Here is a 72,089-nt window from a genome sequence, read left to right on the forward strand (position 1 = left end):
AAACTACTAGAACATGATAGCGCGCATTGCCGCACCCGCCTTTGTAAAGAAGGAATAGCAGAAATATTTGAGAAATGGTTGATATAACTTAAACAGTTATTTGTTTGGATGTTTGGATACATGTTCATCGTCTCACATGAAAATGCTTTGTTTGCATACAGTATGTTTTTCTAGCAAGGATGTAACATAGCCACAATATTATCATCAATTTTAATACAAATGTGCAAGTATGTTCATAAATAAATGTCGATATTTATTTGCATTTTTTAAGTACGTAGTTGATCGTGTGCGACATAGTAAAAACTTTAGTAGATTAAGAATGTTGAAATGGGATGATCAAATTGCAGTTCATCTAAGAAATTCTTCACAGACCTTAAAGCTCATTACTACAAAAGTACAGAAAATAAAGGCCTAAGTCCCACACACCAGTATCCATAAGCAAGAACATCAATGGAGATCACATGATTGTAACATAACTCACGCATTACATCAGTTACATCCTCATGGCATATAACTACTGTCACGGAAAATCATACATGAATAAAAATCATATCACCACTTGATGCAATTTCTTGATATACTCTAATTGCAAGTTTATGGTCACCACATGATGGTAAATCAAACTTCACCTGACCTGGCGCGTGACTTCTAAAATAGTACATTGCCCAAATGTGATTGTAAACAAAATAATCACCTAATTGAAGTGATCTAAAAAGTCTTATATTTCTTTACAGAGGGAGTATATGTATTGTAAACCCATATTGCATAAGCTATATTCCATGTAGTTATAACAATGAAAAATAAATAGACTCTTCATTTGAATGGCACGGTACGTAGTTTTTTGAAGCACAATTTTTATCTGACATGATTCAACTTTCAAGTCTTCACGGAGTCTATAGAAAATGCAAGCAATGAGTACTGAAAAGAACTTGGTCCAACTGATTCTCAAATAGATATTGGTGGGATCAAGTGGCTAACACACCACCAACCATTGCAAGGATATCTCTAACATGAGGAATTAGATAACTTGGTCTAGCAAAAAACGTACGGAAGTATAATAGTTGTGTACACTATATAAAATGAGATTTTTATGTCAGGATACATATCATTTGAGGAACTACTTCATATCCTTTCAGAAATGATTGGCGAATGGCAACTGCTAACGAAAAGCAGTGGAGAGAAACTAACCATTACAATATCACGTGCCAAATCTAGAGCATCTAATGCTTGGAAACAAATATTCAAAGCTCTTCTGACATATATACTTGCCAATTTCTTTGATACCTGTAGGAGAATAGCGCTCAACACATGGAGCAGCCATCAAATAAGAATTGAGAGAGACAAAACACCTAATCTTCACCCTTGGTGTCCCTAGATAGGCTGAGGCTGCGGCAATACTCGGAACATGAAAATGACAGGAAAAACTCGAATTGATCTTTAAGAATTAGTAAAGGAAATACCTCCACCAAATCGAAGAGAATACTTCTACTCTGCATCATTCCCGTGGTGTAGTAACCACCTAGGAAAAAAAATACACATACCCTTGATTGAAGTTGAGAAGAAGCAAAAGGAAAGGGGAGAATAAGATCTGGGCGGATGGTTGTGGTGGGAAGGGCTACGGGACAGAAATAGGTGGTGGTCGGCTGGCCGCACCCGCACAAGGGTCTCTCCTTCCATCCCTACCTTTTTTTCCGCGATCCGCAAGAAATCCACCGTCGTGCTAGAGAGCTCGCTTCCAAAGTCACTGGTAAGAATTGAATCCAATACGTGGAAGTAACTGACGGGAGATGAAGTCCAGAAGGCGGCGGCGACGGCGGCATCTCTCCTTGGCAGACTATTCCCGCTACTGCCTGCCACCGGGAGGTTAACCGCTGTCGGATTGGGGGTGGATGAGATGCCACAGTCAGCACTATGGTCTATGGTTTTGGGACGCCTTGCGGCGGCGAGAGGAGGCCGTCGCCACCAGCTCCGCTTGCACGAAGAGTTTCTTTTTCTAAAATCGGAGACGAACAGCACGTCGCACAGAAGCGTCCCAAAGACATGCGGCCCACGTGTGATGCCCTAGCCCCGCGCCGATCGCAGCCATCAATTCAGGATCGAACGATACACCGGATTAGTGAATGAGAAGGAGTTCAGGTCGGTCGTCGGAGCAGCAGCCCAGTAACGTTGGGCCGGCCAGGGACACACAGGCTGAGAGGTAGAAAAGGCCTTGGATTGCCTAAAAAAGGTTGTGGTGGACGCCAGATGATCAGGAACGTCAAATGAGATGACCGGACCCAGAATGTCAAATCGCTGTGAGTGCCCCTCGCTAGCTCAGTTTTACTGTTTAGCAATTTTACTAGTCATAGATTCATCAAAATAAGCAAACAACACACGAAAAACAGAATCTGTCAAAAATAGAACAGTCTGTAGTAATCTGTAGCTAGCCAAGATCTGGAACCCCAAAAATTCTAAAATAAATTGCTTGATGTGAGGATTTTTCTATTAATCATATGCAAAAATAATTAACTAAATAACACTTTTCAAATAAAAATGGCAGCAGTTCTCGTGTGCGCTAAAGTTTCTGTTTTTTACAGCAAGAGATCAAGACTTTCCCCAAGTCTTCCCAACGGTTCTACTTGGCACAAATACTAATTAAACACAAAAAACACAACCAAAATAGAGGCTAGGTAAATTATTTATTACTAAACAGGAGCAAAAAGCAAGGAATAAAAATGAAATTGGGTTGCCTCCCAACAAGCGCTATCGTTTAACGCCCCTAGCTAGGCATAAAAAGCAAGGATAGATCTAGGTATTGCCATCTTTGGTTGGTAATTCTTCAATGAGGCATCTAACATCCTTAGAAATTTCTTTCTTTTTATTTATCATCAAACTTTTAGGCACAAGATCGAAAAATTCATTTGTAATAAATGGTTCCTTAATGATAGCAACAAGATTGGGATGAATACTTATAGATTTGAGATCCGCAGTTTCCTTACTAGAGGATTCACCCTTATTTTTAGGAACGTACATAAGCTTGGCAATTTTAGTCGGAGGACTTGGAGTATTCTTTACGGAAGAAAAAACGGTTCCCAAGTTGGTAATGATACCCTCAAGTTTATCGATTCTCGTGGAATCATGATTTATTTTCTCATTAACTATGGGTTCCTTCTCTTTAATATTTTTCAAAATGACTCCTACTTTAGATCCATATTGAGAGATTCGATTTTGGATCTTTTTATCCAAATTTTCAATTGACTCTACGATAGCAACCTTATTTTCAATAATTTCGAGCCTTTGCATTACATGCTCCAAAGTTAATACAGTTCCATTAACCAAAAGAGGTGGTGAGCCAAATAAATCTATCATAGCATTATAAGAGTCAAAAGTGTGGCTACCGACGAAATTCCCTCCGATAATGGTATCAAGGACATATCTATACCAAGGAGCAACGCCTACATAAAAATTACGAAGAAGAACGGAAGTAGATTGCTTCCTGGTAGATCTATTTTGAGCATTGCAAATTCTATACCAAGCGTCTTTTAGATTTTCTCCCTCCCGTTGCTTAAAATTTAGAACTTCATGCTCGGGAGACAACGGAGAATATAGAGGACTTGCCTTAACGACAAGCAAACGGAAAAGAGGCAAACGGAAAAGAGGGAGGATAGAGAGAGAGGGAGAATAAAACGACAAGGGTGAAGTGGGGGAGAGGAAAACGAGAGGCAAATGGCAAATAATGTAATGCGGGAGATAAGGGTTGTGATGGGTACTTGGTATGTTGACTTTTGCATAGACGCCAGAAATGGCTCGTTGTCGGAAGTCAAATCTTGACTTGTGCGAACCTCCCCAGCAACGGCGCCAGAAATTCTTCTTGCTACCTCTTGAGCACTGCGTTGGATTTTCCTGAAGAGGAAAGGATGATGCAGCAAAGTAGCATAAGTATTTCCCTCAGTTTTTGAGAACCAAGGTATCAATCCAGTAGGAGGTTGTGCGCGCGTCCCTAGTACCTGCACAAAGCAAATAACTCCTCGCAACCAGCGCGATAAGGGGTTTTCAATCCCTTCACGGTCACTTACGAGAGTGAGATCTGATAGATATGATAAGATAATATTTTTGGTATTTTTATGATAAAGATGCAAAGTAAAATAAAAGCAAAGTAAAAAGCAAAGGAAATAATTAAGTATTGGAAGATTAATATAATGAAGATAGACCCCGGGGGCCATATGTTTCACTAGTTGCTTCTCTCAAGAGCATAAGTATTTTATGGTGGGTGAACGAATTATTGTTGAGCAATTGACAGAATTGAGCATAGTTATGAGAATATCTAGGTATGATCATGTATATAGGCATCACGTCCAAGACAAGTAGACCGACTCCTGCTTGCATCTACTACTATTACTCCACTCATCGACGCTATCCAGCATGCATCTAGAGTATTAAGTTCATGGAAACAAAGTAACGCCTTAAGCAAGATGACATGATGTAGAGGGATAAATTCATGCAATATGATAAAAACCCCATCTTGTTATCCTCGATGGCAACAATACAATACATGCCTTGCTGCCCCTACTGTCACTTGGAAAGGACATCACAAGATTGAACCCAAAGCTAAGCACTTCTCCCATTGCAAGAAAGATCAATCTAGTAGGCCAAACCAAACTGATAATTCGAAGAGACTTGCAAAGATAACCAATCATACATAAAAGAATTCAGAGAAGATTCAAATATTGTTCATAGATAATCTTGATCATAAACCCACAATTCATCGGTCTCAACAAACACATCGCAAAAAGAAGATTACATGAATAGATCTCCACAAGAGAGGGGGAGAACATTGTATTGAGATCCAAAAAGAGAGAAGAAGCCATCTAGCTAATAACTTTGGACCCGAAGGTCTGAAGTAAACTACTCACACTTCATCGGAGAGGCTATGTTGTTGATGTAGAAGCCCTCCGTGATGGATGCCCCCTCCGGCGGACCTCTAGAACAGGCCCCAAGATGGGATCTTGTGGATACAGAAAGTTACGGCGGTGGAATTGGGGTTTTGGCTCCGTATCTGATCGTTTGGGGGTACGTAGGTATATATAGGAGGAAGGAGTATGTCGGTGGAGCAACAGGGGGCCCACGAGGGTGGAGGGCACGCTTGGCGAGGGGGGGGGAGGGTAGGCGCGCCCCCTACCATGTGGCCTCCTCCTTTGTTTCTTGACGTAGGGTCCAAGTCTCCTGGATCGTGTTCGGTGAGAAAATCACGTTCCCGAAGGTTTCATTCCGTTTGGACTTCGTTTGATATTCCTTTTCTTCGAAACCCTAAAATAGGCAAAAACAACAATTCTGGGTTGGGCCTCCGGTTAATAGGTTAGTCCCAAAAATAATATAAAAGTGGATAATAAAGCCCAATAATGTCCAAAACAGTAGATAATATAGCATGGAGCAATCAAAAATTATAGATACGTTGGATATGTATCATACACCAACACCGCCGGGTCACTTTTCCAACCCTTTGGAGAACCTAATTGCTGCATCAGCACGCATGGCGGCTCTCCCAATGGAAGGTGATTCCACGACGGCGATCGAAACACGAAGAGTCAGAGATCTTCTTCAGACAGCTCTGGCACAGCAGGAGTCATACTCTTATAGTGGAGACCGGATCCATTCAACCCCTCGCCCGAGCCGGAGCCCAAGCTATAGCAGGCATATGGATTCAGTAGCCATGTCAAACAATGCTCGGCGCCATAACCAGCCACGCAGGTATAACCCGATGCAGGATGGAGCCCTTAATTTGGCGGATCAGGAGAGGATCCGTCAAGAGGCCGAGCGGGCGTTCAACAGGCGGCTGAGCTGGCGGCTCACCATGCTTTTCCGGTTTATCCAACGACCTCTGTTGAAGCAGGTGTAGCCACAATGACAGGGGGAGTCCCTTGCTTGGTGTCGGCTCTACGTAATGAGCGTTTGCCAAAGGATTTCATGGGGCCTCGGAATGTGCCTAATTACACTGCTGACTTACAACCCGAGGCATGGATCGAAAGTTATGAGATGGCCATGGAGTTGCTGGAGGTCAGTGACGCGGCAATGGCTAAGTACTTCACCATGATGTTGGATGGAATAGCTTGCACTTGGTTAAAGGGGCTGCCACCCAACTCCATCGGCTCATGGGCGGAGTTAAAAGCCCGGTTCATTCAGAACTTCAAGGATACCTATAAGCAACCCATGTCGATCATGGACTTGACTAACTGCAAACAAGAGGAAGGTGAATCCACAACCCATTGGGTGCGCCGCGTCAAGGAAATAATACATTCATCTGATAAGATGGACGCTGGCTCCGCGGTCTTAATGTTGGAGAAAAATTACCGTTTTGAACCTCTGAAACAGAAGCTGGGGCGGCTCAAGCGTGATTGTAATGACATGGGCCAGCTGATGGCGGCTCTGGTCAAGTACGCCGATTCTGACAGTACCAAGGACCCCGCATCTGATGAAGAGAAGACAGGGAAGGGAAAGAAGAACGGCAACGACAAAGGTCACCAGCACAATGGGCGGTACTCGACACAAAGTCGGACCGTGCCATCCTTCTTCTGGACAAAAAGAACACCACAACCCCATGGAGATGAACTCGGTCTGATCCGACCCAGACGATCTTGTTCATCGAGTTGTTTCTTCAATTCCTTTGGTCCAAGCTTGTAAGGACACTTGCAAATAGGTTCCGTGCCAGGCTCAAGATCTATAACAAATTCAACTGGCCGGTGAGGAGGCATTCCCGGAAGCTCTTTTGGAAAGACGTCTTGATATTCACAAATGACTGGAATCTGAGAGATGTCATCCAACTCGCCCTTCTCATTGAGAGAAAACAGTCGAATGGTTTCGTCTCGAGCGGCATAGATGATCACCTCCTCAGAAGAGTGTGTCAATTGAATCTGTCTGGCAGCACAATCAAGCTGAGCTTTGTGCTTAGAAAGCCAGTCCATCCCGAGAATTAGATCAATATCCGAGTCACTAAGAACAATTGGAGAAGACAGAAATTTATAGTCTCCCAACTGGACAGAGACATCGGGAGCAACCAAACTAGAAGTCATAAGCTTTCCCGGAGAAACAACTTGCATAACTTTGGACAAAACTTCTGTGTCAACATTGTGCTCCGATGCAAATGGGTATGACATGAAAGAAAGCGATGCACCAGTATCAAATAAGACTTTAGCAGGAATGGAGTTAACTGAAAGGTTACCCATGATCACATCAGAAGAATCCTCTGCCTGAGCTGCATTCATCATGTTCACCTTAGCATGCTTGGGATTATGCTTGACCATTGCATTGCTGGCAGATCTCACAGGAGGAGGAGGCGGAAGGTGCCTTTGGTTGAAGCACTTGTTTGCATAGTGCCCTTTCTGCTGACACTTGTTGCAAGTAACCTCTGAGAGCAGACGATGGTAAGGAGCACTTGACCTTGGAGTCTAAGACTGAGCTTTGTTCTGATAGACTGGGTTGGGTGGATGGGAAGATCCATTGCTACCTTTTCTCTTCTGCTGGTAGGGCTGGCGAAACGGAGGAGGAGGCAACCAGAACTTCTGTTGCTTAGCTGCCACTTGTGAGGAAGAAGGCTGAACTGCGTCTCTGAATCTCTTCTTAGATGCCTCACATTTGAGCTGAGCAGCTTCTTACTTTAGTGCCATGTTATAGAACTGATCGAACTTGGTCGGCTCAAGAAGCACGAGAGCTAACTGCAGATCTTCTATGAGGAAACCTCTGAATTGATAGATCATACTCTTTTCATCAGGAACGTCTTGTTTAGCGAAGCGAGCAAGTTTCTGAAACTGGATATTGTATTGATACACGGACATGCTGCCTTGCTTGAGATTGCGGAACTCCTCACGCTTGCTCTCAGCTACACTTGGTGGAATGTGATGAGCTTTGAAGTCTCGGCGAAAATCATCCCAGGTAATCACACGACCTCCTCTGGAATCTCTATATTTTTGATACCACTCAGCAGCTTGGTCCTTGAGTTGAAACGAAGCAAACTTGACAAAGTCCTCAGGTCTGACATTGCTACATTCAGAATGTTTGCAGATGTCCACGAGCCAGTCGTCGGCGTCTGTGCCTCGGCACACTTGCTGAAGGACTTCGGCTGGTTTGCGAGGAACTGGTTGAGGGTAGCCAACTGAGACTGATTGTTGCCTTGGCCTTGATTTCCTTGGTTTTCTTGCCCTTGGTTGCGCTCTTGCAAGAGTTGCAAAAGCATGTGAGTGTTGGCATTGGTGGCTGCCATGACAACTTGGCATGCCTCCGGAGGTGGAGGTAATTGGTAAGGATTACCCAATCACAAACCAAATATCAGCGGGAAGAAATACTAGAGCTACATGAATTCCCACCTACAAACTCCCGAAACTTTCTGGTTATGCAATCAGGTGTTTGTGGTCAGGACCGGTCCAATGTATTTTTGGGCCCGGAGCGATGTAACATAATTGTTTTTCATATTAAAATTTTATACTTATTTTAAACTAAGTGTACCATATTACAATTGTAATTAATATTTTTTATTACTTAGCCACATAAAATGTTTTCAACTAACATTTATATTATTAATTGGTATGCATCTGTAATGTATATAATTAAAAATTTTAATTCTACAAAATGAAAAATTTATGATGTACCAAAATTTTTCTTTATTGTTAAGACAATCTTTCATATTTATTTTTCTAATATTTCATAAACGATGTAGTGTATACACATTTGCATATACATGCGTGTGTTCATATATCTTTTCATGTTATATTGAATATTATGATAGAGATTTATAAATTATAGACATACTAATAAATATTTTTACAGCAATTTCTAGTGTATATTAGGCGGTCATATTCATGGAAACTTCTAGGGCATAGAAAATGTGGCTTGCATGATAGGTTCAGTAATTCTAAGAACCAAAAATGTTGTTGATTATACTTTTATGCATGATTCGATTGCCTAACATGCTCGTCCAGATTCACTTGGTTTGGTTTGGTGCAAATGAGATACCTAGATGTTTATCGATTTAAAAATTGTGCATTGGTTTAACCATTGAAATCGAGATATCATAATTTTCATTATGATACTAAGACATGCATCGTAAAAGAGAGACTAATGTATTTGAACTCAGCTTCGCCAGTCAGATTGGTTTGCCTAAGCGTGGTATAACTTATCAGTATGTGGTGTGAACTTATACTTATGCTAATTGAGGCTCTATTTTATCCATTTAATAATCTTTCAGATGTAATGTATACTCAATAGATGTTACTAGTGTAAGTTTTAGTTGGGCCCCTCCCCTCTTGGGGCCCGGGGCGGTCGCCCCTTTTGCCCGGCCTATGGGCCAGCCCTAATTGTGATGACGTTCCCACTGTTGTGTAACACCCACAATGCGGCTATATCTCTCACGTGTCGGGCACGACTTAGAGGCATAGCCGCATGGTAGGCTTGTCGCAAGAGGGGTAATCTTCACACACCCCATGTACTGAATAAGAAAGGGATAGAGAGTTGGCTTACACTCGCCACTTCACACAATACATAAATAATCCATACATCATCCAAGGTACAATCAAAGGTCCGACTACGGAACCAAAATAAAGGAAGATAACCCCAAATGCTAGATCCCCGAACGTCCCAACTGGGCCTCACTACTGATCATTAGGAAAAGAAACATAGTAACGGCCCGAATCCTCGTCGAACTCCCACTTGATTTCGGTATCGTCACCTGCACTGGTATCCTCGGCACCTGCAACTGTTTGGAAGTATCCATGAGTCACGAGGACTCATCAATCTCACACCCGCGAGATCAAGACTATTTAAGCTTATGGCTAGGAAAGGGTAGTGAGGTGGAGCTGCAGCAAGCACTGGTATATATGGTGGCTAGCATAAGCAAATAGGAGCGAGAAGAGAAGCAACGCAACAGTCGAGAAGCTAGGGGTGATCAAGAAGTGATCCTGAAACTACTTAAGTTCAAGCATAACACAAGACCGTGTTCTTTTCCCAGACTCCGCCGAAAAGAGACCATCACGGCTACACACACGGTTGATTCATTTTAATTAAGTTAGGTGTCAAGTTCTCTACAACCGGATATTAACAAATTCCCATCTGCCACATAACCGCAGGCATGACTCTCGAAAGTTTATACCCTGCAGGGGTGTCCCAACTTAGCCCATCACAAGCTCTCACGGTCAACGAAGGATATTCCTTCTCCCGAAAAGACCCGAGCAGTCTCGGAATCCCGGTTACAAGACATTTCGACAATGGTAAAACTAGACCAGCAAAGCCACCCGATGTGCTGACAAATCCCGATAGGAGTCGCACGTATCTCGTTCTCAGGGCACATCGGATGGGCAAGACGTCGGGTTGGCATAGACCCTGGTTTCCCAGGGGGCACCGGACATCGCCCAGTTTGGACCAACACTCACAGGAGCACTGGCCCGGGGGTTTAAAATAAAGATGACCCTTGAGTCCGCGGAACCCAAGGGAAAAGGCTTAGGTGGCAAATGCAAAACCAAGGTTGGGCCTTGCTGGAGGAGTTTTATTCAAAGCGAATTGTCAAGGGGTTCCCATGACACACAACCGCGTAAGGAACGCAAAATCAAGGAACATAACACCATTATGACGAAAACTAGGGCGGCAAGAGTGGAACAAAACACCAGGCATAAGGCCGATCCTTCCACCCTTTACCAAGTATATAGATACATTAAAGTAAATAAGAGATAATACTGATATCCCAACAATATCCATGTTCCAACATGGAAAGACTTCATCTTCACCTGCAACTAGCAACGCTATAAGAGGGGTTGAGCAAAAGCGGTAACATAGCCAAACAACAGTTTGCTAGGAAAGGTGGGTTAGAGGCTTGACAAGGCAACATGGGAGGCATTATATAGAAAGTGGTAGGTAGCGGACATAGCAATAGAGCGAACAACTAGCAAAGCAAAGATGGAAGTGATTTCGAGGGTGTGGTCATCTTGCCTGCACTGTTCTCAGAGTTGTTGAAATCTTGATCCTCGTAAGCGTACTCAATAGGTTCCTCGGTCACGTACTCGTCTCTCGGCTCTACCCAAAGCAAGAACACAAGCAAAGGACCAACAATCAATCACGGTGCAATGCACAAGCAACATGATGCAATACATGGCATGATATGCAAGTCATGATATGCAATGCATATGCGTGCTCTGGAAGAGAAAGAAAGATCAAGGCATCAACTTGGCAAACCAAGTATGCCGCTGGAAAGATGAGATGATTTCGGTCTAAATCGATATAAAGATCACCGGAAACAGATGCACGGTTTGCAAATGGCAAGCAAAACAAGGATGGCGCAAAACTGCGATTAACAGCACGATGCCACTTAGAATGCAACAAGAAACTAAGATAATGCCCTCCAACATAGCAACAAAGCATATGACAATGATGACAAGAGATGCTTGACAAAACATGAACACTGAGCTACGGCTAAATCACAGCAGAACAGGTTCAAACAAGCATGGCAAAAGTGCAAAAGATATCAGCTTCACAGACTTAGAGAAATTGCTAACATGTCAAAAACAACATCAGGAAGCAACGTTTAGAGCAAGCAAACAACATGCTACAGGAACATATCATAGCAAACAAAGGCATGTCATGAATCTACTAAAAGCATAGATCAAAAGTCCCTTACTGATCATGAGCCAAAAAGGCACAGAAGATATGATGGCACCCATGTAAGCATAGCAAGTTTTATTAACAGTTTCAGACTTATTCATGAAGTATTGAATGACAATATAGGCATTGAATGACAATATAGGCATACAAACAGCAAGATGACATGTTCATGAAGCTAACCATGGCAAGATCAAGTTCATAGGATGCATGGATCACTAGCAACAACCATGGCAAAATTGATTAACAAGTTAACATTCTGCCAGGAACATTTTATAGCAAAACGTAGAGCAAAAACAAGACATGCTAGGGCACTCCATAATTGCAAACAGGGGCATGGATGGATAGAGCATAACCACATTTTCAAAACATCCTTACTAAAGTATCTCAAAATAAGCATGGATATCGTTGTAGCATCAAGTTCACATGGCATCAGAATAACAACAGGCAAAGACTTAGCAAAATCCCAAGTCCCTAAAAACAGCATCATCACGAAGCCTAGTTTGCATGCTTATGCTAATCACCACATAGATTACAAAAATACAAGACAAGAACCTCTGAAAAGATGGCATGATGTAGTTCAAAACACATGTAGACCTCAAGCTCATACGATGCACACATCAAATGCAATAGAAATGACAAAACCTCATGATCTGATAAGTAACAACAGTTAACATTTTATAGCAATCTTGCATCAATGAAAAATGCATCATAATGTACAGTATCATGCATGGAAATGCTTCTAACATGAAGAGGTCATCGAGACAAACAATTCGACATATCATATGCATGAAACGGAGCTACGGTCACCGAGATGTGATGCAAAGAACATGGCCTGAAAATGTTAGGGATATTCGGGACTTAGAAGAATTTCATCTCCTCCCAGAAAATAGATCTAGGGTTTGGGGCACGCGAAACGAGGTTCGTCAGGGAGCTCGCCGGATCTTCGTCGGAGTTGGTCGCCGCGTGGTGGAAGATGGCCGGAGAGGAGGGGGAGGTGTTGGGACGTGCGGGCGGCGAGGCGGCGACCTCGGGCGACGGGGAGGCGGCGAGCTCGATGTCGGCCGGCGAGGGCGGTTGTGGCAGTGCGACGAAGCCACGGCGGCGCCGGGCGGCGAGGAGGAGGCGCGGGCGCGCGAGGGCGAAGCAGGCGCGGGGCGGCGGCGGATGGGCTCGGCGGGCCCGCCGCGGGCTCGCGGGGCGGCGGCGGTGGGCAGCGGCGGGGTGACGTGGCGGCGGGTGATTCATCGAGGGGACGGCGGCGGACGTGTCCGGCGCCGGGCGGACGTGTCCGGCGTGCGGAGGAAGGGGAAGACTAGGGTTTCGCGTGAATTTTCGGAGGATGAAGCCTTTTTATAGGTAGAGGGAGTTTGGAGTGTCCAAATGAGGTGTAGTTTTCGCCCACACGATCGTGATCCAACGGCGGAGGACATGGAAGTGGTTTAGATGGGTTATTGGGCTGTTTTGGAGGGGTGTTGGGCTGCAACACACAAGAGGCCTTTGCGGTTACCCGGTTAACCGTTGGACTATCAAACGGCCTCCAAATGGAACGAAATTTGACAGGCGGTCTACCTGTGGTGTACCGAGGCCACTTGACAAATCTCGGTCCATTCCGAGAACGTTTAACACCCGCTCACGAAAAGAGACAAGAGGGGTGCGCCGGTGCATGTGCGAGTGTCGGATTGCGAAACGGACAACGGGGAAAATGCTCGAATGCATGAGATGAACACGAATGCAAATGCGATGCACATGATGACATGATATGAAATGCATGATATGAACAAAAAGCAAAACAAAGACAAAAACCCAACCACGAAGGGAATCTCATAACTTAAAGCCGAAAATGGCAAGAGTCGAAGTTACAAATATGGCAAGTTACATCCGGGGTGTTACATGTTGTCCCGATAAACGCCGGGAATTGGGGCAGGGTTGCCTCCGGCGGCCATGAACAACGCAGCAGGTCACATATCTTGTAGATGCAGTCGGCAGTAAGCTATTTTCCTCTGCGCAAATCATCCAGGACAGGGTCAAGGAGGCCATCGGTGTTGGAGCACTTCGCGGCCTTCTGCAAAGCGGTCCTGGTCTTGGCAGCATCCGGCTGTAGCAGTGGAACGGGAACCACCTCGGAGCCCCCACCACGACGAGGCGGACGGCGAGGGGGAGGTGGTGGCCGGCCATGTTGAGGCATTTCTTCGCCTGATCCTACATGAGGTTGCGGAAGTAGCACAACAAGAACTTGATGAGGCCGGTGCGGGAGTCGCGAGCGCCGACGGCGAAGGTGGACTTCTTGCTAGTTTTCTCTAGCGCGTCGTCTAGCTTTACGGGCACGACGTAGGATGGTCTCTTGGCAAAAGCGTTGATGATGGTGAGGACGATGTTGGTGATGGGGTCGGCGAGGCCTACGGCGAAGCCGCTGATGGAGATGCAGTCCGAGAGGTACGGGATGTCGGCGATGGGGAGGCGGCGGGCCGCCTCGAGGTAGAACTCGGCGAGGTCGTGGTAGTACCCCGGGGCGTGAGCATCCGTGGGCCTGGGGCACCATTTGCCGCCCACGGAGGTCCAGATGGAGTAGCCCTCGTTCTTCGTGGTGGCCGAGAGGACCCAGTTGGTGGAGGTCGAGGCGGCTGAGAGGCCCCGGTTCCTCTGCATGTTCCAGAAGGGCCAGCCGTCACGGGATCGGTCGCCGTCGCCGGCGACGGCCGGATCTGCCGTCACGAACATGATTTGGGGACGAGGGTTTCAATGGGTGGTGCTGTGTATCGCTCGTGGCGAGCTCGCTCACGCACGCGATAAGACGCGCGTCTTCCACCAGCCCAGGCTTCTTCTTTTTCTCTTGGTTTATTTTAATTTAAAAAATGTTCGTGGATTTGAAAGAAGTTTAAGAAGTCAAAAAATGTTCATGAATTTGAAAAAATGATCACAAATTCAGAAAATGTTCGTGGATTTAAAAAAATGTTCACAAATTCAAAATGAGTTCACGGATTTTATTTTGCAAATTCAAAAAATCTGAATCCAAAGGAAGTTCATGCAAATCAAAATGTTCATGGATTCATTACTTTTGTAAATTTCAAAATTGTTCATGAATTTATAAAATATCCATGAGTCCTCTTTTTAAAGGGTGACTATTTTTTTTGGAAAAACAAGATTTTTTAAGCGCGAACATTTTTGAAGACGTGAACATTTTTAAATGAATTTTGCAAACGTGAGCACCTTTAAAACTAATTTGGAACTATTTTTTGAAAGTACCAACAACATTTTCAAGAAACATGAACATTTATAAAAATTGTGAGCAATTTTTAAAATTTCTAATTTTTTAGATGCGAACAGTTTTTGAAGAAGAAAACATTTTTTAACATTTCAAATAAATTGTGAAGATTTTTATTTTTTCAAAATTATGAAACATACAAAAGATAGTAAAAGAAAAACATAAAACCCAGAAAAACATGTAAAAAACGGTTTCAGGAACCTTCACGAAGGTTCCCACCGGGCAGGAACCTTCCAGGAAGTTCCAAAGTCGGTCACCACGTCTCTTGCGGTTCACTCCACTCCCTACTATAATGGGCCGGCCTGATAATAATTGTAACATGGGCAATTGACGCGATATGTATATCATTTTTTTAGAGGAACACCTGAAACCCCATCAAAACATTCTTTACATTTAGGGGGGAGGGGGGGTGGGGGGCTGTCCAAAGGCCACACATGACGGCTAGGATCTAAGTCTAAAGAGTTCTTAGCTATGTTATGATCATCCACATTTGCCTCTCTACATTCGTAATAGAATGTAATATACCATTTGTTGCAAGCAACTTCCTAATTTTCACAATAATCTTAGCGTTTGCTCTCCAGAGATGTCCCACCGTTGACGAATCACATGCAATGACCACCAATGCAATATGAAGACCTTGCCCCAAGAACAAGGCTTCCTAGCACGCCATGGCCTCACCACAGGCTGGATCAATGACGCCTTTTAAGTTGATGGTTTGGTTGATGTGGATGATCTAAACAACTTTGTTTGTGGCTAGTTATTTTTTGTTGGAGTGTGAAAGTGGGATGGGGTATAGATATCCCCCATATAGGAATGCAAACCAATGACTTTCACGAACATTTGTATAATGAGAATAAAGCCTAGTGTTATTATTAATAAAGTAACAAAGGTTAGTGTGTTTTGGGCCACGTAGACGGTGTGGACATGTAGAATGTAGTTACAGATGTAAAAAAAGTCAATATCTCGTTCTCTTGGTCCATAGATGGGGCGTCCTATCCGATGGATGAATGAGGAGCCTCGGTCTGCACCCGTACCCCCATGTAATATGTAATAATTCAGCGTTCTGTTGAAAATTTTGCTTTCCTAGGTGGAGGATTAGCCTTAGGAGGCGGCACATTCAGCCTTTAGTTGTACCATGATGTTTTTTTCATGTTTATGTGTTGTTACTTTTTCATGGTGGAATCCGACCCTGTTCTAGAATTGTATGAAAAAAGGACACCAATAGCCAGTTGATGTTTCCTGAAGGGTGACCCGAGCAAACGAGTGTGCGCTTTGGATGGCTCTCACGAGGGAACAAATTGTTCCCTTAAAAACACATCTTCCTTCCTCGTCCACACCCTCTTTGCCATGCTATAGAAGAGAAATTGCAATGCTATGACAATGTTATCAACAGAAAAATTGACATGTTGCCATGCTTGCGACATGGAAGAATTGTCGTGCTACTATTCAGTAATTGTCATGCTGTCACAGTAGGATTTGTCATGCTTGCGATATAGAAGAATTGTCATGCTACAGTTCAGTAATTGCCATGCTGTCAGAATAGGATTGCCATGGTACAGGAAAAAAAAGAATTGCCATGCTACAAGATAGAGATTAGTCATCCTACAATATAGAAAACTCCCATGCCACAAGATAAAGATTTGCCATGCTACAATATAAAGAATTGTCATGCTACAAGATAGAAATTTGCCATGCGGCTGCTAGAGAATTGCGGTGGGACAATGTAAAATGTTGCCATGCCATGTTTAAATAAAAAAGTTGTCATGCTATAACAAATATAGTTGCTATGTCCAAAAAACAATAACGCACTTTGCCAGGCTATAGCACTGGCAGTGTGTAAAAACTAAAAAACACAGAATTGTCATGTTGTAGCTGACATAGTTGTCACGGCTAAAAAGCCTAAAAAGTAAGATTTGTTGTGCTCTATATAACCACTTGTTCAAGTTTTAGAAATAAATTCGGCATTTGTTCTAAGGGGGTTTCTGCGGTTAACCATTCAGTCATTCTCAGTCGTTCCTGTGGAGGGTGGCAGGAGCCAACGGTTTGAGATTCGCGTGCGGGATCCGATGTAATAGTTGAAGGCGTTCGCTCGAAATCGGTCGTTATCTGACGTCAGGTCAATAGCCTTTAGAAACAAAAAAAAAATCACATATATTTCGCTGATAACATGTACTCCTGGTGGTGCCGGCATGGGAGTCGATCTCGCCAGAAATAGCTTGAGCAGTACAAATCAATCCGACCGAGAGATGTATAATCCTGGTTGTTGGAGGTAAAATCCAGACACGGTCTTATGTCAGAGCAGTGCAGTTTGCGGCTCTGCCATCGCCGACGCGTTATACAATCCTCTGAGCAGCGCCTGGGCGATGAACCTGTTGGCAGCGTCGGTGAAGTGGATGCCGTCCCACGAGAGGAACTCGGACGGGTCGGAGCTCCCCGTCGAGTCCGGCGTGCCGCAGAACGCCGCCATGTCGAAGTGGTACGGCCCAGCGCCGCCGCCGCAGAACGCGGCCAACGGCCTGTCGCCGAAACCTGCACGCCCCAAGTAAAACCAGTAAAATCAGTGATGTCAGGATGAATGAACTACAAAAGGCGGTGGTTGTCAGTTATATTGCGCGTGCAGGCACCGTATTTGCCGGGCGAGGCGACGAGGTTGGCGATGGGGCTGTAGATGTCGGCGTAGAAGAGGGTGGTGCCGGGGTGGCTCCGCCGGAGCTCGCGGAGCATGCGGTTCAGCGCGCGGTTGTGCAGCTGAGCGACCTCGTTGAAGCCCGTGATGCAGCCGGACTCCCCGTGCGCGTCGCCGGGGAAGAGGGCGAGCAGCTCCGGCTCGCACCCCAGCGGGATCATCCCCGTCACCAGCACCGTCCTCGCACCGGCGGCGATCACGGCCTGCGTAAACGATGCACAGTTGGTCCGCGCTTCTGTTATGCTGGTGGTTGGGTCGAAAGGGTTCACTGCTTACGTTCAGCGCCGAGCGGGTGACGCCGACGATGTCCGGCACCAAGCTCGCCGCGAACTCGGCTGTGCGGTTGCTGAATAGCGCGAAGATGTAGTCGTTTACTCCGATCTCTCCGAAGTAGAAGACGGAGCTCGCCATGATATTGCTCTCTTCTTCTGTAGCATGCACAAAAGGTAGCAGTAACAGGATTAAACGGAGGGTCAAAATAGTTTCCACCATTTTTTTATTACTTTTCGCAGTGAAATGCATCCAACTATCACCTCCCCACCTCACTTCGTGTATAAATCCGACAGTAGAATTCACAGTTGTCTTTTCTTGAAAGAGAGGCAAAAAGAATTTTGGAGGACGACTTCCATGGAGGACTTTAAAAAAATAAATCACAAATCAAAATTTTGAAGTTTCAAAAAATTCTGCAAAAATAATTCTACGTGTTCATATGGATGTATTTTTTATGTGTATACAGTCTAACGATGAACTACATTATGATAAGAGCTACACAAAAAGGACAAACACGTGCAATTTTCTTAATAGTGAACAGTACATGTACTGTTCACTAATTTCAAAATCACGAATTTGTCTTTTTAGTGTAGCTCTCACCATAATGTATAGCATCTTCAAATTTTGTACACATGTAGTATGCATCCATATAAACATGTGTGATTTTTTTTAGATTTTTTTGAAACTTCAAAAATGTGATTTTTTTTTTAAAAAGAGTCCCTCATGGCGGTCGTCCGTCAATGACATTTAGCGATTGAATCTTGGCCTCTACATCAACTGATGCATACATCCATTTTGATTAGAGCCGATGCAAGATATTGAGCCCAAAGTCATTAACAAGTAAGGTACATAGCAAAAGCAACTATGTCAAAACCATTACAAAATATGAATGTAACACCTAGAACTAAGCCGACTTTTTCCGGAGCAACGCCTTCAGGAAGGATAAGCGCCCTGCTACCGCCATCGTCACAAACCCAACACCTTCATCATGATAACAACACAAGTTCGCCACTTGTGAGCCCAACCAGCAAAGGCCGGAACAAGGGTTTTCACCTAGGACATGAAGTGCGTTCCAAACACCATATTGACAACGGTTCTTCTGACAACCACAACTGTTTGTGCTCCACGCTTGGCCAAAAAAATGGCCTCTCAACAAGAAAATTCTACTATTGTAACATGAAAGAACTCAAGTGTTTTGCCCCTGTGAGGACCCAATTCCTAAGCATTCGTCTTGATGTTTGTGATGATGATTGTGGGAAATGTCGATTTATTGCGGAAGACCCATGCATTCCTTTATTCCATAACTCCTATGTGACAAGCATAACGAGCGAGGCGCTGACCTTCCTCGTATGGCCAGGTTATAGGAGCGTGAACCTCCACCACTTATGGACCGAAGCCAAGCGTCCCCAGTATGAAATAGCTAGTTCGGGTGCATTGAGAAAACAACGGTCCAAATTCTTAGCGACTATCAACACTTGAAGAAGATTTGCGTTGCAGACTCCGGCTCCATCTTTCAAAGCTAGCAGAGACCACATTTTGGCCATCCGGACCTTTGTAGGCGGTCAGCAGTCCAGACCATATTATTAATGAGATGCCATACAAAGAACTTACACTTGGGTGGCGCTGAGTTATTCCAAATAGTCAACACGATGATGGTGGAGACCGCCCCCTCAAACTGCGCATTTGTACACAGATGCGGTCGAGTAGATGTTGTTGGTAGTGAAGTTCCAGGTGATGTCGCCCTTAACTCCGTCCTGAAGGTGCACAACATGAAGTTGGGCCAGCAGAGTGTAGAATTTTTGGATATGGGCAACGGAGAGGCCATCATACATGTCTATCCAGGGGATACTAGCAAGGTCATGTAAAGCATCATGATCAGAGGCATTCTTCTTCTTAGAAGTGTGGAAAATGGCAAGGCATTAACTTTGGTCTTGGTGCCATCGAGCCATGGGAAGTGCCAAAATTTGGCCATACATCCGTTACCAATAGTGATGGTGGTTGCTAAGGTCCATGCCGGTGCTATCATATGGTGTGCACAAGCCAACCCATGCCCTATCGGGCTCCTTCCATTCATACCAAGGCCGCCGTAAACAAAGTGCCCTCGCATACCTACGAGATTGATAACACCAAGGGACCCAACCGCTTAGTTATGCACACCACCTTCAAATTCCAATTTACTTTGCACTGGCCCCGGAAACCTTGTCCAAGCCCACCCAAAAAAGCATGCTCAATCTTCTCGAAGGCACTCACGATTTCCTCCGGAGGCCCCAACGCAGTAATATGGTAGGTTGCAATTGAAGTGAGCACTACCTTGACCAAGGCCATTATGTCAGCTGCCGGGATGAGCTACCCCTAAGAAAGCACAAGCTTCTCGGTCTCCTTATCAACCAGGTGTTGGAGGTCCACCTTCCTAAGGCGGTGAATCGACAAGGGTAGGCCTAGATATCTGAGTGCGAAGGTTGAACGTCTAGCCGGAAAGATCTCGAGGACGGAGTCGAGGTCAATGTCCCCACATCTAGTCGGAGCTACAAGGCTCTTCTCAAGGTTGGTAACTAAACTGACAACCTCCCTGAAGCCGACAAGTATGGAGGTGAGGTGTCGGATATCCTCCTTAATGGGGGCGACAAAAATGGTGGCAGCATTAACATATAGGGAAGTGCGGATGAAAGCAAATGTCCCACCAATGGAGTGCGAAAGGCCACACCGATTGGCAATGTCGAGGTGGTTATGGATTAAATCAATTGTCAGGACAAAAAGAAGCGTCGACAGAAGGTCTGCCAAAGGCCCCGACGGTGTTGAATGGGATCTCCCAGCACGCCCTTGAGCATGACCTCAAGGTGGTAGAGCAAAGAAGGCAGCAAGCATGTTCGTGATTCTGGTGGCAAAACTTCATCGACAGAGGAGCTGAACTCAAGAGTCCCAATGAACTGAGTCGAAGGTCTTCTTCATGTCGATCTTAAAAAGGAGAGAGGCCTTTTTGTTGCGGTGCATTTTTTCCTTGCCAGGTTACACACATAGATGAAATTATCATGGGTACTTCTAGACTTTATGAAAGCACTTTGAGACTGGGAGATGAGCGTATGGACGAAGGGACAAGCTATGAAGCCATAATCTTCGCCACAATCTTTGCAACTACATGAACAGGGCTGATGGGTCTGAAATCAGAGATGCTTTCGGCCCCGTCCTTCTTAGGGAGCAACACAATGTTGATGGTATTAACTCACTAAAAGTGTTCGACACGGAGGTTAGAGAAGCTATGAGTAACCGCATGGCATTAGATTTTATTGTCTCCTAACATGACCTAAAGAAGGCACCGGTGAAACCATCCGGACGCGGCGCCTAGTTTGTTAAAATTTGCACACTTTTAAGGTTGTAAAAAGTAAATGGTGTGCATTTTTTGGTGGAGGGATGTACAAAAGGTTGAGACTAGCAAGAATGCAAAAACAGAATACATTTCTACACCATCAAGAAAATGTCTGTCATTTTCATAGAAGTAGTTCTACCCGCTAATATCTATGGTCGTATGCATCGTTCTGATGCAGAGGCCAAAGGTTATCCTCCCTTTCAAAAAAAACTTCTACCTGCAGCATATAAATATCTGATTTATCCCAAAACATCTCCTCATGATGAATGCGAGGGATTATAAGGGCATCTTCAACGCCGACCTGTAAACCTCCCACAACTGTCCGGACCGCGAAAGCCATCCAACGCGGTCCTGTATCGGTCCGCAGAGCGGTCCATACATGATTTCTCCTGCAAACCGGAGATAAAAGTGGGGGAGGTTTGTGGGAGTCCGGATCAATCCCAGGCCCGTTTCTGACCACCTTGGCCCACCAAATACCCCTCACCCCTCCCGCGTGTTTTCGATTAGCGCCGCTCCAGAGCATCTGGGCCCGCATTCATGCCCGCCTAGAGCGGACACGACCGCTCACTGGCGCCGGCATTGAAGCGGCACGCCGGTCGAGAGAGCGCCGCCCGCTCCGCTTCCCAGTGCAGGCGACTGCCGCACATTCAAATGACACAATGGTCGCCTGTCCATCCGTCTGCTGTCCCCATTGATGGCACGAGGTTGCCTAGGCATCTCCTCCGGCGCCACTCGTCCGTTTATCTGCCGTCCATCAGTGCTATATAAACAGCTGCCCCGGTGCCTCGGCCATAGCCACAGTTATCCCTCTCCACACTACTCCCCATCATGGATCCATCCGTGGCCAAAGCTCTTTGGGATGGACTGATGTCGGAGCGGAAGAAGGCCATGGCCGCCATTGCTGCCGACTGGCAGGCAAAGGACATGCAAATGGAGGACGCCTTCGATGACGAGCCAACTAAAGGAAATATGCCCTAGAGGCAATAATAAAGTTATTTATTTATTTCCTTATTTCATGATAAATGTTTATTATTCATGCTAGAATTGTATTAACCGGAAACATAATACATGTGTGAATACATAGACAAACATAGTGTCACTAGTGTGCCTCTACTTGACTAGCTCATTGATCAAAGATGGTTAAGTTTCCTAAACCATAGACATGAGTTGTCATTTGATCAATGGGATCACATCATTAGGAGAATGATGTGATTGACTTGACCCATTCCGTTAGCTTAGCACTTGATCGTTTTTGTTTACTGCTATTGCTTTCTTCATGACTTATACATGTTCTTATGACTATGAGATTATGCAACTCCTGAATACCAGAGGAACACTTTGTGTGCTACCAAACATCACAACGTAACTGGATGATTGTAAAGGTGCTCTACAAGTGTCTCCGATGGTACTTGTTGAGTTGGCATAGATCAAGATTAGGATTTGTCACTCCGACTGTCGGAGAGGTATCTCTGGGCCCTCTCAGTAATACACATCACTATAAGCCTTGCAAGCAATACAACTAATGAGTTAGTTGAGGGATAGTGCATTACGGAACGAGTAAAGAGACTTGCCGGTAACGAGATTGAACTAGGTATTGGGATACCGATGATCGAATCTCAGGCAAGTACCATACCGATGACAAAAAGAACAACGTATAGTGTTATGCGGTTTGACCGATAAAGATCTTCATAGAATATGTAGGAAACAATATGAGCATCCAGGTTCCAATATTGGTTATTGACCGGAGACATGTCTCGGTCATGTCTACATAGTTTTCGAACCCGTAGGGTCCGCACGCTTAAAGTCTTGTGACGATCGGTTTTATGAGTTTATATGTTTCGATGTACCGAAGGTAGTTCAGAGTCCCAGATATGATCACGGACATGACAAGGAGTCTCGAAATGGCCGAGACATAAAGATTGATATATTGGCAGCCTACATTTGGACATCCGAAGAGTTCCGGGTAAAATCGGGATTTTACCAGAGTACCGGAGGGGTTACTGGAACCCTCCGGGGGCTAATGGGCCTTGTTGGGGCATAAGGGAAAGAGAGAGGGGCCGGCATAGGGCAGGCAGCGCGCCCCCTCCCTCTGGTCCGAATTGGACTAGGAGAGGGGGGGTGCCCCCCTTTCCTTCTCTTTCTTCCCCTTCCTTTCCCCCTCCTAGTAGGAGTATGAAAGGGAGGAATCCTACTCCTACTAGGTGGAGGATTCCTCCTCTTGGCGCACCAACAAGGGCCGGCCGGCCTCCCCCTTGCTCCTTTATATACAGGGGCAGGGGGCACCTCTAGACACACAAGTTGATCACAAAGATCTCTTCCAGCCGTGTGTGGTGCCCCCTCCACCATAATCCACCTCGGTCATACTGTAGCGGTGTTTAGGTGAAGCCCTGCTACGGTAGCTTCATCAACATCGTCACCACGCCGTCGTGCTAACGAAACTCTTCCCCGAGCTCTACTGGATCGTGAGTTCGCGGGACGTCACCGAGCTGAACGTGTGCTGAACGCGAAGGTGCCGTACATTCGATACTGAGGATCGGTCGATCGTGAAGACGTACGACTACATCAACCGCGTTGTCATAACGCTTCCGCTTAATGGTCTACGAGGGTACGTGGACGACACTCTCCCCTCTCGTTGCTATACATCACCATGATCCTGCGTGTGCGTAGGAAAATTTTGAAATTACTACGTTCCCCAACAGTGGCATCCGAGCCAGGTTTTATGCGCAGATGTTATATGCACGAGTAGAACACAAGTGAGTTGTGGGCGATACAAGTCATACTGCTTACCAGCATGTCATACTTTGGTCCGGCGGTATTGCTGGATGAAGCGGCCTGGACCGACATTACGCATACGCTTATGCGAGACTGGTTCTACCGACGTGGTTTGCACATAGATGGCTGGCAGGTGTCAGTTTCTCCAACTTTAGTTGAACCGAGTGTGGCTACGCCCGGTCCTTGATAAGGTTAAAACATCATTAACTTGATGAACTATTGTTGTGATTTTGATGCGTAGGTAAGAACGGTTCTTTCTCAGCCCGTAGCAGCCACGTAAAACTTGCAACAACAAAGTAGAGGACGTCTAACTTGTTTTTGCAGGGCATGTTGTGATGTGATATGGTCAAGACATGATGCTATATTTATTGTATGAGATGATCATGTTTTCTAACGGAGTTATCGGCAACTGGCAGGAGCCATATGGTTGTCGCTTTATTGTATGCAATGCAATCGCCCAATAATTGCTTTACTTTATCACTAAGCGATAGCGATAGTCGTAGAAGCAATAGTTGGCGAGACGACAACGATGCTACGATGGAGATTAAGGTGTCGCACCGGTGACGGTGGTGATCATACCGGTGCTTCGGAGATGGAGATCACAAGCACAAGATGATGATGGCCATATCATATCACTTATATTGATTGCATGCGATGTTTATCCTTTATCTATCTTATTCTGCTTTGTTTGACGGTAGCATTATAAGATGATCTCTCACTAAATTTCAAGATAAAAGTGTTCTCCCTGAGTATGCACCGTTGCCAAATTTCGTCGTGCCGAGACACCACGTGATGATCGGGTGTGATAAGTTCTACGTCCATCTACAACGGGTGCAAGCCAGTTTTGCACACGCAGAATACCCGGGGTTAAACTTGACGAGTCTAGTATATGCAGATATGGCTTCGGAACACTGAGACCGAAAGGTCGAACGTGAATCATATAGTAGATATGATCAACATAGTGATGTTCTCCATTGAAAACTACTCCATTTCACGTGATGATCGGTTATGGTTTAGTTGATATGGATCACGTGATCACTTAGATGATTAGAGGGATGTCTATCTAAGTGGGAGTTCTTAAGTAATATGATTAATTGAACTTAAATTTATTATGAACTTAGTACCTGATAGTATTTTGCTTATCTATGTTGTTGTAGATAGATGGCCCGTGCTGTTGTTCCATTGAATTTTAATGCGTTCCTTGAGAAAGCAAAGTTGAAAGATGATGGTAGAAATTACACAGACTGGGTCTGTAACTTGAGGATTATCCTCATTGCTGCACAAAAAAATTACGTTCTGGAAGCACCGCTAGGTGCCAGGCCTGCTGCAGATGCTGCTGATGACGTTAAGAACGTCTGGCAGAGTAAAGCTGATGACTACTCGATAGTTCAGTGTGAAGGAAATATGCCCTAGAGGCAATAATAAAGTTATTATTTATTTCCTTATATCATGATAAATGTTTATTATTCATGCTAGAATTGTATTAACCGGAAACATAATACATGTGTGAATACATAGACAAACAGAGTGTCACTAGTATGCCTCTACTTGACTAGCTCGTTAATCAAAGATGGTTATGTTTCCTAACCATGGAAAAAGAGTTGTTATTTGATTAACGGGATCACATCATTAGTTGAATGATCTGATTGACATGACCCATTCCATTAGCTTAGCACCCGATCGTTTAGTATGTTGCTATTGCTTTCTTCATGACTTATACATGTTCCCATGACTATGAGATTATGTAACTCCCATGTGCCGGAGGAACACTTTGTGTGCTACCAAACGTCACAACGTAACTGGGTGATTATAAAGGTGCTCTACAGGTGTCTCCAAAGGTACATGTTGGGTTGACGTATTTCGAGATTAGGATTTGTCACTCCGATCGTCGAAGAGGTATCTCTGGGCCCTCTCGGTAATGCACATCACTTAAGCCTTGCAACTAATGAGTTAGTTGCGGGATGATGTATTACAGAACGAGTAAAGAGACTTGCCGGTAACGAGATTGAACTAGGTATTGGATACCGACGATCGAATCTCGGGCAAGTAACATACCGATGACAAAGGGAACAACGTATGTTGTTATGCGGTCTGACCGATAAAGATCTTCGTAGAATATGTAGGAGCCAATATGGGCATCCAGGTCCCGCTATTGGTTATTGACCGGAGACGTGTCTCGGTCATGTCTACATTGTTCTCGAACCGTAGGGTCCGCACGCTTAAAGTTACGATGACAGTTTCATTATGAGTTTATGTATTTTGATGTACCGAAGGTTGTTTGGAGTCCCGGATGTGATCACGGACATGACGAGGAGTCTCGAAATGGTCGAGACATAAAGTCAGTATATTGGAAGCTTATATTTGGACATCGGAATCGTTCCGGGTGAAATCGGCATTTTACCGGAGTACCGGGGGGTTACCGGAACCCCCCGGGGGATTATTGGGCCTACATAGGCCTTGAGGGAGAAGAGAGAAGGAGGCAAGAGGTGGCCGCGCGCCCCTCCCCTTCCTAGTCTGAATAGGACAAGGGAAGGGGGGCGGCGCCACCCCTTTCCTTCCCCTCTTCCTCCTCTTCCCCCCCTTCTCCTTCTCCAACTAGGAAAGAAGTAGGAGCAGGACTCCCCCTGGCGCGCCCCTCCATGGCCGGCCGCCCCCTCCCCTTGGCTCCTTTATATACGGGGGCAGGGGGCACCCTAGAACACACAAGTTGATCTTCGTGATCGTTCCTTAGCCGTGTGAGGTGCCCCCCTCCACGATATTACACCTCGATCATATTGTAGCGGTGCTTAGGTGAAGCCCTACGACGGTTAAACATCAAGATCGTCACCACGCCATCGTGCTGACGAAACTTCTCCCCGAAGCTTTGCTGGATCGGAGCCCGGGGTGCGTCATCGAGCTGTACGTGTGTCAAGAACTCGGAGGTGCCGGAGTAACGGTGCTTGAATCGGTTGGACCGGGAAGACGTACGACTACTTCCTCTACGTTGCGTCAACGCTTCCGCTTCGGTCTACGAGGGTACGTAGACAACACTCTCCCTTCTCGTTGCTGTGCATCATCATGATCTTGCGTGTGCGTAGGAAATTTTTTGAAATTACTACGTTCCCCAACAGTGGCATCCGAGCCTAGGTTTTATGTGTTGATGTTATATGCACGAGTAGAACACAAGTGAGTTGTGGGCGATATAAGTCATACTGCTTACCAGCATGTCATACTTTGGTTCGGCGGTATTGTTGGACGAAGCGGCCCGGACCGACATTACGCGTACGCTTACGCAAGACCGGTTCTCCCGACGTGCTTTGCACATAGGTGGCTTGCGGGTGACAGTTTCTCCAACTTTAGTTGAACCGAGTGTGGCTACGCCCGGTCCTTGCGAAGGTTAAAACAGCACCAACTTGACAGACTATCGTTGTGGTTTTGATGCGTAGGTAAGATTGGTTCTTGCTTAAGCCCGTAGCAGCCACGTAAAACTTGCAACAAACAAAGTAGAGGACGTCTAACTTGTTTTTGCAGGGCATGTTGTGATATGATATGGTCAAGACATGATGCTAAATTTTATTGTATGAGATGATCATGTTTTGTAACCGAGTTATCGGCAACTGGCAGGAGCCATAAGGTTGTCGCTTTATTGTATGCAATGCAATCGCGCTGTAATGCTTTACTTTATCACTAAGCGGTAGCGATAGTCGTGGAAGCATAAGATTGGCAAGACGACAATGATGCTACGATGGAGATCAAGGTGTCGCGCCGATGACGATGGTGATCATGACGGTGCTTCAGAGATGGAGATCACAAGCACAAGATGATGATGGCCATATCATATCACTTATATTGATTGCATGTGATGTTTATCTTTTATGCATCTTATCTTGCTTTGATTGACGGTAGCATTATAAGATGATCTCTCACTAAATTATCAAGAGGTGTTCTCCCTGAGTATGCACCGTTGCCAAAGTTCGTCGTGCCCAGACACCACGTGATTATCGGGTGTGATAAGCTCTACGTCCATCTACAACGGGTGCAAGCCAGTTTTTGCACACGCAGAATACTCAGGTTAAACTTGACGAGCCTAGCATATGCAGATATGGCCTCGGAACACGGAGACCGAAAGGTCGAGCGTGAATCATATAGTAGATATGATCAACATAGTGATGTTCTGTTGGAAATATGCCCTAGAGGCAATAATAAATTGATTATTATTATATTTCCTTGTTCATGATAATCGTTTATTATCCATGCTAGAATTGTATTGATAGGAAACTCAGATACATGTGTGGATACATAGACAACACCATGTCCCTAGTAAGCCTCTAGTTGACTAGCTCGTTGATCAATAGATGGTTACGATTTCCTAACCATGGACATTGGATGTCGTTGATAACGGGATAACATCATTAGGAGAATGATGTGATGGACAAGACCCAATCCTAAGCCTAGCACAAAGATCGTGTAGTTCGTATGCTAAAGCTTTACTAATGTCAAGTATCATTTCCTTAGACCATGAGATTGTGCAACTCCCGGATACCGTAGGAATACTTTGGGTGTGCCAAACGTCATAACATAACTGGGTGGCTATAAAGGTACACTACAGGTATCTCCGAGAGTGTCTGTTGGGTTGGCACGAATCGAGACTGGGATTTGTCACTCCGTGTGACGGAGAGGTATCTCTGGGCCCACTCGGTAGGACATCATCATAATGTGCACAATGTGATCAAGGAGTTGATCACGGGATGATGTGTTATGGAACGAGTAAAGAGACTTGCCGGTAACGAGATTGAACAAGGTATCGAGATACCGACGATCGAATCTCGGGCAAGTACAATACCGATAGACAAAGGGAATTGTATACGGGATTGATCGAATCCTCGACATCGTGGTTCATCCGATGAGATCATCATGGAACATGTGGGAACCAACATGGGTATCCAGATCCCGCTGTTGGTTATTGACCGGAGAACGTCTCGGTCATGTCTGCATGGTTCCCGAACCCGTAGGGTCTACACACTTAAGGTTCGATGACGCTAGGGTTATAAAGGAAGTTTGTATGTGGTTACCGAATGTTTTTCAGAGTCCCGGATGAGATCCCGGACGTCACGAGGAGTTCCGGAATGGTCCGAAGGTAAAGATTTATATATGGGAAGTCCTGTTTTGGTCACCGGAAAAGTTTCGGGTTTTATCGGTAACGTACCGGGACCACCGGGAGGGTCCCGGGGGTCCACCATGTGGGGCCACCGGCCCCGGAGGGCTGCATGGGCCAAGTGTGGGAGGGGGCCAGCCCCAGGTGGGCTGGTGCGCCCCCCACAAGGGCCCAAGGTGCCTAAGGGGAGGAAGGGGGCAAACCCTAAGGGCAGATGGGCCCTATGGCCCATGCTCCTTGCGCCTCCCTCTCCTCCCCCCTTGGCCGCCTCCCTCAGATGGGATCTGGGGCTGCCGCACCCCTTGGGGTGGGAACCCTAAAGGGGGCACAGCCCCCTCCCCTTCCCCTATATATACTTGAGGCCTAGGGGATGCCCAACACGCGATTCGATCTCCCTCTTGGCGCAGCCCTACCTCTCTCCCTCCTCCTCTTCTGCGGTGCTTGGCGAAGCCCTGCAGGACTGCCACTCTCCTCCACCATCACCACGCCGTTGTGCTGCTGCTGGAAGGAGTCTTCCTCAACCTCTCCTTCTCCCCTTGCTGGATCAAGGCGTGTGAGACGTCACCGGGCTGCATGTGTGTTGAACGCGGAGGTGCCGTCCGTTCGGCACTTGGTCATCGGTGATTTGGATCACGGCGAGTACGACTCCATCAACCCCGTTCACTTGAACGCTTCCGCTTAGCAATCTACAAGGGTATGTAGATGCACTCTTCTTCTCCTCGTTGCTAGTTTCTCCATAGATAGATCTTGGTGACACGTAGGAAAATTTTGAATTTCTGCTACGTTCCCCAACAGTGGCATCATGAGCTAGGTCTATTGCGTAGATTCTATGCACGAGTAGAACACAAAGTAGTTGTGGGCGTTGATTTTGTTCAATATGCTTACCGTTACTAGTCCAATCTTGTTTCGACGGTATTGTGGGATGAAGCGGCCCGGACCAACCTTACACGTACGCTTACGTGAGACCGGTTCCACCGACTGACATGCACTAGTTGCATAAGGTGGCTGGCGGGTGTCTGTCTCTCCCACTTTAGTCGGATCGGATTCGATGAAAAGGGTCCTTATGAAGGGTAAATAGCAATTGGCATATCACGTTGTGGTCTTTGCGTAGGTAAGAAACGTTCTTGCTAGAAACCCATAGCAGCCACGTAAAACACGTAAAACATGACGTCTAACTTGTTTTTGTAGGGTATGCCATGTGATGTGATATGGCCCAAAGGATGTGATGAATGATACATGTGATGTATGAGATGATCATGTTCTTGTAATAGGAATCACGACTTGCATGTCGATGAGAATGACAACCGGTAGGAGCCATAGGAGTTGTCTTAATTTATTTATGACCTGCGTGTCAACATAAACGTCATGTAATTACTTTACTTTATTGCTAACCGTTAGCTGTAGTAGTAGAAGTAATAGTTGGCGAGACAACTTCATGAAGACACGATGATGGAGATCATGGTGTCATGCCGGTGACGATGATGATCATGGAGCCCCGAAGATGGAGATCAAAAGGAGCAAAGTGATGATGGCCATATCATGTCACTATTTGATTGCATGTGATGTTTATCATGTTTTTGCATCTTATTTGCTTAAAACGACGGTAGTAAATAAGATGATCCCTCATTAAAATTTCAAGAAAGTGTTCTCCCTAACTGTGCACCGTTGCGAAAGTTCATCGTTTCGAAGCACCACGTGATGACCGGGTGTGATAGATTCTTACGTTTGAATACAACGGGTGTTGACGAGCCTAGCATGTACAGACATGGCCTCAGAACACATGCGAAACACTTTGGTTAACTTGACGAGCCTAGCATGTACAGACATGGCCTCGGAACACAAGAGACCGAAAGTTCGAGCATGAGTCGTATAGAAGATACGATCAACATGAAGATGTTCACCGATGATGACTAGTCTGTCTCACGTGATGATCGGACACGGCCTAGTTGACTCGGATCATGTAATCACTTAGATGACTAGAGGGATGTCTATCTGAGTGGGAGTTCATAAGATGAACTTAATTATCCTGAACATAGTCAAAAGGTCTTCGCAAATTATGTCGTAGCTCGCGCTTCAGTTCTACTGTTTAGTTATGTTCCTAGAGAAAATTTAGTTGAAAGATGGTAGTAGCAATTATGTGGACTAGGTCCGTAAACTGAGGATTGTCCTCATTGCTTCATAGAAGGCTTATGTCCTTAATGCACCGCTCAGTGTGCTGAACCTCGAACGTCGTCTATGGATGTTGCGAACATCTGACATACACGTTTTGATGACTACATGATAGTTCAGTGCGTAATGCTAAATGGTTTAGAATTGAGGCACCAAAGACGTTTTTGAAACATCGCAGAACATATGAGATGTTCCAAGGACTGAAATTGGGATTTCAGGCTCGTGCCCACGTCAAGAGGTATAAGACCTCCGACGATTTTCTTAGCCTGCAACTAAGGGAGAAAAGCTCAATTGTTGAGCTTGTGCTCAGATTGTCTGAGTACAACAATCATTTGAATCGAGTGGGAGTTGATCTTCCAGATGAGATAGTGATGTTTCTCCGAAGTCATTACCACCAAGCTGCTAGAGCTTCGTGATGAACTATGATATATCAGGGACATATATGATGATCCTTGAGATATTCGCGATGTTTGACACCACAAAAGTAGAAATCAAGAAGGAGCATCAATTGTTGATGGTTGGAGAAACCACTAGTTTCAAGAAGGGAAAGGGCAAGAAGGGATACTTCATGAAACGGCAATTCAGCTGCTGCTCTAGTGAAGAAACCCAAGGTTGAACCCAAACCCGAGACTAAGTGCTTCTGTAATAAGGGGAACAGCCACTGGAGCAGAATTACCCTAGATACTTGGTAGATGAGAAGGCTGGCAAGGTCGATAGAAGTATATTGGATATACATTGTGTTGATGTGCACTTTACTAGTACTCCTAGTAGCACCAGGGTATTAGATACCGGTTCGGTTGCTAAGTGTTAGTAATTCAAAATAAAAGCTACGGAATAAACGGAGACTAGCTAAAGGTGAGCTGACGATATGTGTTGGAAGTGTTTCCAATGTTGATATGATCAAGCATCGCACGCTCCCTCTACCATCGAGATTGGTGTTAAACCTAAATAATTGTTATTTGGTGTTTGCGTTGAGCATAGACATGATTGGATTATGTCTATCGCGACACGGTTATTCATTTAAGGAGAATAATGGTTACTCTGTTTATTTGAATAATACCTTCAATGGTCTTGCACCTAAAATGAATGGTTTATTGAATCTCGACCGTAGTGATACACATGTTCATGCCAAAAGATATAAGATAGTAATGATAGTACCACCTACTTGTGGCACTGCCACGTAAGTCATATCGGTATAAAACGCATGAAGAAGCTCCATGTTGATGGATCTTTGGGCTCACTCGTTTTGAAAGTTTGAGACATGCGAACCATGTCTATTGGTGTATATGCATGAAGAAACTCCATGCAAATGGACCGTTTGGACTCACTTGATTTTGAATCACTTGAGACATGCAAATCATACCACATGGGCAAGATGACTGAAAGCCTCATTTTCAGTAAAATGGAACTAGAAAGCAACTTGTTGGAAGTAATACATTTTGATGTGTGCAGTCCAATGAGTGCTGAGGCGTGTAGTGGATATCGTTATGTTCTTACTTCACAGATGATTTGAGTAGATGTTGAGTATATTTACTTGATGAATCACGAGTCTGAATTATTGAAAGGTTCAAGTAATTTTAGGGTGAAGGTGAGAGGTCGTCATGACAAGAGGATAAAATGTCTATGATATGATCATAGAGATGAATATCTGAATTACGAGTTTGGCACAGAATTAAGACATTGTGGAAATTGTTTCACATCTAATACAGCCTGGAACACCATAGTGTGATGGTGTGTCCGAACATCATAACTGCACCCTATTGGATATGATGCATACCATGATGTCTCTTATCGAATTACCACAATAGTTTATGGGTTAGGCATTAGAGACAACCACATTCACTTTAAATAGGGCACCACATAATTCCGATGAGATGACACCGTATGAACTATGGTTTAGAGAAACCTAAGCTGTCATTTCTTAAAAGTTTGGGGCTGCGACGCTTATGTGAAAAAGTTTCAGGCTGATAAGCTCAAACCCGAAGCGGATAAATGCATCTTCATAGGACACCCCAAAACAGTTGGGTATACCTCCTGTCTCAGATCCGAAAGCAATAAGGGATTGTTTCTAGAATCGGGTCCTTTCTCGAGGAAAAGTTTCTCTCGAAAGAATTGAGTGGGAGGATGGTGGAGACTTGATGAGGTTATTGAACCATCTCTTCAACTAGTGTGTGGCAGGGCACAGGGAGTTGTTCATGTGGCACCTACACCAATTGAAGTGGAAGCTTATGATAGTGATCATGAAACTTCAGATCAAGTCACTACCAAACCTCGTAGGATGACAAGGATGAGTACTACTTCAGAGTGGTACGTAATCCTGTCTTGGAAGTCATGTTGCTAGACAACAATGAACCTACGAGCTATGGAGAAACGATGGTGGGCCTGGATTCCGATAAATGGCTCGAGGCCATAAAATCCGAGAGAGGATCCATGTATGAAAACAAAGTGTAGACTTTGGCAGAACGGCTCGATGGTCGTAAGGCTGTTGAGTACAGATGGATTTTAAAAGGAAGACGAACAATGATGGTAAGTATCACCATTAAGAAAGCTCGACTTGTCGTTAAGATGTTTTCCGACAAGTTCAAGGAGTTGACTACGATGAGACTTTCTCACTCGTAGCGATGCTAAGAGTCTGTTGGAATTATATTAGCGATTACTGCATTATTTATGAAATCTTGCAGACAGGATGAAAAAAACATTGTTTCCTCGACGTTTTTCTTGAGGAAAGGTTGTATGTGATACAACCGGAAGGTTTTGTCAATCCTGAAAGATGCTAATAAGTATGCAAAGCTCCAGCAATCCTTCTAAGGACTGGAGTAAGCATCTCGGAGTTGGAATGTATGCTTTGATGAGATGATCAAAGATTTTGGGTGTATACAAAGTTTATGAGAAACTTGTATTTCCAAAGAAGTGAGTGGGAGCACTATAGAATTTCTGATGAGTATATGTTGTTAACATATTGTTGATAGGAAATGATGTAGAATTTCTGGAAAGAATGCAGAGTTATTTGAAAAGTGTTTTTCGATGGAAAACCTGGATTAGGCTACTTGAGTATTGAGCATTTAGATCTATAAGGATAGATCAAAACGCTTAATAGTACTTTCAAATGAATACATACCATGACAAGATTTTGAAGGAGTTCAAAATGGATCGGCAAAGAAGGAGTTCTTGGCTGTGTTATAAGGTGTGAACATTGAGTAAGACTCGAAACCTGACCACGACAGAATAGAGAGAAAGGATGAAGGTCGTCCCCTATGCTTAAGACATAGGCTCTACAGTATGCTATGTTGTGTACCGCACCTGAAGTGTGCCTTGCCATGAGTCAGTCAAGGGGTACAAGAGTGATCCAAGAATGGATCACAGGACAACGGTCAAAGTTATCCTTAGTAACTAGTGGACTAAGGAATTTTCTCGATTATGGAGGTGGTAAAAGAGTTCGTCTTAAAGGGTTACGCCGATGCAAACTTTGACACTAATCCAGATTATTCTGAGTAGTAAACTGGATTCTTATAGTAGAACAGTTATTTGGAATAGCTCCAAATGTAGCGTAGTAGTTGCATCTATAAGATGACATGGAAATTTGCGAAGTACATACGGATCTGAATGTTGCAGACCCGTTGACTGAAACCTCTCTCACAAGCATAACATGATCAAACCCAGAACTCTTGGGTGTTAGTCACATGGGGATGTGACCTTGAGTGTTAATCACATATCGATGTGAACTGGATTATTGACTCTAGTGCAAGTGGGAGACTGTTGGAAATATGCCCTAGAGGCAATAATAAATTGATTATTATTATATTTCCTTGTTCATGATAATCGTTTATTACCCATGCTAGAATTGTATTGATAGGAAACTCAGATACATGTGTGGATACATAGACAACACCATGTCCCTAGTAAGCCTCTAGTTGACTAGCTCGTTGATCAATAGATGGTTACGGTTTCCTAACCATGGACATTGGATGTCGTTGATAACGGGATCACATCATTAGGAGAATGATGTGATGGACAAGACCCAATCCTAAGCCTAGCACAAAGATCGTGTAGTTCGTATGCTAAAGCTTTACTAATGTCAAGTATCATTTCCTTAGACCATGAGATTGTGCAACTCCCGGATACCGTAGGAATACTTTGGGTGTGCCAAACGTCACAAAGTAACTGGGTGGCTATAAAGTTACACTACAGGTATCTCCGAAAGTGTCTGTTGGGTTGGCACGAATCGAGACTGGGATTTGTCACTCCGTGTGACGGAGAGGTATCTCTGGGCCCACTCGGTAGGACATCATCATAATGTGCACAATGTGATCAAGGAGTTGATCACGGGATGATGTGTTACGGATCGAGTAAAGAGACTTGCCGGTAATGAGATTGAACAAGGTATCGAGATACCGACGATCGAATCTCGGGCAAGTACAATACCGATAGACAAAGGGAATTGTATACGGGATTGATCGAATCCTCGACATCGTGGTTCATCCAATGAGATCATCGTGGAACATGTGGGAACCAACATGGGTATCCAGATCCCGCTGTTGGTTATTGACCGGAGAACGTCTCGGTCATGTCTACATGGTTCCCGAACCCATAGGGTCTACACACTTAAGGTTCGATGACGCTAGGGTTATAAAGGAAGTTTGTATGTGGTTACCGAATGTTGTTCGGAGTCCCGGATGAGATCCCAGACGTCACGAGGAGTTCCGAAATGGTCCGGAGGTAAAGATTTATATATGGGAAGTCCTATTTTGGTCACCGGAAAAGTTTCGGGTTTTATCGATAACGTACCGGGACCACCGGGAGGGTCCCGAGGGTCCACCAAGTGGGGCCACCGGCCCCGGAGGGCTACATGGGACAAGTGTGGGAGGGGGCCAGCCCCAGGTGGGTTGGTGCGCCCCCCACAAGGGCCCAAGGCGCCTAAGGGGAGGAAGGGGGCAAACCCTAAGGGCAGATGGGCCCTAAGGCCCATGCTCCCTGCGCCTCCCTCTCCTCCCCCCTTGGCCGCCTCCCTCAGATGGGATCTGGGGCTGCCGCACCCCTTGGGGTGGGAACCCTAAAGGGGGCACAGCCCCCTCCCCTCCCCCTATATATACTTGAGGCCTAGGGGCTGCCCAACACGCGATTCGATCTCCCTCTTGGCGCAGCCCTACCTCTCTCCCTCCTCCTCTTCTGCGGTGCTTGGCGAAGCCCTGCAGGATTGCCACGCTCCTCCACCATCACCATGCCGTTGTGCTGCTGCTGGAAGGAGTCTTCCTCAACCTCTCCTTCTCCCCTTGCTGGATCAAGGCGTGGGAGACGTCACCGGGCTGCATGTGTGTTGAACGCGGAGGTGCCGTCCGTTCGGCACTTGGTCATCGGTGATTTGGATCACGGTGAGTACGACTCCATCAACCCCGTTCACTTGAACGCTTCCGCTTAGCGATCTACAAGGGTATGTAGATGCACTCTTCTTCCCCTCGTTGCTAGTTTCTCCATAGATAGATCTTGGTGACACGTAGGAAAATTTTGAATTTCTGCTACGTTCCCCAACATGTTCACCATTGAAAGCTACTCCATTTCACGTGATGATCAGTTATGGTTTAGTTGATTTGGATCACGTGATCACTTAGAGGATTAGAGGGATGTCTATCTAAGTGGGAGTTCTTAAGTAATATGATTAATTGAACTTTAATTTATCATGAACTTAGTCCTGGTAGTATTAGCATATCTATGTTGTAGATCAATAGCTCGCGTTGTTGCTTTCATATGTTTATTTTGATATGTTCCTAGAGAAAAATTGTGTTGAAAGATGTTAGTAGCAATGATGCGGATTGGATCCGTGATCTGAGGTTTATCCTCATTGCTGCACAGAAGAATTATGTCCTTGATGCACCGCTAGGTGATAGACCTATTGCAGGAGCAGATGCAGACGTTATGAACGTTTGGCTAGCTCAATATGATGTCTACTTGATAGTTTAGTGCACCATGCTTAACGGCTTAGAATCGGGACTTCAAAGACGTTTTGAACGTCATGGACCATATGAGATGTTCCAGGAGTTGAAGTTAATATTTCAAGCAAATACCCGAGTTGAGAGATATGAAGTCTCCAACAAGTTCTATAGCTAAAAGATGGAGGAGAATATCTCAACTAGTGAGCATGTGCTCAGATTGTCTGGTTACTACAATCGCTTGAATCAAGTGGGAGTTAATCTTCCAGATAAGATAGTGATTGACAGAATTCTCTAGTCACCATCACCAAGTTAGTAGAACTTCGTGATGAACTATAGTATGCAAGGGATGACGAAAACGAATCCTGAGCTTTTCATGATGATGAAATTGATGAAGGTAGAAATCAAGAAAGAGCATCAAGTGTTGATGGTTGACAAGATCACTAGTTTCAAGAAAAGGGCAAAAGGAAAAAGGGGAACTTCAAGAAAAATAGCAAGCAAGTTGCTGCTCATGTGAAGAAGCCCAATTCTGGTCCTAAGCCTTAAGCTAAGTTCTCCTACTGGAAAGGGACTGGTCACTGGAAGCGGAACTACCCCAAGTGATTGGCGGATAAGAAGGATGGCAAAGTGAACATAAGTATATTTGATATACATGTTATTGATGTGTACTTTACTAGTGTTTATAGCAACCCCTCAGTATTTGATGCTAGTTCAGTTGCTAAGAGTAGTAACTCGAAACAGGAGTTACAGAATAAACAGAGACTAGTTAAGGGTGAAGTGACGATGTGTGTTGGAAGTAGTTCCAAGATTGATATGATCATCATCGCACACTTCCCTATATTTTCGGGATTAGTGTTGAACCTAAATAAATGTTATTTGGTTTTTTCGTTAAGCATGAATATGATTTGATCATGTTTATTGCAATACGGTTATTCATTAAAGTCAGAGAATAATTGTTGTTCTGTTTACATGAATAAAACCTTCGATGGTCATACACCCAATGAAACAAGTTCGTTGGATCTCGATCATAGTGATACACATATTCATAATATTGAAACCAAAAGATGCAAAGTTAATAATGATAGTGCAACTTATTTGTGGCACTGCCGTTTAAGTCATATTTGTGTAAAGCGCATGAAGAAACTCCATGCTGATGGGCTTTTGGAATCACTTGATTATGAATCACTTGATGCTTGCGAACCATGCCTTATGGGCAAGATGACTAAAACGCCGTTCTCCGGAACAATGAAGCAAGCAACAGATTTGTTGGAAATCATACATACTGATGTATGTGGTCCGATGAATATTAAGGCTTGCAGCAGGTATCATTATTTTCTGACCTTCACAGATGATTTGAGAAGATATGGGGATATCTACTTGATGAAACATAAGTCTGAAACATTTGAACATTTCAAAAAAATTCAGAGTGAAGTGGAAAATCATCTTGACAAGAAAATAAAAGTTTCTACGATATGATCGCAGAGGTAAAATATTTGAGTTACGAGTTTGGCCTTCAATTAAAATAATGTGAAACAGTTTCACTACTCACGCCACCTGGAACACCATAGTGTAATGGTGTGTCCGAACGTCATAACCGTACTTTATTAGATATAGTGCGATCTATGATGTCTCTTACCGATCTACCACTATCGTTTTGGGGTTATGCATTAGAGACAGCTGCATTCATGTTAAATAGGGCACCGTCTAAATCCGTTGAGACGACACCGTGTGAACTATGGTTTGGCAAGAAACCTAAGCTGTCGTTTCTTAAAGTTTGGAGTTGCGATGATTATGTGAAAAAGTTTCATCTCGATAAGCTCAAACTCAAATCGGAGAAATATGTCTTCATAGGATACCCAAAAGGAGACAGTTGGGTACACCTTCTATCACAGAATCGAAGGCAAGACATTCGTTGCTAAGAATGGATCCTTTCTAGAGAAGGAGTTTCTCTCGAAAGAAGTGAGTGGGAGGAAAGTAGAAAACTTGATAAGGTAATTGTACCTTCTCCCTTATTGGAAAATAGTTCATCACAGAATTCAGTTCCTGTGACTACTACACCAATTAGTGAGGAAGCTAATGATGATGATCATGTAACTTCAGATCAAGTTACTACCGAATCTCGTAGGTAAACCAGAGTGAGATTCGCACCAGAGTGGTACAATAATCCTATTCTGGAGGTCATGTTACTTGACCATGATGAACCTACGAACTATGAGGAAGCGATGATGAGCCCAGATTCTGATAAATGGCTTGAGGCCATGAAATCTGAGATAGGATCCATGTATGAGAACAAAGTGTGGACTTTGGTGGACTTGCCCGAGGATCGGCAAGCCATTGATAATAAATGGATCTTCAAGAGGAAGACGGACACGGATAGTAGTGTCACTATCTACAAAGCTAGAATTGTCGCAAAAGGTTTTCGACAAGTTCAAGGTGTTGACTACGATGAGAGTTTCTCACTCGTATCTATGCTTAAGTCTGTCCAAATCATGTTAGCAATTGCCGCATTTTATGAAATCTGGCAAATGGATAAACAAAACTGCATTCCTTAATGAATTTATTAAAGAAGAGTTGTATGTGATGCAACAAGATGGTTTTGTCAATCCTAAAGGTGCTAACAAAATATGCAAGCTCCAGTGATCCATTTATGGACTGGTGCAAGCATCTCGGAGTTGGAATATACGCTTTGATAAGTTGATCAAAGCATATAGTTTTATACAGACTTGCGGTGAAGCCTGTATTTACAAGAAAGTGAGTGGGAGCACTACAACATTTCTGATAAGTATATGTGAATGACATATTGTTGATCGGAAATAATGTAGAATTATTCTGCAAAGCATAAAGGAGTGTTTGAAAGGAGTTTTTCAAAGAAAGACCTCGGTGAAGCTTCTTACATATTGAGTATCAAGATCTATAGAGATAGATCAAGACGCTTGATAAGTTTTTTCAATGAGTACATACCTTGACAAGATTTTGAAGTAGTTCAAAATGGAACAGTCAAAGAAAAATTTTCTTGCCTGTGTTACAAGGTGAGAAGTTGAGTAAGATTCAAAGCCCGACCACGGCAGAAGATAGAAAGAGAATGAAAGTCATTCCCTATGCCTCAGTCATAGGTTCTATAAAGTATGCCATGCTGTGTACCAGATCTATTGTATACCATACACTGTGTTAAGAGAGGGAGTACAATAGTGATCTAGGAGTAGATCAATGGACAGCGGTCAAAATTATCCTTACTAGAATAAGGATATGTTTCTCGATTACGGAGGTGACAAAAGGTTCGTCGTAAAGGGTTACGTCGATGCAAGTTTTGACACTGATCCAGATGACTCTAAGTCTCAATCTGGATACATATTGAAAGTGGGAGCAATTAGCTAGAGTAGCTCCATGCAGAGCATTGTTGACATAGAAATTTGCAAAATACATGCGGATCTGAATATGGCAGACCTGTTGACTAAACTTCTCTCACAAGCAAAACAAGATCACTTTTTGGGTCTTAATCACATAGCGATGTGAACTAGATCATTGAATCTAGTAAACCCTTTGGGTGTTAGTCACATGGAGATGTAAACCAATCACATAAAGATGTGAACTATTGATGTTAAATCACATGGCGATGTGATCTAGATTATTGACTCTAGTGCAAGTGGGAGACTGAAGGAAATATGCCCTAGAGGCAATAATAAAGTTATTATTTATTTCCTTATATCATGATAAATGTTTATTATTCATGCTAGAATTGTATTAACCGGAAACATAATACATGTGTGAATACATAGACAAACAGAGTGTCACTAGTATGCCTCTACTTGACTAGCTCATTAATCAAAGATGGTTATGTTTCCTAACCATGGACAAAGAGTTGTTATTTGATTAACGGGATCACATCATTAGTTGAATGATCTGATTGAAATGACCCATTCCATTAGCTTAGCACCCGATCGTTTAGTATGTTGCTATTGCTTTCTTCATGACTTATACATGTTCCCATGACTATGAGATTATGTAACTCCCGTGTGCCGGAGGAACACTTTGTGTGCTACCAAACGTCACAACGTAACTGGGTGATTATAAAGGTGCTCTACAGGTGTCTCCAAAGGTACATGTTGGGTTGACGTATTTTGAGATTAGGATTTGTCACTCCGATCGTCGGAGAGGTATCTCTGGGCCCTCTCGGTAATGCACATCACTTAAGCCTTGCAAGCATTGCAACTAATGCGTTAGTTGCGGGATGATGTATTACAGAACGAGTAAAGAGACTTGCCGGTAACAAGATTGAACTAGGTATTGGATACCGACGATCGAATCTCGGGCAAGTAACATACCGATGACAAAGGGAACAACGTATGTTGTTATGCGGTCTGACCGATAAAGATCTTCGTAGAATATGTAGGAGCCAATATGGGCATCCAGGTCCCGCTATTGGTTATTGACCAAAGACGTGTCTCGGTCATGTCTACATTGTTCTCGAACCGTAGGGTCTGCACGCTTAAAGTTACGATGACAGTTTCATTATGAGTTTATGTATTTTGATGTACCGAAGGTTGTTCGGAGTCCCGGATGTGATCACGGACATGACGAGGAGTCTCGAAATGGTCGAGACATAAAGATCGGTATATTGGAAGCTTATATTTGGACATCGGAATCGTTCCGGGTGAAATCGGCATTTTACCGGAGTACCAGGGGGTTACCGGAACCCCCCGGGGGGTTATTGGGCCTACATAGGCCTTGAGGGAGAAGAGAGAAGGAGGCAAGAGGTGGCCGCGCGCCCCTCCCCTTCCTAGTTCGAATAGGACAAGGGAAGGGGGCGGCCCCCCCCTTTCCTTCCCCTCTTCCTCCTCTTTCCCCCCTTCTCCTTCTCCAACTAGGAAAGAGGGGAGTCCTACTCCCGGTAGGAGTAGGACTCCCCCTGGCGCGCCCCTCCTTGGACGGCCGCCCCCTCCCTTTGGCTCCTTTATATACGGGGGCAGGGGGGCACCCTAGAACACACAAGTTGATCTTCGTGATCGTTCCTTAGCCGTGTGCGGTGCCCCCCTCCATGATATTACACCTCAATCATATTGTAGTGGTGCTTAGGCGAAGCCCTACGACGGTTAAACATCAAGATCGTCACCACGCCGTCGTGCTGACGAAACTCCTCCCCGAAGCTTTGCTGGATCGGAGCCCGGGGCGCGTCATCGAGCTGTACGTGTGTCAAGAACTCGGAGGTGCCAGAGTAACGGTGCTTGGATCGGTTGGACCGGGAAGACGTACGACTACTTCCTCTACGTTGCGTCAACGCTTCCGCTTCGGTCTACGAGGGTACGTAGACAACACTCTCCCTTCTCGTTGCTGTGCATCATCATGATCTTGCGTGTGCGTAGGAATTTTTTTGAAATTACTACGTTCCCCAACACAGTGTGCCATGCTTTACGGCTTAGAACCGGGACTTCAACGACGTTTTGAACGTCATGGAGCATATGAGGTGTTCCAAGAGTTGAAGTTAATATTTCAAGCAAATGCCCAGATGGAGAGATATGAAGTCTCCAATAAGTTCTATAGCTGCAAGATGGAGGAGAATAGTTCTATCAGTGAGCATATACTCAAAATGTCTGGGTATCATAATCACTTGACTGAACTGGGAGTTAGTCTTCCTGTTGATAGTGTCATTGATAGAGTTCTTCAATCACTGCCACCAAGCTACAAAAGTTTTGTGATGAACTATAATATGCAAGGGATGAATAAGACAATTCCCGAGCTCTTCGCGATGCTAAAAGCTGCGGAGGTAGAAATCAAAAAGGAGCATCAAGTGTTGATGGTTAACAAAACCACCAATTTCAAGAAAAAGGGTAAAGGGAAGAAGAAGGGGAACTTCAAGAAGAACAACAAGCAAGTTGCTGCTCAAGAGAAGAAACCCAAGTCTGGACCTAAGCCTGAGACCGAGTGCTTCTACTGCAAACAGACTGGTCACTGGAAGCGGAACTGCCCCAAGTATTTGGCGGATAAGAAGGATGGCAAGGTGAACAAAGGTATATGTGATATACATGTTATTGATGTGTACCTTACCAGAGCTCGCAGTAGCACTTGGGTATTTGATACTGGTTCTGTTGCTAATATTTGCAACTCTAAACAGGCACTACAGATTAAGCGAAGACTGGCTAAGGACGAGGTGACGATGCGCGTGGGAAATGGTTCCAAAGTCTATGTGATCACCGTCGGCACGCTACCTCTACATCTACCTTCGGGATTAGTTTTAGACCTAAATAATTGTTATTTGGTGCTAGCGTTGAGCATGAACATTATATCTGGATCTTGTTTAATGCGAGACGGTTATTCATTTAAATCCGAGAATAATGGTTGTTCTATTTATATGAGTAATATCTTTTATGGTCATGCACCCTTGAAGAGTGGTCTATTTCTGATGAATCTCGATGGTAGTGATACACATATTCATAATATTGAAGCCAAAAGATGCAGAGTTGATAATGATAGTGCAATTTATTTGTGGCACTGCCGTTTAGGTCATATTGGTGTAAAGCGCATGAAGAAACTCCATACTGATGGACTTCTGGAATCACTTGATTATGAATCACTTGGTACTTGCGAACCATGCCTTATGGTCAAGATGACTAAAACGCCGTTCTCCGGAACAATGGAGCGAGCAAAAACTTGTTGGAGATCATACATACTGATGTATGTGGCCCGATGAATATTGAGGCTCGCGGCGGGTATCGTTATTTTCTCACATTCACAGGTGATTTGAGCAGATATGGGTATATTGTTGGGGAACGTAGTAATTTCAAAAAATTTCCTACGCACACGCAAGATCATGGTGATACATAGCAACGAGAGGGGAGAGTATGATCTATGTACCCTTGTAGATCGCACGCGGAAGCGTTATATCAACGCGGTTGATGTAGTCGTACGTCTTCACGTCCAACCGATCCAAGTACCGAAAGCACGGCACCTCCGAGTTCTGCACACTTTCGGCTCGGTGACGTCCTCGCCTTCTCGATCCAGCAAGAGGGGCGAAGTAGTAGATGAGTTCCGGCAGCACGATGGCGTGGTGACGGTGTTGGTGAAGAACAATCTCCGGAGGGCTTCGCCTAAGCACTACGAAACTATGACAGAGGATAAACTAGAGGAGACAGGGTTGCCGGCACACGGCTTGGTGTTTCTTGATGTGTCTTTGGTGCTAGCCCTGCCCCTCTATTTATATGTTGAGCCCTGGGGTCGAAACTTGGAGTAAAAGCCTCCACAAAGTCGGTTTCACCCGAAAGGCAAGAGTCCTTCTCGGACTCCAGGGCCAGACGCCAGGGTTTCCGGCGTCTGGACCCAGACGCCAGGGACCCTGGCGTCTGGCCCCTGGACTCCGCAAAACTTCCTTTTGCGCTTTCCAAAAACCTTGTGGGCTTTCCCCTTTGCCCCAAATAAAGTGTTCTCGTACCCAAACATTTCGGGAAACATCCGGAACCCCTTCCGGTGATTTCCGGAACCCTTCCGGTGACCAAACACTATTATCACATATATCAAACTTTATCTCCGGACCATTCCGGAGTTCCTCGTCATGTCCGTGATCTCATCCCGGACTCCAAACAACATTCGGTCACCAACATACATAACTCACATAGTACTATATCGTCAATGAACGTTAAGCGTGCGGACCCTACGGGTTCGAGAACTATGTACACATGACCGAGACACGTCTCCGGTCAATAACCAATAGCGGGACCTGGATGCCCATATTGGCTCCTACATATTCTACGAAGATCTTTATCGGTCAGACCGCATAACAACATACGTTGTTCCCTTTGTCATCGGTACGTTACTTGCCCGAGATTCGATCGTCGGTATCCAATACCTAGTTCAATCTCGTTACCGGCAAGTCTCTTTACTCATTCCGTAATACATCATCTCGCAACTAACTCATTAGTTGTAATGCTTGCAAGGCTTATGTGATGTGCATTACCGAGAGGGCCCAGAGATACCTCTCCGACAATCGGAGTGACAAATCCTAATCTCGAAATACGCCAACTCAACATGTACCTTTGGAGACACCTGTAGAGCTCCTTTATAATCACCCAGTTACGTTGTGACGTTTGGTAGCACACAAAGTGTTCCTCCGGTAAACGGGAGTTGCATAATCTCATAGTCATAGGAACATGTATAAGTCATGAAGAAAGCAATAGCAACATACTAAATGACCGGGTGCTAAGCTAATGGAATGGGTCATGTCAATCAGATCATTCAACTAATGATGTGATCCCGTTAATCAAATAACAACTCTTTGTCCATGGTTAGGAAACATAACCATCTTTGATTAACGAGCTAGTCAAGTAGAGGCATACTAGTGACACTCTGTTTGTCTATGTATTCACACATGTATTATGTTTCCGGTTAATACAATTCTAGCATGAATAATAAACATTTATCATGAAATAAGGAAATAGATAATAACTTTATTATTGCCTCTAGGGCATATTTCCTTCAGTCTCCCACTTGCACTAGAGTCAATAATCTAGTTCACATCGCTATGTGATTAACACCAATAGTTCACATCTTTATGTGATTGGTTCACATCTCCATGTGACTAACACCCAAAGGGTTTACTAGGTTCAATAATCTAGTTCACATCGCTATGTGATTAACACCCAAAGAGTGATCATGTTTTGCCTGTGAGAGAAATTTAGTCAACGGGCCTGCCAAATTCAGATCCGTATGTATTTTGCAAAATTCTATGTCTACAATGCTCTGCACGGAGCTACTCTAGCTAATTGCTCCCACTTTCAATATGTATCCAGATTGAGACTTAGAATCATCTGGATCAGGGTCAAAAACTTGCATCGACGTAACCCTTTACGACGAACCTTTTTGTCACGTCCATAATCGAGAAACATATCCTTATTTCACTAAGGATAATTCTGACCGCTGTCCAGTGATCTACTCCTAGATCACTATTGTACTCCCTTGCCAAATCAGTGCAGGGTATACAATAGATCTGGTATACAGCATGACATACTTTATAGAACCTATGGCCAAGGCATAGGGAATGACTTTCATTCTCTTTCTATCTTCTGCCGTGGTCGGGCTTTGAGTCTTACTCAACTTCACACCTTGTAATACAGGCAAGAACTCTTTCTTTGACTGCTCCATTTTGAACTACTTCAAAATCTTGTCAAGGTATGTACTCATTGAAAAAACTTATCAAGCGTCTTGATCTATCTCTATAGATCTTGAAGCTCAATATGTAAGCAGCTTCACCGAAGTCTTTCTTTGAAAAACTCCTTTCAAACACTCCTTTATGCTTTACAGAATAATTCTACATTATTTCCGATCAACAATATGTCATTCACATATACTTATCAGAAATGCTGTAGTGCTCCCACTCACTTTCTTGTAAATACAGGCTTCTCCGAAAGTCTGTATAAAACCAAATGCTTTGATCACACTATCAAAACGTTTATTCCAACTCCGAGAGGCTTGCACCAGTCCATAAATGGATCGCTGGAGCTTGCACACTTTGTTAGCTCCCTTTGGATCGACAAAACCTTCCGGTTGCATCATATACAACTCTTCTTCCAGAAATCCATTCAGGAATGCAGTTTTGACATCCATCTGCCAAATTTCATAATCATAAAATGCGGCAATTGCTAACATGATTCGGAGAGACTTAAGCATCGCTACGGGTGAGAAGGTCTCATCGTAGTCAACCCCTTGAACTTGTCGAAAACCTTTTGCGACAAGTCGAGCTTTGTAGACAGTAATATTACCATCAGCGTCAGTCTTCTTCTTGAAGATCCATTTATTCTCAATTGCTTGCCGATCAGCGGGCAAGTCAACCAAAGTCCATACTTTGTTCTCATACATGGATCATATCTCAGATTTCATGGCCTCAAACCATTTCGCGGAATCTGGGCTCATCATCGCTTCCTCATAGTTCGCAAGTTCGTCATGGTCTAGTAACATGACTTCCAGAACAGGATTACCGTACCACTCTGGTGCGGATCTTACTCTGGTTTACCTACGAGATTCGGTAGTAACTTGATCTGAAGTTACATGATCATCATCATTAGCTTCCTCACTAATTGGTGCAGTAGTCACAAGAACAGAATTCTGTGATGAACTACTTTCCAATAAGGGAGAAGGTACAATTACCTTATCAAGTTTTCTACTTTCCTCCCACTTACTTCTTTCGAGAGAAACTCCTTCTCCAGAAAGTTTCCGAATTTAGCAACAAAAGTCTTGCCTTTGGATCTGTGATAGAAGGTGTACCCAACATTTTCTTTAGGGTATCCTATGAAGACGCACTTTTCCGATTTGGGTTTGAGCTTATCAGGATGAAACTTTTTCACATAAGCATCACAACCCCAAATTTTAAGAAACGACAACTTTGGTTTCTTGCCAAACCACAGTTCATAAGGCATCATCTCAACGGATTTTGATGGTGCCCTATTTAACGTGAATGCAGCTGTCTCTAATGCATAACCCCAAAACGATAGTGGTAGATCGGTAAGATACATCATAGATTGCACTATATCCAATAAAGTACGGTTATGACGTTCGGACATACCATTACACTATGGTGTTCCAGGTGGCGTGAGTAGTGAAACTATTTCACATTGTTTTAACTGATGACCAAACTCGTAACTCAAATATTTTACCTCTGCGATCATATCGTAGAAACTTTTATTTTCTTGTCACGATGATTTTCCACTTCACTCTGAAATTCTTTGAACTGTTCAAATGTTTCAGACTTATGTTTCATCAAGTAGATATCCTCATATCTGCTCAAATCATCTTGTGAAGGTCAGAAAATAATGATACCTGCTGTAAGCCTTAATATTCATCGGACCACATACATCAGTATGTATGATTTCCAACAAATCTGTTGCTTGCTTCATTGTTCCGGAGAACGGCGTTTTAGTCATCTTGCCCATAAGGCATGGTTCGCAAGCATCAAGTGATTCATAATCAAGTGATTCCAAAATCCCATCAGCATGGAGTTTCTTCATGCGCTTTACACCAATATGACCTAAACGGCAGTGCCACAAATAAGTTGCACTATCATTATTAACTTTACATCTTTTGGTTTCAATATTATGAATATGTGTATCACTAAGATCGAGATCCAATGAACTATTTTCATTGGGTGTGTAACCATATAAGGTTTTATTCATGTAAACAGAACAACAATTTATTCTCTTACTTAAATGAATAACCGTATTACAATAAACATGATCAAATCATATTCATGCTCAACGCAAACACCAAATAACACTTATTTAGGTTCAACACTAATCCCGAAAGTATAGGGAGTGTGCGATGATGATCATATCAATCTTGGAACCACTTCCAACACATATCGTCACTTCACCCTTAACTAGTCTCTGTTTATTCTGCAACTCCCGTTTCGAGTTACTAATCTTAGCAACTGAACTAGTATCAAATACTGAGGGGTTGCTATAAACACTAGTAAAGTACACATCAATAACATGTATATCAAATATACTTATGTTCACTTTGCCATCCTTCTTATCCGCCAATCACTTGGGGTAGTTCCGCTTCCAGTGACCAGTCCCTTTGCAGTAGAAGCACTTAGTCTCAGGCTTAGGACCAGACTTGGGCTTCTTCACTTGAGCAGCAACTTGCTTGCTGTTCTTCTTGAAGTTCCCCTTCTTTCCTTTGCCCTTTTCTTGAAACTAGTGGTCTTGTTAACCATCAACACTTGATGTTTTTCTTGATTTCTACCTTCGTCGATTTCAGCATCACGAAGAGCTTGGGAGTTGTTTCCGTTATCCCTTGCATATTATAGTTCATCACGAAGTTCTACTAACTTGGTGATGGTTACTAGAGAATTCTGTCAATCACTATCTTATCTGGAAGATTAAATTCCACTTGATTCAAGCGATTGTAGTACCCAGACAATCTGAGCACATGCTCACTAGTTGAGCGATTCTCCTCCAGCTTTTAGCTATAGAACTTGTTGGAGACTTCATATCTCTCAACTCGGGTATTTGCTTGAAATATTAACTTCAACTCCTGGAACATCTCATATGGTCCATGACGTTCAAAACATCTTTGAAGTCCCGATTCTAAGCCGTTAAGCATGGTGCACTAAACTATCAAGTAGTCATCATATTGAGCTAGCCAGACGTTCATAACATCTGCATCTGCTCCTGCAATAGGTCTGTCACCTAGCGGTGCATCAAGGACATAATTCTTCTGTGCAGCAATGAGGATAAACCTCAGATCACGGATCCAATCCGCATCATTGCTACTAACATCTTTCAACACAATTTTCTCTAGGAACATATCAAAATAAACACAGGGAAGCAACAACGCGAGCTATTGATCTACAACATAATTTGCAGAATACTACCAGGACTAAGTTCATGATAAATTTAAGTTCAATTAATCATATTACTTAAGAACTCCGACTTAGATAGACATCTCTCTAATCTTCTAAGTGATCACGTGATCCAAATCAACTAAACCATAACCGATCATCACGTGAGATGGAGTAGTTTTCAATGGTGAACATCGTTATGTTGATCATATCTACTATATGATTCACGCTCGATCTTTCGGTCTCCGTGTTCCGAGGCCATATCTGCATATGCTAGGCTCGTCAAGTTTAACCTGAGTATTCTGCGTGTGCAAAAACTGGCTTGCACCCGTTGTAGATGGACGTAGAGCTTATCACACCCGATCATCATGTGGTGTCTGGGCACGACGAACTTTGGCAACGGTGCATACTCAGGGAGAACACTTCTTGATAATTTAGTGAGAGATCATCTTATAATGCTACCGTCAATCAAAGCAAGATAAGATGCATAAAAGATAAACATCACATGCAATCAATATAAGTGATATGATATGGCCATCATCATCTTGTGCTTGTGATCTCCATCTCCGAAGCACCGTCGTGATCACCATCGTCACCGGCGCGACACCTTGATCTCCATCGTAGCATCGTTGTCGTCTCGCCAATCTTATGCTTCCACGACTATCGCTACCGCTTAGTGATAAAGTAAAGCATTACATCGCGATTGCATTGCATACAATAAAGCGACAACCATATGGCTCCTGCCAGTTGCCGATAACTCGGTTACAAAACATGATCATCTCATACAATAAAATTTAGCATCATGTCTTGACCATATCACATCACAACATGCCCTGCAAAAACAAGTTAGACGTCCTCTACTTTGTTGTTGCAAGTTTTACGTGGCTGCTACGGGCTTAAGCAAGAACCAATCTCATCTACGCATCAAAACCACAACGATAGTTTGTCAATTTGACTCCGTTTTAACCTTCGCAAGGACCGGGCGTAGCCACACTCGGTTCAACTAAAGTTGGAGAGACAGTCGCCCGCAAGCCACCTATGTGCAAAGCACGTCGGGGAAACCGGTCTCGCGTAAGCGTACACGTAATGTTGGTCCGGGTCGTCTCGTCCAACAATACCGTCGAACCAAAGTATGACATGCTGGTAGGCAGTATGACTTATATCGCCCACAACTCACTTGTTTTCTACTCGTGCAAATAACATCAAACCATAAAACCTAGGCTCGGATGCCACTGTTGGGGAACGTAGTAATTTCAAAAAAATTCCTACGCACACGCAAGATCATGGTGATGCATAGCAACGAGAGGGGAGAGTATGATCTACGTACCCTTGTAGATCGCACGCGGAAGCGTTATATCAACGCGGTTGATGTAGTCGTACGTCTTCACGTCCAACCGATCCAAGTACCGAAAGCACGGCACCTCCAAGTTCTGCACACGTTCGGCTCGGTGACGTCCTCGCCTTCTCGATCCAGCAAGAGGGGCGAAGTAGTAGATGAGTTCCGGCAGCACGACGGCGTGGTGACGGTGTTGGTGAAGAACAATCTCCGCAGGGCTTCGCCTAAGCACTACGAAAACTATGACAGAGGATAAACTAGAGGAGACAGGGTTGCCGGCACACGGCTTGGTGTTTCTTGATGTGTCTTTGGTGCTAGCCCTGCCCCTCTATTTATATGTTGAGCCCTGGGGTCGAAACTTGGAGTAAAAGCCTCCACAAAGTCGGTTTCACCCGAAAGGCAAGAGTCCTTCTCGGACTCCAGGGCCAGACGCCAGGGTTCCCGGCGTCTGGACCCAGACGCCAGGGACCCTGGCGTCTGGCCCCTGGACTCCACAAAACTTCCTTTTGCGCTTTCCAAAAACCTTGTGGGCTTTCCCCTTTGCCCCAAATAAAGTGTTCTCGTACCCAAACATTTCGGGAAACATCCGGAACCCCTTCCGGTGATTTCCGGAACCCTTCCGGTGACCAAACACTATTATCACATATATCAAACTTATCTCCGGACCATTACGGAGTTCCTCGTCATGTCCGTGATCTCATCCCGGACTCCGAACAACATTCGGTCACCAACATACATAACTCACATAGTACTATATCGTCAACAAACGTTAAGCGTGCGGACCCTACGGGTTCGAGAACTATGTAGACATGACCGAGACACGTCTCCGGTCAATAACCAATAGCGGGACCTGGATGCCCATATTGGCTCCTACATATTCTACGAAGATCTTTATCGGTCAGACCGCATAACAACATACATTGTTCCCTTTGTCATCGGTATGTTACTTGCCCGAGATTCGATCGTCGGTATCCAATACCTATTTCAATCTCGTTACCGGCAAGTCTCTTTACTCGTTCCGTAATACATCATCTCGCAACTAACTCATTAGTTGTAATGCTTGCAAGGCTTATGTGATGTGCATTGCCGAGAGGGCCCAGAGATACCTCTCTGACAATCGGAGTGACAAATCCTAATCTCGAAATACGCCAACCCAACATGTACCTTTGGAGACACCTGTAGAGCTCCTTTATAATCACCCAGTTACTTTGTGATGTTTGGTAGCACACAAAGTGTTCCTCCGGTAAATGGGAGTTGCATAATCTCATAGTCATAGGAACATGTATAAGTCATGAAGAAAGCAATAGCAACATACTAAACGATCGGGTGCTAAGCTAATGGAATGGGTCATGTCAATCAGATCATTCAACTAATGATGTGATCCCGTTAATCAAATAACAACTCTTTGTCCATGGTTAGGAAATATAATCATCTTTGATTAACGAGCTAGTCAAGTAGAGGCATACTAGTGACACTCTGTTTGTCTATGTATTCACACATGTATTATGTTTCCGGTTAATACAATTCTAGCATGAATAATAAACATTTATCATGAAATAAGGAAATAGATAATAACTTTATTATTGCCTCTAGGGCATATTTCCTTCATATATCTACTTAATAAAACATAAGTCTGAAACATTTGAAAAGTTCAAAGAATTTCAGAGTGAAGTGGAAAATCATCGTAATAAGAAAATAAAGTTTCTATGATCTGATCATGGAGGAGAATATTTGAGTTACGAGTTTGGCCTACATTTGAAACAATGCGGAATAGTTTTGCAACTCACGCCACCTGGAACACCACAACGTAATGGTGTGTTCGAACGTCGTAATCGTACTTTACTAGATATGGTGTGATCTATGATGTCTCTTACTGATTTACCGCTATCGTTTTGGGGTTATGCTTTAGATAGGGCTACATTCACGTTAAATAGGGCACCATCAAAATCCGTTGAGACGACACCTTATGAACTATGGTTTGGCAAGAAACCAAAGTTGTCATTTCTTAAAGTTTGGGGCTGCGATGCTTATGTGAAAAAGCTTCAACTTGATAAGCTCGAACCCAAATCGGAGAAATGTGTCTTCATAGGATACCCAAAGGAAACTGTTGGGTACACCTTCTATCATAGATCCGAAGGCAAGACATTCGTTGCTAAGAATAGAACCTTTCTAGAGAAGGAGTTTCTCTCGAAAGAAGTGAGTGGGAGGAAAGTAGAACTTGATGAGGTAACTGTACCTGCTCCCTTATTGGGAAGTAGTTCATCACAGAAACCGGTTCCTATGACATCTACACCAATTAGTGAGGAAGCTAATGATGATGATCATGAAACTTCAGATCAAGTTACTATCGAACCTCGTAGGTCAACCAGAGAAAGATCCGCACCAGAGTGGTACAGTAATCCTGTTCTGGAGGTCATGTTACTTGACCATGACGAACCTACGAACTATGAGGAAGCGATGATGAGCCCAGATTCCGCAAAATGGCTTGAGGCCATGAAATATGAGATGGGATCCATGTATGAGAACAAAGTGTGGACTTTGGTTGACTTGCCCGATGATCGGCAAGCCACCGAGAATAAATGGATCTTCAAGAAGAAGACAGACGCTGACGGTAATGTTACTGTCTACAAAGCTCGACTTGTTGCGAAAGGTTTTCAACAAGTTCAAGGAGTTGACTACGATGAGACCTCACCCGTAGTGATGCTTAAGTCCGCCCGAATCATGTTAGCAATTGCCGCGTTTTATGATTATGAAATTTGACAAATGGATGTAAAGACTGCATTCCTGAATGGATTTCTGAAAAAAGAGTTGTATATGATGCAACCTGAAGGTTTTATCGATCAAAGGGAGCTAACAAAGTGTGCAAGCTCCAGCGATCCATTTATGGACTGGTGCAAGCCTCTCGGAGTTGGGATAAACGTTTTGATAGTGTGATCAAAGCATATGGTTTCATACAGACTTTTGGAGAAGCCTGTATTTACAAGAAAGTGAGTGGGAACTCTGTAGCATTTCTAATATTATATGTGGATGACATATTGTTGATTGGAAATGATATAGAATTTCTGGATATCATAAAAGGATACTTGAATAAGAGTTTTTCAATGAAAGACCTCGGTGAAGCTGCTTATATATTGGGCATCAAGATCTATAGAGATAAATCAAGACGCTTAATTGGACTTCCACAAAGCACATACCTTGATAAAGTTTTGAACAAGTTCAAAATGGATCAAGCTAAGAAAGGGTTCTTGCATGTATTACAAGGTGTGAAGTTGAGTAAGACTCAATGCCCGACCACTGTAGAAGATAGAGAGAAAATGAAAAGTGTTCCCTATGCTTCAGCCATAGGCTCTATCATGTATGCAATGCCGTGTACCAGACCTAATGTGTGCCTTGCCATTAGTCTAGCAGGGAGGTACCAAAGTAATCCAGGAGTGGATCACTGGACAACGGTCAAGAACATCCTGAAGTACCTGAAAAGGACCAAGGATATGTTTCTCATTTATGGAGGTGACAAGGAGCTCATCGTAAAATGATTACGTTGATGCTAGCTTTGACACTGATCTGGACGATTCTAAATCGCAAACCGGATACGTGTTTATATTAAACGGTGGAGCTGTCAGTTGGAGCAGTTCTAAACAGAGCGTCATGGCGGGATCTACATGTGAAGCGGAGTACATTGCTGCTTCAGAAGCAGCGAATGAAGGAGTCTGTATGAAGGAGTTCATATCCGATCTAGGTGTCATACCTAGTGCATCGGGTCCAATGAAAATCTTTTGCGACAATACTGGTGCAATTGCCTTGGCAAAGGAATCCAGATTTCACAACAGAACCAAGCACATCAAGAGACGCTTCAACTCCATCCGGGATCAAGTCCAGGTGGGAGACATAGAGATTTGCAAGATACATACAGATCTAAATATTGCCGACCCATTGACTAAGCCTCTTCCACGAGAAAAACATGATCAACACCAAGACTCCATGGGTGTTAGAATCATTACTGTGTAATCTAGATTCTTGACTCTAGTGCAAGTGGGAGACTGAAGGAAATATGCCCTAGAGGCAATAATAAAGTTATTATTTATTTCCTTATTTCATGATAAATGTTTATTATTCATGCTAGAATTGTATTAACTGGAAACATAATACATGTGTGAATACATAGACAAACATAGTGTCACTAGTGTGCCTCTACTTGACTAGCTCAATGATCAAAGATGGTTAAGTTTCCTAAACCATAGACATGAGTTGTCATTTGATCAATGGGATCACATCATTAGGAGAATGATGTGATTGACTTGACCCATTCCGTTAGCTTAGCACTTGATCGTTTTTGTTTACTGCTATTGATTTCTTCATGACTTATACATGTTCTTATGACTATGAGATTATGCAACTCCCGAATACCAGAGGAACACTTTGTGTGCTACCAAACGTCACAACGTAACTGGGTGATTATAAAGGTGCTCTACAAGTGTCTCCGATGGTACTTGTTGAGTTGGCATAGATCAAGATTAGGATTTGTCACTCCGATTGTCGGAGAGTTATCTCTAGGCCCCCTCGGTAATACACATCACTATAAGCCTTGCAAGCAATACAACTAATGAGTTAGTTGCGGGATAGTGCATTATGGAACGAGTAAAGAGACTTGCCGGTAACGAGATTGAACTAGGTATTGGGATACCGACGATCGAATCTCGGGCAAGTAACATACCGATGACAAAGAGAACAACGTATAGTGTTATGCGGTTTGACCGATAAAGATCTTCGTAGAATATGTAGGAACCAATATGAGCATCCAGGTTCCGCTATTGGTTATTGACCGGAGACATGTCTCGGTCATGTCTACATAGTTCTCGAACCCGTAGGGTCCGCACGCTTAAAGTTCTGTGACGATTGGTTTTATGAGTTTATATGTTTTGATGTACCGAAGGTAGTTCGGAGTCCCAGATATGATCACGGACATGATGGGGAGTCTCGAAATGGTCGAGACATAAAGATTGATATATTGGAATCCTACATTTGGACATCGGAAGAGTTCCGGATAAAATCGGGATTTTACCGGAGTACCGGAGGTTACCGGAACCCCCCGGGGGCTAATGGGCCTTGTTGGGCCATAAGGGAAAGAGAGAGGGGCCGGCCTAGGGCAGGCAGCGCGCCCCCTCCCTCTGGTCAAAATTGGACTAGGAGAGGGGGGGCGCCCCCCTTTCCTTCTCTTTCTTCCCCTTCCTTTCCCTCTCCTAGTAGGAGTAGGAAAGGGAGGAATCCTACTCCTACTAGGAGGAGGAATCCTCCTCCTGGCGCACCAACAAGGGCTGGACGGCCTCCCCCTTGCTCCTTTATATACAGGGGCAAGGGGCACCTCTAAACACACAAGTTGATCACAAAGATCTCTCCCAGCCGTGTGCGGCGCCCCCTCCACCATAATCCACCTCGGTCATACTGTAGCGGTGTTTAGGCGAAGCCCTGCTGCGGTAGCTTGATCAACATCGTCACCACGCCGTCGTGCTGACGAAACTCTTCCCCGAGCTCTACTGGATCATGGGTTCGCGGGACGTCACCGAGCTGAACGTGTGCTGAATGCGGAGGTGCCGTACGTTCGGTACTGAGGATCGGTCGATCGTGAAGACGTACGACTACATCAGCTGCGTTGTCATAACGCTTCCGCTTAACGGTCTATGAGGGTACGTGGACGACACTCTCCACTCTCGTTGCTATGCATCACCATGATCCTGCGTGTGCGTAGGAAAATTTTGAAATTACTACGTTCCCCAACACCAACGCCACCCACTTCTTCCTCCGTGACACCTTCCTCTTCCTCCATGGCACCCTCGCCGGTGCATTACACCCTGACCATCGGCGAGGCCCGTGCCCATTATATGGACATGATGCGGGAGAAGCAGTTCCGGGAGGCGCATGCCAACGCCAACTACAACCACAACCTCCTCCAGGAGTATCTGCAGGCGGAGCAGTAGGTCGCCATCGGCAGGGTGGTCGCGCTCGACGCGGACCTGGTGGAGGAGGAGACGCTGCTGGAGTCCTACCGCTCCGCCTGCGAGATCCGCCTCGCCCGCTGGTGGTACCAGTAGCGGGTGGTGGAGGTGGCGGCCATCGGCAAGGAGCAGGAGGACGACGCGGGCGAGGCATTGTTCGGCGACCCCGACGATGAGGAGGCCGTGCCCTGGCGCCATGACCATGAAAAAGCCGGCACGTCCGCTAGCGCCGCCAACAGCGAGGAATAGTAGTGCAAGGTAGGTCGCCACCGGTCGGGTCCTAAGAAGGCCACCGCTCCTCCCCTCCTGTCGACGCCAAGCTTGGCGGGCTCAGCATCGACAGCCAGTTAGTCACTTGGCGGCGACGTCGAGGCGAACAACTTCACTTCCCGGGGTTTCGGAGACGGAGCTGGAAAAGGCGAAGCTTCCATTCTCTTGGTTCATGGCCGGAGACGGGGACCGGACGCCGGCGATCATTTAGATTAGTCTGCCTAGGACCTTTTTCATGTATTTGTAATGAAATTCGTCATGTTTATATGAAGTCCGGCATGTTCATATGAAATCCGGCATGTTTATATAAAATCACCATGTTTATATGAATTCCACACTTTTTTGAGTTGTTGTGAAAATTTATGCGACTACGGTTGGATGGTTGCAGCCCGTATCTATGTCCGCGGACTGATACCCTATCCGCGGACGATTGCGAAAGGTTTTTTGCGGGATGCCGTTGAAGATGCCCTAAAGCCATTCAACTAGAAATCACTGGAGTTCTAGAAAAAAAACTAGAAACCAGCGGGGTCAACTACTTGCAGGTGCAACTACTTTTTATTAATAATTTAGAGGGTCATGTGTCACGTCTGATGTTTCTTCAGACTCTGCAATCGCCATCATATAAAGTTTAGTAATAGCACCTGTTTGGCATGCATGGATCATGATGTATGTCTTTGTTTCCGGTAAAGTCTCCCTATCAATAAGAATTATGGATTTGCTAATTTTTATCCAAATAAGAATTAACAAAGTCTCACCTATCAAAATAAAAATACGCATGAATCTTCAACTAAAATCAAATGATATAAGAATTAGATGTGACATAGTTACTTCTTATTGAGACCTAGCCACACCCTAATAATTAACATATACTTGTAACCAAAAACAATTCACATTAACATTTTTACTAACAGTTTTGCTAAAGCACATCTAGATATGTCATAAGTATTGCACATCTATGTCGTATGTCATTGATCTTACATTAAGATTCGTGTGAATATTTTCTTTTTTTTCTCTTTTATGCTTGATTCACTCATTTAGATGTGCAATAATTAAAACACATCTAGATGTGTCCTAAACATACCTTTTTACTAATCCAAACTTGTCTAAGATTTATTAATGCCTAATAAGCCGATTCCTGAAAAATACTACTCCTTTCATTAAAAAAAATATAAAAGCATTTAGATTAATAAAGTTATGATCTAAACGCTCTTAAATTTCTTACTTTAGTGCGTAGTTCTTCAGTTGTCTAAAGAAAGAAACAAGTACTCCATCCGCAACTACTAGATGACTAGAGATTCCCTCCGCAAGTAGCCAACAACGACCACGAATAGTTAAGTTACTATATACATTGCACAATTACCAACAGCAGCAAGTTGCCTTATATTTACCGTACGCCGTGGAGTCAAGAAGCTCCAAGACATTGTTGAACCAGCTCGTCTCGTTGCTAAGAGACACCGGCACAAACGTCGCTATCCCTCTGCTCTTCAAGAACGCCGGGTCAAGCGCCGTCGCGCCGCCCACCGCGAAGTTCGCACCATGCCGGAAGTCGTCCGCCGTCTCGCCGGCGAGGTACGGCTTTGGTTGTGGCAACCCCAGCGACTCCACTAGGCCACCAGAAATTGGGAAGATAGTTGGTCAGGAATGCACATAGGTCAACGCGTGTCTCCACCGGAAGAACAATGAATGATTCGTAGCGAAATGGTTACCGATGAAGTCGATGATGAGCCGGCCGTCGGACGCCCGGCCGCTGGGGTGGTGGAAGTAGGTCTCCCCGTACGGCGCGTGGGAGGAGGGCCCCCCGGCGGTGGCCGGGAGGATGGCCGCGTTCCCGGTGTCCGTGAGCGAGTCGCCGAAGCTGAAGACGCGGCTGTAGCTGCTGGCCAGCTGGGCGTCCCTGCCGCCGGCGTACGGCGTGGCGGCTGCCTCTCCGGCGATTAGGACGAGGAGAAGAGCCACCAGGATGCGAGATAATTGTGCCATGTCGACGGTTTCAGCAGCTCTATGTCGTGTAATAGGCTATAGTATTTGCGGTAGGGTCGTGTCATGACCCATGAGGACATAGAAGCTGGTGGCCCTTATTTTGTTGGCCGAGATTAACAACTTTTTTTAACAATATAATACAATCACATATGCTTACATACACGCATACTATACTCGGCCTTATAAACGCCCCGCATAGTATATCCTATCCCTATTAGCTTTTTCGAAATACTATCAGCAACATCTTGAGATTGTTCCATAGGCTTTGTTTTTTAATCGCTCAACAATGAGCTTGTGGGAAATAAGGATGAACGAATGAATGCCTTATCAGCAAATATGGAAAGAAATGCGGGTATCTTTTTTACAAAATTGCCATAGTTTGTTTTCTATCCGTCGGAAATAGATCGGACAGTCTATATATTACAAGATGACAGGCACACCATTATCACCAACTCGATTTTTTATAATTAAAGAAAGAATGTATAGAAATGAGCATCATGCATTACAAAGCCAGAGAGACCAACCCCCATCGGTTCCATCCAAAGACCGTGGGCTCCCGAGCCCCCTCTTTGCATAGTTGAGCACGTATGAATGCAACTGATGGTCTTAATAACCTGCAAATTCTTTGAATCTTTCATTCTGTTAAAAATACAGTCATTACAAGTTCTCCAAATGGCCCAAAGTAAAGCACAAACTACCACACGGATATGAGACTTCAACTTGGGATGTACCCCCACTAACCAATTTTCAAATATATCGGTACTACTCATGGGTGAAGATAGATTAAAAGCTATCTGGACAGATTGCCATAGTAGCTTGGCAAGTTGCCATTAAAAGCATAGATGCTGAAAGCTGAATAAACTCCTAATCACCAAAAAAGCAAGACTCAGTGTATCCTTGTAAATATCTTTTTTCAGATTATTTTTGTTAGGACGACCTTTCAATCTAAATACCACATGATTTTCGTTTTCAACGGGAATTTCATTTTCCAAATATATTTCTGGTGAAAAGGTTGCCCATCATTGATGAGGTTCGTATACATGGATTTGACTATGAAGACACCAGAAGTAGTCAACTTAAAATGGAGTGTGTCTAATTCATGTGAAATGTTGACCATCATCATCTTTTCAACAAGGTTTGACCAGTCTGTCTAATTGTCTCCAATCGATGGTCTTCTAAAAGCAACATTCAATGATTTTTGACCCCATGAGGCCTTCCGAGAAAGACGAGTCGGTTGGTTTTTCCTGGACCGCATAGAGGGCTTTAAATGAAGGTACTTATTCCTAAGTAATTCTTGCCAAACCCTATCTCCAGTAAGTAAAATTTTATCTTTTATTTTAGGCTGATAGTTATTTTATTTCAGAATAAATCATGACTTGTGCTGCAATTTTTTTGAAGAAGCAAGTCATTTATTGATTTGTGCTAAAGAAAGCGCAACAATTACATGCAACAAGGAACTGGAAGGAAAGCAAAACTAGGGCCAGCCTGTGGCCAATATCAGCTACTGGACATAATACGAAGCAACTTGCATGGCAATAACAAAACTAACTGAAAGCATCAACAGAACTAACTAAAAGCATCTAAAACAACACCCAATCGAGAAGCTCAGAAATGCTAGCAAAAGAAACATCGATAATGTCAACGCCTCATGATGCAAACGTTCATCTAACCCATATTCTATTGGAGCCCAACCATGTAAAGTGAGAAAAATAAAGAAGTAGGGTCATCTGATTTTTTTGGCAAAAACAAACATTATTGTGAGCCTTTCATATGGTCCGGCAAATGGCAACAATCCCACTAAAGATAAGTTAGAGGGAAGGGACCCTCCCCCACCACCCCAAGTCTAGCCAAACATATCATCCACACCACTAGAGGCCGTATGAAATTTGAAAGCATGGGGAGCACACATTCATTCTGGACCGCGAGGATACGCATGCCCAAGCTAGCATCCTACTTGGGGCGGCATACCCTCTCCCATGGCACAATGTGTTTTTCCCCAACATCATATCCAGGCACTTTATCTCGGTGGAGACTTGGTCATGGTGAACACGCAAAGGACGTCGTCCTACTCCCTTCCACAAGCACTTGTTGGCAAGGCCCGTGCTACGAGATAGGCCTTCTCCCTCGTGGACCTCTACCAGGGGGCCCAATTGGTGGATGGGCCAAGGCTGGTGGCCCCTTTCTCCAGGTCAGAGATCAAGGTATCCTTCGCTGGTTTTGACCGAGCTAGTTCCTCGGGCCCAGATGACATGGGCATGAGTTTCTACCATGCTGCATGGTCTGACGTCTCCGAGGACAGGGATCATCTCTTCCTCACCTTCGACAGTGTTGCTGATCCTGGGTGTTTGAAAACAGTGAGCACATACTCTTACTGTCCAAGGCTAGTGGCGTCCTCGGTTTTGGAGCCTACTAGTCGGTCTCCACGAAAGTGTGACGTCAAAGCTCTGTGCAAGTTCCTGACTAGCCGGCTGAAAGGCCAGATTTCGACAGTGTTCGACCAGGATTAGTTTGGTTTCATGGATGGGTGAAGCATATCCGAGAACTTCGTGTATGCCACTGAGGTTGTTTAGTGTTGATACCATCGTAGAGCCCCTACTATCATCCTCAAGCTCAACTTCGCCAAGGCCTTTGGCTCAATCGATTGAGGTATTGATGACCCACAAGTATATGGGATCAATCGTAGTCCTTTCGATAAGTAAGAGTATCGAACCCAGCGAGGAGCCGAAGGAAATGACAAGTGGTTTTTAGCAAGGTATTTTCTGCAAGCACTGAAATTGTCGGTAACAGGTAGTTTGATAGCGAGATAATTTGTAAGGAGAAAGTAACAGTAACGGTAAATAAATTGCAGCAAGTTAGCACGATCCTTTTGTGTCAAAGGACAGGCCAAAACGGTCTCTTATGTTAAGCAAAGTGTTCTTGAGGGTACACGGGAATTTCAACTAGTCACTTTCATCATGTTGGTTCGATTCAAGTTCTCTACTTTGATAAATGTGGGTGGACCGGTGCTTAGGTGCTATTCTTACTTGAACAAACCTCCTACTTACGATTAACCCCCTCGCAAGCATCCGCAACTACGAGAAAAGTATTAAGATAAAATCTAACCATAGCATTAAACTTTTGGATCCAAATTGGTCCCTTACGAAGTAGCGCATAAACTAGGGTTTAATCTTCTGTTACTCTAGCAACCCATCATCTAATAACTACTCCACAATGCATTCCCTTGTGCCCAAATATGGTGAAGTGTCATGTAGTCGACGTTCACATGACACTACTAAGGGAATCACAACATACATATCATCAAAATATCGAACACATACCAAGTTCACATGATTACTTGCAACAAGATTTCTCCCGTGACCTCAAGAACAAAAGTAACTACTCACAAATGATAAGCATGCTCAAGATCAGAGAGGTATTAAATAGCATAATGGATCTGAACATATAATCTTTCACCAAATAAACCATATAGGCCCTGTTTGGTTCATAAGTCCTAGGACTTTTTTAGTCCCAACTAAAAAGTTGCTAGTCCCTAAAAAGTCCCTACCTGTTTGGTTCCTGGGACTAAACATGGACTAAAAGACCATGTTACAACTAAAAGTCCCAAAAAGACTCTCCCTGAGGGTCTTGTTTCATAAGTCCCAAATGCCCACTTTAGGTCCCTATAAGCCCCTCCTGTTTGGTTTAGATGGGACTAAAAGGGACTTTTTTAAGTCCCTACATCAATAAGTCCCTGTAAACAAACACCCCATAGTAATCAACTACAAGATGTAATCAACACTACTAGTCACCCACAAGTACCAACCTGAGGTTCCGGTACAAAGATTGAACACAAGAGATGAACTAGGGTTTGAGAGGAGATGGTGTTGTTGAAGATGTTGATGGAGATTGCCCTCCCCAAGATGGGAGAGTTGTTGGTGATGATGATGACGATGATTTCCCCCTCCGGGAGGGAAGTTCCCCCAGCAGAATCGCTCCGCCGGAGGGCAAAAGTGCTCTTGCCCAAGTTCCGCCTCGAGACGGCGGCGCTCCATCCCGAAAGTCCTCTCCTTATTTTTTTTCTAGGTCAAAATGACTTATATATCAAAAGAGGGGCACCAGAGGTGGGCCAAGGAGGGCACAACCCACCAGGGCACGCTCGTGCTGCCTGGCGTGCCCAGGTGGGTGTTGGGGAACGTAGTAATTTCAAAAAAATTCCTATGCACACGCAAGATCATGGTGATGCATAGCAACGAGAGGGGAGAGTGTTGTCTACGTACCCTCGTAGACCGACAGCGGAAGCGTTATGACAACGAATGTCTTGCCTTCGGATCTGTGATAGAAGGTGTACCCAACTGTCTTCTTTGGGTATCCTATGAAGACACATTTCTCCGATTTGGGTTTGAGCTTATCAGGATGAAACTTTTTCTTATAAGCATTGCAACCCCAAACTTTAAGAAACAACAACTTCAGTTTCTTGCCAAACCACAGTTCATACAGTGTCGTCTCAACGGATTTAGATGGTGCCCCTTTTTTTCGTGAATGCAGCTGTCTCTAATGCATAACCCCAAAACTATAGTGGTAAATCGGTAAGAAACATCATAGATTGCACTATATCAAATAAAGTACGGTTATGACGTTCAAACACACCATTATGCTGTGCTGTTCCAGGTGGCATGAATTTGTGAAACTATTCCACATAGTTTTAATTGAAGACCAAACTCGTAACTCAAATATTTGTCTCCGCGATCAGATCATAGAAACCTTATTTTTCTTGTTACGATGATTTTCCACTTCACTCTGAAATTCTTTGAACTTTTCAAATGTTTCAGACTTATGTTTCATCAAGCAGATATACCCATATCTGCTCAAATCATATGTGAAGGTCAGAAAATAACGATACCTGCCGCGAGCTTCAACACTCATCGGATCGCATACATCAGTATGTATGATTTCCAATAAGTCAGTTGCTCGCTCCATTGTTCCGGAGAACGGAGTCTTTAGTCATCTTGCCCATAAGGCATGGTTCGCAAGCACCAAGTGATTCATAATCAAGTGATTCCAAAATCCCATCAGCATGGAGTTTCTTCATGCGCTTTACACCAATATGACCTAAACGGCAGTGCCACAAATAAGTTGCACTATCATTATTAACTTTGCATCTTTTGGTTTCAATATTATGAATATGTGTATCACTACGATCGAGATCCAATGAATTATTTTCATTGGGTGTGTAACCATATAAGGTTTTATTCATGTAAACAGAACAACAATTTATTCTCTTACTTAAATGAATAACCGTATTACAATAAACATGATCAAATCATATTCATGCTCAACGCAAACACCAAATACCACTTATTTAGGTTCAACACTAATCCCGAAAGTATAGGGAGTGTGCGATGATGATCATATCAATCTTGGAACCACTTCCAACACATATCGTCACTTCACCCTTAACTAGTCTCTGTTTATTCTGCAACTCCCGTTTCGAGTTACTAATCTTAGCAACTGAACTAGTATCAAATACTGAGGGGTTGCTATAAACACTAGTAAAGTACACATCAATAACATGTATATCAAATATACTTATGTTCACTTTGCCATCCTTCTTATCCGCCAATCACTTGGGGTAGTTCCGCTTCCAGTGACCAGTCCCTTTGCAGTAGAAGCACTTAGTCTCAGGCTTAGGACCAGACTTGGGCTTCTTCACTTGAGCAGCAACTTGCTTGTTGTTTTTCTTGAAGTTCCCATTTTTTCCTTTGCCCTTTTCTTGAAACTAGTGATCTTGTCAACCATCAACACTTGATGTTTTTCTTGATTTCTACCTTCATTGATTTCATCATCATGAAAAGCTTGGGAGTCGTTTTCGTCATCCCTTGCATACTATAGTTCATCACGAAGTTCTACTAACTTGGTGATGGTGACTAGAGAATTCTGTCAATCACTATTTTATCTGGAAGATTAACTCCCACTTGATTCAAGCGATTGTAGTACCCAAACAATCTGAGCACATGCTCACTAGTTGAGCGATTCTCCTCCATCTTTTAGCTATAGAACTTGTTGGAGACTTCATATCTCTCAACTCGAGTATTTGCTTGAAATATTAACTTCAACTCCTGGAACATCTCATATGGTCCATGACGTTCAAAACGTCTTTGAAGTCCCGATTCTAAGCCGTTAAGCATGGTGCACTAAACTATCAAGTAGTCATCATATTGAGCTAGCCAAACATTCATAACGTCTGCATCTGCTCCTGCAATAGGTCTGTCACCTAGCAGTGCATCAAGGACATAATTCTTCTGTGCAGCAATGAGGATAAACCTCAGATCACGGATCCAAATCCGCATCATTGCTACTAACATCTTTCAACACAATTTTCTCTAGGAACGTATCAAAATAAACACAGGGAAGCAACAACGCGAGTTATTGATCTACAACATGATTTGCAAAATACTACCAGGACTAAGTTCATGATAAATTTAAGTCCAATTAATCATATTACTTAAGAACTCCCACTTAGACAGACATCTCTCTAGTCATCTAAGTGATCACGTGATCCAAATCAACTAAACCATGTCCGATCATCACGTGAGATGGAGTAGTTTCATTGGTGAACATCACTATGTTGATCATATCTACTATATGATTCACGCTTGACCTTTCGGTCTCCATGTTCCGAGGCCATATCTGTATATGCTTGGCTCGTCAAGTATAACCTGAGTATTCCATGTGTGCAACTGTTTTGCACCCGTTGTATTTGAACGTAGAGCCTATCACACCCGATCATCACGTGGTGTCTCAGCACGAAGAACTTTCGCAACGGTGCATACTCAGGGAGAACACTTCTTGATAATTAGTGAGAGATCATCTTAAAATGCTACCGTCAAACTAAGCAAAATAAGATGTATAAAAGATAAACATCATATGCAATCAAAATATGTGACATGATATGGCCATCATCACCTTGCGCCTTTGATCTCCATCTCCAAAGTACTGTCATGATCTCTATCATCACCGGCATGACACCATGATCTCCATCATCTTGATCTATATCAATGTGTCGTCACGTGGTCGTCTTGCCAACAATTGCTCTTGCAACTATTGCTATCGCATAGCGATAAAGTAAAGCAATTATTGGGCGCTTGCATCTTATGCAATAGAGAGACAACCATAAGGATTTTGCCAGTTGCCGATAACTTCAACAAAACATGATCATCTCATACAACAACTTATATCTCATCATGTCTTGACCATATCACATCACAACATGCCCTGCAAAAACAAGTTAGATGTCCTCTACTTTGTTTGTTGCAAGTTTTATGTGGCTGCTACTGGGCTTTGTAAGAACTGTTCTTACCTACACATCAAAACCACAACGATAGTTTGTCAAGTTGGTACTGTTTTAACCTTCGCAAGGACCGGGCGTAGCCATACTCGGTTCAACTAAAGTTGGAGAAACTGACACCCGCCAGCCACCTGTGTGCAAAGCACGTCGGTAGAACCAGTCTTGTGTAAGCGTACGCGTAATGTCGGTCCGGGCCGCTTCATCCAACAATACCGCCGAACCAAAGTACGATATGCTGGTAAGCAGTATGACTTATATCGCCCACAACTCACTTGTGTTCTACTTGTGCATATAACATCAATACATAAAACCTAGGCTCAGATGCCACTGTTGGGGAACGTAGTAATTTCAAAAAATTTCCTACGCACACGCAAGATCATGGTGATGCATAGCAACGAGAGGGGAGAGTGTTGTCTACGTACCCTCGTAAACCGACAGCGGAAGCGTTATGACAATGCGGTTGATGTAGTCGTACGTCTTCACGGCCCGATCGATCAAGCACCGAAACTACGGCACCTCCAAGTTCTAGCACACGTTCAGCTCGATGACGATCCCCGGACTCCGATCCAGCAAAGTGTTGGGGAAGAGTTCCGTTAGCACGACGGCGTGGTGACGATCTTGATGTTCTACTATCGCAGGGCTTCGCCTAAGCACCACTACAATATTATCGAGGACTATGGTGGAAGGGGGCACCGCACACGGCTAAGAGAACGATCTTGAAGATCAACTTATGTGTCTAGAGGTGCCCCATGCCCCCGTATATAAAGGAGTGGAGGAGGGGAGGGCCGGCCCTCTCTATGGCGCGGCCTAGGGGAGTCCTACTCCCACCGGGAGTAGGATTCCCCCTTTCCTAGTCCAACTAGGAGTCCTTCCAAATAGTAGGAGTAGGAGACAAGGAAGGGGAAGAGGGAAGAGAAGGAAGGAGGGGGCGCCGCCCCTCCCCCTAGTCCAATTCGGACTAGTCAATGGGGGGGGGCGGCCTGCCTCTTCCTCTCCCCTAAAGCCTAATAAGGCCCATATACTTCTTACCCCGTATTCCAGTAACTCCCCGGTACTCCAAAAAAATACCCGAACCACTCGGAACCTTTCCGATGTCCGAATATAGTCGTCCAATATATCGATCTTTACGTCTCGACCATTTCGAGACTCCTCGTCATGTCCCCGATCTCATCCGGGACTCCGAACTCCTTCGGTACATCAAAACTCATAAACTCATAATATAACTGTCATTGAAACCTTAAGCGTGCGGACCCTACGGGTTCGAGAACAATGTAGACATGACCGAGACACGTCTCCGGTCAATAACCAATAGTGGAACCTGGATGCTCGTATTGGCTCCTACATATTCTACGAAGATCTTTATCGGTCAGACCGCATAACAACATACGTTGTTCCCTTTGTCATCGGTATGTTACTTGCCCGAGATTCGATCGTCGGTATCTCAATACCTAGTTCAATCTCGTTACCGGCAAGTCTCTTTACTTGTTCCGTAATACATCATCTCGCAACTAACTCATTAGTTGCAATGCTTGCAAGGCTTATGTGATGTGCATTACCGAGAGGGCCCAGAGATACCTCTCCGACAATCGGAGTGACAAATCCTAATCTCGAAATACGCCAACCCAACATGTACCTTTGGAGACACCTGTAGATCTCCTTTATAATCACCCAGTTACGTTGTGACGTTTGGTAGCACACAAAGTGTTTCTCCGGTAAACGGGAGTTGCATAATCTCATAGTCATAGGAACATGTATAAGTCATGAAGAAAGCAATAGCAACATACTAAACGATCGACTGCTAAGCTAACAGAATGGGTCAAGTCAATCACATCATTCTCCTAATGATGTGATCCCGTTAATCAAATAACAACTCTTTGTCTATGGTTAGGAAACATAACCATCTTTGATCAACGAGTTAGTCAAGTAGAGGCATACTAGTGACACTCTGTTTGTCTATGTATTCACACATGTATTATGTTTCCGGTTAATACAATTCTAGCATGAATAATAAACATTTATCATGAAATAAGGAAATAAATAATAACTTGATTATTGCTTCTAGGGCATATTTCCTTCAGTGGGTTGTGCCCACCTAGTGGTCCCGCTCTAGTAGTTATTTGCTCCAATATTTATCATATATTTCAAAACAATTCTCCATAAATTTTCAGCTCATTTGGAGATGTGCAGAATAGGTAACTCTGACGTAGATTTTTCAGGTCCAGAATTCCAGCTGCCGGTATTCTCCATCTTTGTATAAACCTGGCATATTATTAGAGAAAATGCATTAGAATTACTCTATAAAGCATTATTATGCATAAAAATATTATAAATAACAGTTGGAAAAACATGATGCAAAATGGACGTATCAGGTATCCTTCTTGCGGACACGTAGATCATGGGGTCTCCCTCTTGGCGGTGTGTGGTTGGATGGACAAAATCTTCTACAACACGGGGTCCACGAGGTTGCGCCTGAGGGGTCGCCTGGGTCCTCATGAACTTGGTTGAAAATTGGTGACCGCCCGCTCTCAGGAGATACCTCCCTCTAGCTTGGCCTTCACTAGAGCTCTCTCTACTACCTTTTCCACTCTACCACATGATCATGCAATGGTAATCAGCGATGGGCATTGTACCTCATTTTGGCGAGACTCATGGCCCCTTGCGGTGCTCCCTGTGTGGCTCCCCTAGTTTTCTTCTGCCATGAGAACAGAAAGAAGCTCTCAATTGCTAAAGATCTCGAGCGAGGCCTATATGGCACCCTCATCCCTTGACTACCATATCTAGAGCTCATGTCTGTATTTATTTGGTTATTCTTCTACGGATGTTCATGTGCTTGTAGATCGGTTCAAGCTTCTAATCTTAGTTTTTAATTAGATCGATGGTTATATTTTATTTCAAAATAAATCATGACTATGTCCTCCAATTTTTTGGCGTGAATAGCTAGGGAACATCAGCTTTTTTAGGGGTATCACCACTTTATTTATTCAACAAGGATGTAAGTTGGATACATGCAATATCTGGGGGCTGTAGAAGCCACATGTGGGGCCCCACATCAAAAGATAAACTAGCTTTGGCTAAACTATGAGCTTCTCTATTAGCTTCTCTAGGTTCAAACTTTACAAGAGCTATTTCAAATCTAACATCAAATCTTTAATGTCATTTATGATCATCAGATTCATCGTCGCCCTGCAATCTGTGGCAACCTGAATTTTCTAAATATGCAAGTCTAGAGCTAGCGATAGTGCTTCACGTACAACCATGCTTCTCGTACTCCTGGCTCGATCATTTCCTGCTCAACTAGTGTTGATGCCCCCACATATTTTCCATCATATTCGATGCAAATAGTTGCACATGAGCCTACATGCTCATTTGTGAAAATAGCAGCATTGACATGTATCTTGTGGCATCCTTCCACTGGAGGAGACCACCTTGTTCCCGATCAGCTAACCATGTTGTTCCAGATCTTCTTACTGGGGATCATTGAAAGATCGCTCAGGTAGCTACTCCCCCCGTCCTTTAAAGAGTGTACTTCCAACATTGTTGGAGAGTCAAACTATCTCAAAGTTTGACCAAATTTGTGCAAAAATATATCAATGTTTATGAAACCAAATAGGTATATGATGAAAATATATTTTATCATTAATCTAGTGCTACTAATTTGATAGCATAAATGTTGATGTATTAGTGTATAAATATGGTCAAACATCAAAAAGTTTGACTTTCCAAAAAAGTGGGAAGCACACTCTTTCAAGGACGGAGGGAGTATGTATGAAGCTGTCCATAGCATCGGAGATTGGTAATGCTCCTTGTGAATAGCATGATGTGGAACCCACCAGATTGGCCACATCGTTATAAGGACTATGATGAACTCATCCTCCTTCATTGCATCCTTCATGTGCAGTAATCAAACTCTTGTATCATTGGTTCTGCACTCAATTAGTACATCCACAATATGCGGGGGAACGTCAGCTGATAGGTTCCCCTCTATCGAATGATTCGTTTGCTAGAGGAGGACAAAACCAGTGACCGATTCGGCATCTTGGGGGTTTCGCTCCAATGGGTTACCAAGTGAGCCCCAATTGGGCCAAAGGCATGTTTAAATGCTTTTCCTTTAAATGTCATTCACCCATATACAGTACAAGGAAGAGACACATAAATTTACAAAACTGCCAAGATCTAAAATTTAAAAGTTGCCATGCTATAACTAAAAATCTACCCAACCAGTAAATTTACAATTATATATATAATAAAAAATTGTTGTGTTATCTAAAGAATAAAAACACCATGCTAATTTGAGAACAAAAAGAATAATCCAATGGCAAAGTTATCAGAAATAAATATTTATCTAGAACAGGCAGAACATATAAATAATAGGTGAGGGAGTCCTGGATTAGGGGGTCCTCGGGTATCCGGCCTATTCGATATGGGCCGGATTGATGGGACATGAAGACAGATCGGAAGGTTATCCCCCGTGTCCGGGCAGGACTCCTATATGCGTGAACGGCAAGTTTTGGTGTCCGGATGTATTACTTCCTTCCTCTACAAACCGACTTTGTACAACCCTAGGCCCCTCCGGTGCGTATATAAACCAGAGGGTTTAGTCCATAGAGGCTATAAGAATTCTCATAGGCTAGAAAACTAGGGTTTAGCCATTACGATCTCGAGGTAGATCAACTCTTGTAACCCCTATAATCATTGAATACAATCAAGCAGGACGTAGGGTTTTACCTCCTTTAGGCCTTGTTCGGTTCAGGAGTGTTTAATCCTCTGGTGGATTTAATCCTCTAGAGGATTGGGTGATCCCCCACCCTACACTAAACCCCTCGGGGAACACATACATGTCCACCATGCAATCCATGTCAATGTAATGCATTCGGTTAATCCCTTGCTGCAGATAGAGACAGCACGCAGAGTAGACAAGGGAGAGAGAGAAGAGAGAGAGAGAACTAACCTAAAGTTCTTGTCACCGACCACCTCCTCTTCTCCAGCGTGAGCCGGCGGGGGAGATTGGTCGAAGTCCAGCTAGGGTTTCCGCCAGGCTCCATGGCTGTCTGGGTCGCGCCGAGCTCGTGCTGCTTCGTTGTTGTCCCGACAGTTGAAAAGGGGAGAAGGATGGGAAGGATGAACCGCGCCGTCGCTATGTGTCTCCGGCGCCGCCGGCGTTGAAAGGAAGGAGGGAGAGATGGTCGGGGCAAGAGAGAGAGAGGTCGCGTAACGTTTCATGACAGGGTTTGTATCCACGGGATGGGCCGTGTGGGTCACTTCCCAGTGATTTCCACGGGGTTACGGAGGGATTTGGCCCAGACCGGGTCCAACCGAAGACGCATATAAGACAGAACGGGATCCAAACCAGGCCGGGGCTAAACCCACGCGGATCGACCGGGTTTTGGCGAAATACCAGCGGGGACGGGATTAAACGAACAAGGCCTCCAGAGGGCCCGAACCTGGGTAAACATTGTGTCCCCATCGTCCCTTGTTACCATTGATCCTCAGACGCACATTGTGGGACCCCCTACCCGAGATCTGCCGGTTTTGACAACGACATTGGTGCTTTCATTGAGAGTTCCATTGTGTTGTCGATAGAAGGATCGATGACTGGCCTTGTCATCAATAACGATATCACTTTTGGAAGGAGCCTAACTTCAGGACGGGTCCTCCAGCTCGGCGGTTTCA

General features: G+C 44.2%; 1 pseudogene; it reads right to left on the reverse strand.

Moving 5' to 3' along the window:
• Positions 1–17,147: 17,147 nt before the first annotated feature.
• Positions 17,148–59,110, reverse strand: LOC125512423 (annotated as a pseudogene).
• Positions 59,111–72,089: the final 12,979 nt, after the last annotated feature.

This window comes from Triticum urartu, chromosome 6, assembly GCF_003073215.2.
Source record: "Triticum urartu cultivar G1812 chromosome 6, Tu2.1, whole genome shotgun sequence".
Classification (NCBI taxonomy): Eukaryota; Viridiplantae; Streptophyta; class Magnoliopsida; order Poales; family Poaceae; genus Triticum; species Triticum urartu.